Below are 72089 nucleotides of genomic sequence, written 5' to 3'. Positions count from 1 at the left end.
CGAAAAAGGGAAAAAGAAAAAGAAAACTGTACGAGGTTTGGGAGAGCCTACAGTCTACCATATAGGCTCAATCCATTATAACATAACAACATCCTTAGGTGAGATACTATCCTAGCATCAAACACCAAATTTATAATAATTTGGTGTTTTTTCATCTTCAGGAGAGACACATGTCGATGAAAACACCAAAAAAACACCAAATCGGCCAAAATTTGGTTCCAGTTTTGTTGTTATATCAAATCTCTCTCGCGGTTTTTCCAAAACCACATGGGCTTGGGCTAGAGTGTGTGCTTCAATCACGCGGTTTTGCGAAAACCGCGCGAGAGATTTGGGAAGAAAAGAAAGAAGAAAGTTGATGTGCGACGCATCGCGCGATTTCTGGAAAACCGCCTAGGCTTGGGCTTCCATGGTGCGGTTTTGAGAAAGCCGCGTGGGCTATATGACGCGGTTTATCCAAAATCGTGTCATTTGATATTTCACCTGAAGTTGGTTGGTGTTTTTTTGGTTTGGTGTTTGGTTTGGTTTGGTTTGGTTGATGAAAACACCAAAAAAACACCAACCAACTTCAGGTGAAACATCAAATATTCGACATCAAATGACGTAGTTTTGGATAAACCATGCCATATAGCCCACGCGGCTTTATCAAACTGTGCCACTGAAGCCCATCTTAAAAGCCCAAGCCCACACGGTTTTCTAGAAACTACGCGATGTGTCGCACATCAACTTTCTTCTTTCTTTTCTTTCCAAATCTCTTGCGTGGTTTTCGCAAAACCGCGTGATTGAAGCCCACACTCTAGCCCAAGCCCATGCAGTTTAGAAAAATCGCGCGATTTTTCCAAAACTGCGAGAGAGATTTGATACAACACCAAAGCTGGAACCAAATTTTGGCTAATTTGGTGTTTGGTTTGGTGTATTTTTGGTGTTTTCATCAACATGTATCTCTCCTGAAGATGAAAAAACACCAAATTATTGGAAATTTGGTGTTTGATGCTAGGATAGTATCTCACCTAAAGATGCTCTAACAACCATATGACACCTCCCATTCATATAACCATGAAGGTTTGACATTTTATACAAAAGATTCATTCTCAGCTAAGAAAGATTCAAATTTGGCAGCTTTGTCAGTAGCCAATTAGCCTCTCTCCAATTGTGAGATAAATTTAGGAGCACTCAAAGAAATTACAACTGTTCATGTGATCAATAATGAGAAATAGGTCAATCAAGTTTTGGGGAAAACACAAAAAATGTAGGGTTTTTACCGATATCTCATACATGATTCCTATAATATGTACAATTACGCTATATCACATGCATAAAGTAGCGCAGCGGAAACAGAAGATCATACCTTGGTCACATCTTTCAATTCGAAGTTCCAAGCTTTGATCTACCGAAGAAGATGATGTTCTTGGCATACTCAAGATCTTTTTCTTCTCAACTTAGCTAGAGTCAAGTTCCAACCACGAATGGGAAGCAACCTTTGTTCATGAACCAAGAACCAAGAACTGACAATGGCTAGCAATGGAGGTCACCATTAAAGGGAATCTCCACAAAAAACTAGCTTATTATTTAGAAAACGTTGGAGGCCACCATTAAAGGGAGAGAGAGATTTGCTCATTTTTGGGATGATCAATATGTGAGGGGGGGGTTCTATTTATAGAGCTCTCCCACCTCCTCAAATTCGGCTAGGATAGAGTCCCATACTCATCCCAATACCTGGTGGTTATCCTTATCCCGGTGGTTTATCCTTATCTTGGTGGGCGTTTATCCATATCAGGTCTGACCTGACCTTATTTCCAACATCTCCCACTTGCCCACAACGGTGAAGAAGGTTTCTAAGAGGAGTGTTTAAGTAGAATGCTCAGCCATTCGTGTGTCTCACATGACAAATGGTTCGTGTCACCCTAGCACATGTATCATGATATCTGTAAAGTAGCAAGTCGCAATGAAAAGCACGACACAGTGATCTACCATGAAAGTGATCTTAAAGAAGACGAATCCGAAAACCTAATATCCGGAGAGTGTGTGTATACCCCAAGATCTGTTTGTTTCATCACTTTGACAAATAGCACTCATCCCTATGAGTCCACACCATAAAGTCAAAAACGTATCACATGATTCATAATTATCATCAATTGTTCTGGCCAGGTAGAATCCCAGTGATTGTGTGATAAACCTTCAGTTCTTTTACCCTTTGCATGCAAGTCATTGTCGTCAGAGTTCTACCAACTTCCCAGTATGCATCCAGTCAGCCTTTTAGTAAGAGCTTGTGGGGAGCAAAACAAAGTTACGAGTAGTCCTCTTATTTTCTTGACAAGGTCAAAAGTTCAAGGAGGGTACCATTTGATATGTCTTAAACAAAAAACCTATCAATTGAGCTCACATAGCAAGAATTTTTAGGGATATTTATTTTCTTGCTCTCAGGTGGTCAACTATACACATGTTATGTGAAAACATGTCATGGTAAGAGTATCTAATTTGTTTACTCAACAATAGATATCTATATGTCCACTCATACCATGCAAGTGCTGTCATCCCTAATGACAATTCCAAGGATACTTTAATTTGCTCCCACTTGGCAACAACTGTTTGTAGGTTTAGACAGAATATTCCCTATTAAGCCTGTTTCTTCTTATTATGACTCGGCACTAGGTCCACCCTTCCCATAAGGTTTAGTGACTTGTCAAGCTAAGCTCCCACTGTTTAAAATGGAAGTGACTGTTCATGTGAGTGAACCAGTCAACCTTACTGACATGCATATGAGATGATAAACAGTACAATGAGATTGCAATCGATCTGGAAAGAATGCACGTTTATTCATTAAACCATCAAAATGTTCTTTAGCATAATCACATCCTCTTTAACCCAATCATTTTTACATGTGCAAGGAAGAGTTCCTTTGGAATAGGTTTGGTCAATGGATCCGCAACCATCTGATCAGTGGATATATGTTGTAGAACCACTTTCTTCTTCAGTATCATTTGTCGTATGTAGTGTTACTTTAACTCTATATGTTTGATTCTTCCATGGTACTTTAGATCTTTAGCATATGCAAGAGCAGCCATGCTGTCAGTCCAGATGTGAACTGGTTTAGCAACTCTTGAGAACACTGACAAGTGTTTGATGAATCGTCTGAGCCACACAGCCTCCTGTATGGCAGAGCAGAATGCAATATACTTAGCTTCCATAGTTGAAAGTGTTATGGAAGTTTGCTTCTTGTTGCTCCAGGATATAACACCTCCATTCATTATGTAGGTATATCCTGAAGTTGACTTCCTCTTATCAAGGTCTCCAGCCCAGTCGGCATCAGAGTACCCAATCAGCTTAAGATCTTTCCCTTGGTAGACAAGCGAGTAGTCCACAGTGCCTTTAAGATACCTCATTATCTTCTTGACAACCTTCCAGTGTGCGACCCCAGGATTTGTTTGGAACCTTGATACTAACCCAACTGCATAGTAGATGTCTAGCCTTGTACACAACATTGCATACATAAGGCTTCCGACTGCGCTTGAGTATGGTATATTTTTTATAGTCTGAGTTTCACTAGGATACTTGGAAGACATTTCAGAACTCAAAAACTTTCCTAGACTTACTGGGAGATCCATTTGCTTGCAATCAGTCATGTTGAATCTTTCCAAAACCTTCTTGATGTATGTCTCCTGAGACAAAGACAACAAGTGTTTGGGTCGATCCCAAATTATTTTAACTCCTAAGACATAATTAGCTTCACCCATGTCTTTCATTTCGAAGTTTAAAGACAACCACTCCTTAGTGGAATTTATCAATGTTTTGTTGTTACCTGCTAACAAAAATGTCATCCACATATAGAGATAGAATCACAAAACCATTTTTAGATGTCTTGACATATACGCAATGGTCCTCATATACCATTTCGAATTTGTCTTGAAACATAGCTTCATGGAATCTCAGATTCCACTGTCTAGAGGCCTGTTTTAAACCATATATGGATCTGTTCAGTTTACACACTTTGTGTTCCTGACCCTTGATTGAAAAACCAGTGGGTTGATCCATATAGATTTCTCTTGCAATTCTCCATTGAGAAAAATAGTTTTAACATCCATCTGGTAAACCTCTAAATTTAAGTGGGCAACAATTGACAAGAGGAGACATGTGTGGGGGCAAATCTCACTACTGGTGAGAAGGTATCCTCATAGTCTATTCCTTCTTTTTGGGTGTAACCTTTTGCAACAAGCCTAGCTTTGAATTTGTCTATATTCCCTTTCGCATTTTTCTTGATCTTGAGAACCCACCTGTTCCCAATAGATCTCCTGTTTGGAGGTAGATAAACTAAGTCCCATACTTTGTTTTTCTTCATCGACTCCAATTCTTCCTTCATAGCTTCCATCCACTTGTTTAGACCCAGAAATAGCCTCTTTGAATGTTTTAGGTTCATCAGATATTTCTGTAAGTGCATTGGTCATATTTATCTCCCTTTCAATCTCAAACCGATGTTTGGGGATATGGCCTCTAACACTCTTACGAGGTTGGGATTGACCAATACTATTGTCACTGGAATCAGGGTTGATGAAAGTTTCATCTTCGCCTTGTTCAACAACAATTATAAGGTTGTCAACTTTGTAAAGTCATAGATCCTTATCAATGTCACCCCTCATTAGCTAGGTATTGATCCTCTAAGAATCTGACGTTACGTGCTTCTATTTCTGTGACATGCCCTTGAGTATCCTCCCCTAGGAAGATATACCCCTTAGAAGTCTCACTGTATTTTATAAAGACACACTTCTTTCCAGGAGCACTCAACTTCCCAAATTCTCGATTTTGAGAAGTGACAAAGGCTGCACACCCCCATGGTCTAAGGTAGTTCAAAACGGGTTGTCTACCAGTCCATAGTTCATAGGGTGTTTTGTCAACAAATTTTGAAGGAACTAGGGCAAGTATGTGCGCATCCGTTAACAATGCATCACCCCAAAATGAGATGGGCAAGTTAGCCTGAGCCATCATAGACCTAACCATGTCCAGCAGGGTTATATTCCTTCTCTCAGAGACACCATTCTGCTGAGGGGTATAAAGAATAGTTAGTTATCTAGCTATACCCTTATTTTCACAGAGTTCCTTAAACTTATCAGAAAGATACTCACGTCCACGGTCAGTTCTTAAGGCCTTTATTGTCCTATCAAGTTGATTCTCAACAAAGTTCTTGTACTTTTTAAAATAGTCCAAGGCGTCTGATTTGTGAGACATCAAGTACATGGTCCCATAACGTGTATAGTCATCTGTGAGGGTAGTGAAATACAAAACCCTATGCCTTGCTGTTACATTCATTGGTCCACAGATGTCTGAGTGAATAAGTTGTAAAGGATAAGTTACCTTTTGGGCTTTCCCAAAAGGTTTCTTGGTGGCCTTTCCAACAAGACAACTTTCATAGGTTTTCATTTTAATAGAGGTTAAGTTACCTAACAACCCTCCCTTTGCTAAGCGGTCTATCCTACTGTGTCCAATATGTCTTAGTCTAGCATGCCACAATTGGCAACCAACCATTTTAGACATAAAAACTTTAGTTTGTGCTAAGTGTAATGTCACAAAAGAATCCATTAAATAAGCATGACCTATCAAACTGTTATTCAAAGATATCTCAAATGAGTTCTGGAAAAAATTAAACACATAGGATTCTTGAAGTAATTTCAAAACTGATAAAAGATTTCTCTTAATTGAGGGTACAAAGAGTACTTCTGCAATAAGGATGGATCTCCCACTCGCAAAATCCAACCTACAAGTGCCTGTGCCCCAAAACATCAGCTACACTTTGGTTTCCCATGTGGACTCTCCGAGTTCCTTGTGGAAGTTTCCAGAAATCTTCAAATAGGGACCTATCCCGGCTTATGTGGTTTGTTGCTGCTGAATCTGGAATCCAATATTGTGATGAATCAGACAGCATGACAGTACTTAAAGTAAAACTTACCTCAGGAGAAGGACATGCCCTAGCATAGTGTCCCATCTGATGACAATGGAAGGATTCAACACTAGTCATGTTTATCGACTTCCTAGGTTTCTTTTGCTGTGGGTCAGGTGATAAGCACCCAAAAGTGTATTATGAAACCCCATTGAAACATATAAATTTGGTTAATTATGTGTTTAATAATCATGAAATAAATATGTTTTCATACTTTTGCAGGTATTCACAGTAAACATAGAAATATTATTTAAACCTGCGATAAAGCACGAGGAACGACATATATATGAATCCGCACAGAAGCATCAAACTTCCGAAGCTCCTAACTCTTGAACCAAGACTCCGAATGCGACAAATGAGCTGCTCAGACAATCAGGGCGATGAACTCTACGCATAGGCGGGAAGTTGTAAAATTGCCCAAAGACCGGACCGCCACTGGACTACATATAGGACCCACTATGACGGGCCCACAAGATTGGATGAGTCATCAATCAGGAGCATTTCAAAGACAAAATGACAAATTATTGGTGCAAAGTTGACACCTTGTATGTAATTAATTAGATTAGGTGTTAATAGTGAAAAAAAGGCAAGGTGTCACTTTGTTTTAATGTGGTGGATAAAAATGAAGTAAAGATGGTTTGATGTTTCACATGGGAGGAAATGAGATGTCTCTCAAATGGAGAAGAAAACAAAACAAGGGGGGGACACTCCATTTACTCCCTTGACTTCTTTTCCTTACCTTGTATTATTTTAGTTCCTTAGCCATTTTATTATTAGTTAGTTTTTAGTTTTAGTTTTTTGATAAGAAAAGCTTGTAATAGTTTTAATGGAGGAAACTTTGGTTTTCCTCTAGAAAATAAATAAAAAGCAAGTGAGTTTTAGTTAGTTTTTCTTCTTCCTCTTCCTCTCTCTCTCTTTTTGTTCTTCTAGTTTGTAATCCTTTATCCCAAGGATCATGAGCTAACTTCCCTTTTGGGGAGTTAATCCAACTCATGTGAGAGAAAATAATTGTTGTTGGCTTGGTAGGTTGTTAGGAAAAACAGCTAGACCTACATCCTATCCCAAAATGATAGTTGGTGTAGTGTCTAGTTAGGAATCAAGTAATGAGCTTAGAGATAAGTCATTGCTTGATTCCAATTGCTAACATGTATGAGTTTAGAAATGAGCCATACATGTTAGGGATCAAGTTTTCTTCCATTAGGGCTTGTCTATGAGTCTAGGAAGAATCAAATGAACCATTTCAAATCAACAACTAAGTGTTATTTTCACATGAGGAGGATTAGCTCTCCACCTTTTCTTTAGTAAATTGTATTTTGTCTTAGTTGCATATTTCGAATCTTAATGTTTTTTCTTTAATGTTTGTGTAGGAAAGAAACCTAGTATTAATATAAACTTACTCATTAGTTCCCTAAGAGTAACAACCAAGTTATAGTTGTCCTAACCTTTAGGTTGGTTCGATCCTTACTTCAACTTTACGAACGCGAAGATTGTGAGTAAGGAACTTTGAATTCGCTATTGCATCAAATTAGAGAGTCAAATCTCTAACGTATAAAAAGAGTAATATCAAAATGGCGCTGCTGCTGTTCTAAAGGCATAGGACTTGTTCTACAGATTGGAAGTTGCATCAAGGGGGAACCCCCACTCTCTTCCTTTCTTTCCTTTCCTTTTTTTTTACATTTTTTCGACTTTTCACTTTCGTAAACAACCGTTAAACTCCACAAATTCTTTGTTGTACTTCCAGTGCACCGAAAAGTTAGGGTTTGGAAACATAAACTACATCAACATATAAGGTTGCTCTGAAAATTTGAGCTTACTGTGGGATAATCATCCGCGTGCGCGTGTCTGGACTAGCGTCCGCGGGGAACTTTGCTCATTTGCTGCTCATCTGAAAGCTCCAGCATCCCCTGATCTATATTGATCCATATCCAAGCCTAAATCTCTGGACCTGTAACTGGAAATTCGACTATTCTATTGGGATTAATCACGTCGACGATTTGAAACGTCTGTTTAAATCTTTGGCGGACTAGCGGGAAGTTATAGGTTCCAAAGTTTTACATTTTTTTTATTGCATGAATGCCATGTACGTAGTTATTATAAATTAGTTTATGGATTATTATTTACGTTTTAGGTTACAAATATGCATGAATCATATTAATACGCCCGTAAATATTTATATGCGATTAAGTGGGTATGAATTGTATATTAATGTATATGTACATACCAATGGTACTGTTTTGCATGGATATCTATATTTATATGTATAAGTGTATATTATTGCATGTTTAGTATTTATTTACGTATACATACACGGTATTGTCTAATAAGTCAATTTTGTCAAGAAAGAGGAGAACATTTCAACGAGGGTTAAAATCTGAGTTGGGTAAGTTGTTTCTAAACCCTACGGGGTAAAGGTGCTCTCTATATGACATTCGCAATCTCATTGAGTATTGTTGAAATCGAATTATTATGCAATACAAGAGTCGTATTTTAGTTTATGTATAATACCTTGCATGTTTAGTTTTGTCGTATTTATCTGCGTATGTATACTATATTGGCATGTTAATGTATTTAGATACGTATGAGTGATTCAAATTTGCTTGTTACTGTTGATATACGTTTACGTAATATCGATTTACAAATTAGTATACATATACGTATTACTGATGTATATTTGCCTGTACGTATGGAAGTATTTATCGATAACACAAGCTTGCCTATTTGTATAGCTATACGTATGAGTAGAGTACCTTCACATGCTACTGCACCTAGTATTGTATGAGTAGATCGTATTTGCATGTTTGTATTTTCACCCTTGCATAAATCTTTAAAAAAAATAAAATAAAATAATTAAGTTAAACTTAATATCGCCTTTGCATAAATTTTAAATCCATAAATCTTAATCATATTCCAACGGTGTCTAGGAAACTTGAAAGATTGAGGTTACTTAATTAGAACCGTGCTCGCACGAAAAGCCTCTCTCATATCTCTCTTGTGACCTGGCCGTTGGTTTATGCACACGTCTTCTTAGCTTCACTACTATGTTAGCAGCAACTTAGGCCAATGTTGTTCAACTCTAATGCTTAAAGTTAATAATAAAGAGGAAGTACTACTAAATTCTTCTGAAAATTAGATCTAATTTTATGCTTGCATGAGATTAAGGTTTGGTTCCACTAAAGAAATTGAACATACGTATCGTCGAAAAAAATAAAATAAGCAATTGCGTAAGTTTTCACCTAAAAATTGTTCTTCTTATATTAATTACCTTCATCACGATCCTTCGTCGCTATTAACTTCTGTTGTTATGGACGACGATCCTCCACCAGCTGAGAAGCCCCTATCGGACTTTTATCTGCATTACAGGAAGGACCTTCTTCCTGCATCAAACTTGAGGACATTGTCGGTGATTTTCGTATCCCACCAAACGTTTTTAGTTTGTTACCTATATATCATGGTTTGGAGCACGAAAAACCTTACAATCATCTTCGTAGGCTTCAACAAGTGGCAACAACATTTCACCATCCAGCAGTCTCTAAGAAACAACTCTTGCTTCAACTGTTTCCATTCACTTTAGCGGAAAAAGCGTCAATTTTGCTAGCAGGACAACAGCCACAGTCCATAGACACATGGAATAAACTAGTTCAAGCTTTCATGCTTCAGTTTTACACTCAGAAGAAAACAACTGAAATATTATAGAAAATTCAATTTTTTCATCAAAATCCTCATGAATCCTTTACGGAAGCATGGAGTCGTTTTACTGATCTTCTGTTAGAATGTCCTCATCACCAACTAGACAAAGCTGTCCTTGTTCGTTCATTCTTTAATGGTCTTTCTGATCATCAAAAAGAAACTCTTGATATAATGAACGGCGGTTGCTTCATGGACAAAGGAGCTACTGAAGCATATACTTTTCTCGAAAAAAAAGCAAAAAAAGGTACACACTGGGGTAACACTGAGTCGTCTAGGTCATCAAAGGATAATGTTACAAAAGCCACATCTATTTTTGAAGTAAAACCCGATCCCGAATTAAAAAATTTGATAGAATCCCTAACTAAAAAAGTAGATGCCCTTGCAGTTCAAGTAAACGATCAAATACCAAAATAGGTCTTGAACGTTGACACATCCCCATGTGTTCTTTGTCTCAGGCCTGACCATCCTGATGTTTATTGTCCCTTGTTATATGCCTCCTCTTCTCAACAGTCGGAGGAGGCATGTGCTTTCAACATTCCCAATGCACCGTGGAGACAACATCCGAACTTAAACGAAGCCAAAATAACCAACAAATGGGGGCTCCTCCAGGTTTCGCTAATCCACCTGTTCGACCAACCAACAACTTTATTCCATTCCGCCAAGGAAATAATCAACAATACCAACAAGGTCAATTTCAAAATAATTCCAATGCTAACTATCAAACCAACCGTAGCCTTGTTCTAGCTAATCCAGATCCCAATTATAATCAACAACTTCTCAGCAATAATCGTGAACTACTACCTATTGCACAACCTGCGCAACCCGTTTCGGATAGGACAAACTAGACTTTCTTAGCTTACATGAACCAACAGTCTCAAATTTTAACGTCTATCCAACAATCACTTCAACAATTGGCGTAAGAAAAGAGTCAGAAAGGCGTGTTTCCTGGACAAGCGGTTCAAACCCTAAACCGACAAACCACCTGCCTTTGAACTTACTAATGCACACGGTACAAGTACCTCCAATCAAGGTGAGGTGCATGCAATCACTACTCTACGATCCGGAAAAATGGTAGACAATCAAATCGTATGCGGATGATCAACCAAAGGAATCCGAAGGTTCCAATGAACCTATTTCTAATAATGAACCTCACGGACGATTCACGGATCAAACAAAGTCAACATCTCGAGAATTTAGGAAATAAGCAAGAAGACCCTTTTCCAAATTCCGTCCTAAAGGCACCGTTTCACTGCGGCTTGGCAAAGAATAAACCTGATGAGAATTTTGCTGAAATTCGAGAGACTTTTAAAAATTTGACAATCAACTTACCTTTTCTCGATGCCTTAAAACTATTACCAAAACATGCAAAATTTCTGAAAAATATGTGCACCACAAAAGGAGAACTAATGTTCCTCAACAAAGCGTTCCTCACCAAACGGTTTCCATCCATCACCGAACACAATGGTATAGTAAAATACAAGGACCACTAGTAGACCCATCGGTTCCATGCACCTTAGGTGACAAATATCGACTCTTTAGCCATCTTTGGACCTAGGAGCTAGTGTGAACTTACTTCCATATTACTTATTTAAACAACTAGGTCTTCATGAGCTCAAACCTACAACCATGACTCTACAGTTAGCCGATCGTTCCATAAAGTATCCAAAAGGAATTGTGGAAAACGTTCTCGTAAAAGTCCAAGACTTCTTCTATCCTGTAGCCTTTGTTATTTTGGATACAGAAGTTGCATGTGATTCCATTCCTATCATTTTAGGACGTCCGTTCCTAGCAACTACTAATGCTCTTATTAACTGTAGGGATGGTTCAATGACCATGTCCTTGGGAAATCTATTGGTAGAAGTAAATGTGTTCAAGTTGATGAAACAAATTCCAGAGCCTGACATTGATGGTGAGGTGAACAGGGTTGATAGCATTCCACAAGAGTATTTAACAAACTCGTTTCCAGAAGATGAAGTGTACCAATTTCTTTCCTTTAGCGAATCCGAGTTTGAGGATGATGATTATACACAAGAAGTAAATGAGTTATTAGAGTCAATACCATTATTTGACTCTATGATGTCCATGTCGATGCTTGGATGAACATCAATCTATTTCTTTGCATGGATGATGACTTTCCTCAAGAATCTTTAATACCCACTCCGCCCACCCCGATTTAAAACCTCTTCGCCGAATTAAAATCGTCATACTTGATCCAAATGGTCGTCACCCGGTTATCATTTCTTCAAAATTAACCGGCGATCGGGAAGCTCGTTTAATTAATGTCATTCAACAACATCGTTTTGCGATTGGATGGTCCCTCGATGACATTAAAGGCATTGAACCTCTTTATTGCACCCATCGCATACACCTTGAAGAAAATGCTAAGGCGTCAGCGTGAACCGCGGCGTCGACTAAACCCTACCATGAAAGATGTGGTATGAGAGGAAGTTTTAAAATTACTTTCGATGAGGGTATTATTTACCCTATCTCGATAATGTTTGGGTGAGTCAATACCGCGTTGTTCCCAAGAAATCTGGCATTCTGATTGTGAGAAATGATAAAGATGAATGCATTTTTTTACCGTATCCCAGATGAAATGGCGAATATGCATTGACTATCGCAAAACTTAATGCCGTCACCCGTAAGGATCACTTTCCACTCCCATTCATCGATCGGATGCTTTCGAGCGTTTAGCGGTCATGCATATTACTGTTTTCTTGATAGTTATTCAGGTTATTTTCAGGATAGTCATAGACCTGGCGATCAAGAAAAGACCACGTTCACTGTCCATTTGGTACATTTGCATATAAACGAATGCCTTTTCGGCCTTTGCAATGCACGGGTACTTTCCAACGTTGCATACTTCACATTTTCGATATGGTTGAGCGTTTTATGGAAGTATTCATGGATGACTTCTCAATATATGGAGATTCTTTCGATAGCTGTCTGTCAAATCTTGAAAAGGTATTTACACGTTATGAAGAGAAAAACCTTGTTCTTAATTGGGAAAAATGTCATTTCATGGTTACAAAAGGAATAGTTTTAGGACATATCGTTTCAGAAGACGGAATTGAAGTCGACAAAGCTAAGATAGAAAAAATTGCTTCACTTCCTATACCAAAATCAGTTCGAGACATTCGCGCATTCTTAGGACACGCAGGTTTCTATAGGAGATTTATTCAAGATTTCTCAAAGGTTGCTCGACCCTTAACCAATCTCCTGCTTAAAGATGCCATTTTTGACTTCAGTTTCAATTGCAAACAAGCTTTTGAAATTTTAAAAACCGCATTAACTACCGCTCCCATAATTCAACCACTTGATTGGTCTAAACCTTTTGAATTAATGTGTGACGCGAGCGACTATGCTATTGGAGCTGTACTAGGGCAACGCCGAGAAGATAAGCCGGTTGTCATTTACTATCGCGAGTAAAACCCTTAATGAAGCTCAACGTAACTATACCACTCTTGAAAAGAGTTTCTGCCCGTTGTATATGCCTTGGATAAGTTTAGTCCTTACCTAGTGGGTTCTCTAACTATTGTCTACACGACCATGTGGCGCCGTTATCTATTAGCGAAAAAAGATGCAAAACAAAGGTTGATCACGATGGATTCTCCTTTTGCAAGAGTTTACTCTAGAAATTAGAGATAAAAAAAGGTTGTGAAAATGTGGTTGCGGACCATTTATCCGCGACTTGTCGATGATGTTGATACTAATCTTGAACCTATCGTGATTCCTTTCGGATGAACACTTGTACTCTATTTTTTCGTCCCTTGGTACTTGACATAGTAAATTACTTAGTTACCGAAGAAGTCCCTTCATCTTGGTCTCGTAATGACCGGAAAAAGTTCTTATCCACTGTGAAATTTTATTTCTGGGATGATCCCTACCTGTTCAAGTATTGTTCCGACCAACTAATCCGCCATTGCATTCCCGACTGGGAACACAATGACGTGTTATCCTTCTGCCATGAACAATCTTGTGGTGGTCATTTTAGTGGTAAGAAAATTGCGGCCAAGGTTCTACAATGTGGATTTTATTGGCTAACACTGTTTAGAGATGCACATGAGCATTGTAAAGCATCAATTTGCTGCCGTTGAGCTAGGGCGCGTTACTCAACGAAATATGATGCCCTTAAATCTCATTTTAATTGTGGAAATCTTTGATGTATGGGGCATCGACTTCATAGGTCCATTTCAAATTCACATGGCTTCCTATACATACTAGTAGCGAGTTGACTCGTGTCAAAATGGATTGAGGCATTGGCATGTCGTGCTAACGATCATAAAATGGTTGTTTTGTTAAGTAAAAAAAATATTTTCTCGATTTGGTGTTCCAAAAGCTATAATTAGTGATGGGGAAAACATTTCTGCAATAAATTTTTGAATCATTAGTAAAAAATATGGAGTCACGCACAAAGTAGCAACTCCATTATCATCCTCAAACCGATGGTCAAGTAGAAGTCTCTAATAGAGATCAAATCCATTTTGGAAAAAAGCGTCGATCCATCTAGAAAAGACTGGTCTCTACGATTATTTGATGCATTGTGGGCATACAGAATAGCTTTTAAGACACATATAGGGATGTCTCCTTATCGCCTCGTATTTGGCAAACCTTGTCATCTGCCGGTTGAACTTGAGCACCGTGCTCTATCGCCATCAAAAGTCTCAATTATAATACTAACGCGGCAGCGGTAAGAAAAATTAGATTTAAATGAGCTTGAGGAAATTGAGTGATGCCTATGATCTCTCCGAAATCCTATAAAGCCAACATAAAAAGAGTGCATGACAAGCACATATTGAGAAAAGAATTCAAAGTGGGTCAAAAGTTTTGTTGTACAAATCAAGATTACACATTTTTCCGGGGAAAATTAAAGACTTCGATGATCTGGTCCTTTCACGTCTCTGCTGTCACCCCTTATGGGGCTATTTCTTTGAAAAAGCGTAAATGATGACAAATGTAATTTCAAGTAAATGGCCAACGCGCCTTAAACATTATCATGAGTTCGCTCTCGGATATCGAAGAAACTCTTCTCAATGACCCCGGTCTACATAGACTAATAGATTCGATGGTGTACTTCGTTCCATGTGTTTAAATAGAGAAAGTCGCCATTTGGGTAGCCGGGCCCTCTTCTATTTTCTTTTCTAAAATTCCTAGAGTGTGTGGTTGCAAGTGCGGAACCATAGTCCACAAAAACTCTACTTGAGCCGAGTATAAATGTCTTACGCTAATCGAGCAAAACGTGCCTCCCGGAAAACAATGGGTACCAAAATTTCAACTCCTTCTTTCTCCTCCCTTTTCTATTCTCTTCCTCGTGAACTCCAACTCATCATTTGGTCCAAATCTCACCCATCTCGAATAGGTAATGGTGGTAGTACTTTTTGCTTTCGAAAGGCGGGCTGAAAGGATGGGGTGGTGTATGAACTATCAAACTCCTTTCGTCGGGTCCCGATCTTCTATCCGAGATGAGCGGTATAAGGTATATTATTGTTCGACACCAGCCTTTTAGGGGATAAACTTCGTCGTCGTCCGTTGTTCCCACAGGTTTGGGATTCGTCTTGAGGATCGGCGTTAAAAGACTCACATTAGTCTTGAGGATCGGCGTTAAAAGACTCACATTAAATCTTGAGAATCGGCGTAAAAAGACTCAACATGTATATACTCATTTTTCCCTTAGCACCAAGCATGGTGCCCAAAGAAAGTCGATATGCAACATCGGACATTTCCTAGTTAGATGCGGGCAATGGATTCCACCCGAGCCAACCCGATCGGTTTTCTATGTGACTATATCAAAGGCGGTTTGAGGCTATACCATATGTACTAAGGGTAATATTATTACTAGACCATTGCACATTGGTCGGGGATGGTACCGATCACGAACCCTAGGCCCCCAAAACATAAAGGTTAAGCCCGCGATCAACTGGATTGGGTTAAGCCAGAGCCGACATGAAAGTTACTTTGAGTTAAAGGCTGTTGTGATGTGTTGTTTTATTTGGATTTTTGATTATTGTTGACCGTTCCTTTAAATCTTGTACATTTGTATATAAAAGTGTAAATAAATAAAAAAAAATAATAATAATAATAATAATTTGAGTTTGAATGTGATTATGTCATATTCCAGTGGATGAAATTTTTAATGCCGGTCGTTTTGATATCTCATTGGTTCAATTTGGAGTTAAAACGAATCGAAATTCCAAGTTTGAAATTTTGGAACAATTCGGGACATAAGGGGAATTTCTGGAAATCATTTGGGCTTGGGGAAAAATTTGGACCTAACCCAAATTCACGGACCCGGATACAAAAACCCACACGCGGGGCAACCACGCGTCCACCCCTCTCATTTCTTCCCCCTCAAAATCCGGATCTTGGTCTCCCTCACACTCCCCTCGCGCACTCGACTCTACAGAAGTGAATTCAACCAAATTAAAAATCCTTCCTCCAGCACCATCTCCTCCACCAATCCTAGCAATTTCCACCCTCAAAATATCATCTACACCATGCTATGGCAGCATGAAGGAGAATCACAGTTGAGAGAAATTTTGAAAATCTCTACAATTCCGAGATGTTTCACCCATTTTTCGATGAGGAAATTGCTAGTAGAGAGTGGGAATATCTATTGCATCGAATTTCAGCTCAGTACTCCGAAGATTTAGTGTTGAAATTTTACAACAATGGAGGTTTCCAGGGTGATGAATTTTGGATTCTGGCCGGATGGGTTGGAGCGTGAACTCACTTGCTGGAGTTAATATCGAATCTGACCTGAATTCCGATAAACTCTGATAGTCCGACCCTATTATTGTCAGAGTATCCGACTACGAGAGATTTGATGTTTGACACACTTCTCGAGGGAGAGTACAATGATGGCTCGAACTGCGTGTACCAGCACTCGCTCAGACGAAACCAACTAGCTGTCACTCAATGGCTGGCTTGCAACGTCATTGGAACTTCAAAGACATCTGACGTGAACAAGACATTCTTGCACCTGCTGTGGATCCTCCAGGAGAAGAAGCACACTTTCTGTATGGTCCATTTCCTGGGCCATATTCTTACGACCGCGTCAAACAGGTCAGCTCCTCTTGCTGTACTTGTTACTCAGCTTATGCTTAATTTAGGGTTCCAATCCGTTACTCCTTTCATTCCAACAAGGTCTTTCGAGAATTTCGAAATTTTCGAGACTTGTGTTCTGTACCACTGGGACCCAGTAGCTAGAGATGACATTGAGCGGGATAACGTACCTCCTCCTCCCCCTTTACCACCCGACTGTTTTAATGAGGCTACCATGCACCAAATCAACACTCCCATGGAAGCCTTGAGACACATGAACACTAGTATGCGTAGGATGTTTCTTCGTCAAGAAGAGATGATTACTTCCCAAAATGACTTCCAGCAAGAAATGTGAAATCGCCAAGGCCATTTCCAGAGAATGATGATGGCAAATCAGCTTCAATTCCAAGATCAATTGCTACAGTCTATAGGCCACATTCTATACCGGTCATTTCGGCCCGAGGAAGTTAAATTAAGTGGCGGCGGCGTAGAAAACCCGGGTTCATCTTCTACTAACCCGGAGGATTCCCAGTAGCTGTTTATTTCCCTTATGCATTGCATTTTTAGTTTTCTTGTGATAAAAATATTATATATCGGTTGATTTCTCATAATTTTGTATCTCTAGACGGTTTGAATGAGAAATTATTTATGTTATGCAATTATTGTAATTCCTACTATATTAGTTGTCCTTGATGTATTGGGCCTACTCTCAAAGCCAGCCAAACGGTCGAACCAAACGGTGATTCCAACGGTCAGATGCCCAACGGTCAGAAATCAAGTTATAAATACAACTCTCATTTTCCACTTTCACTCATTCCCTTCTTTCCCTCTTCACAAATTCTTCTTCACAAATTCTCAATTTCTTGAACATAATGAATCAAATAGAGCGATGGGAAAAAGAGCAACGCGAATGGGCTATCACAGTATTCGTGATAACAGTGTTTATCATTATTCTCCTGTCACTCATGCATAACATGATCCAAAACATCTAGATCTATATAACCATCTCTTTTTTATGACTTTCATTTTGTATATTAGTATGGTGTGTTAAATAATTCTCACACTTTTGTACGGGTTACGTATTAAATGGAGAAGTTTTGTATTAACTATTTGTGTATATTAGTTGTTTTTTCCTCTCTAAAAAAAATAATAATAAAAAATAATAATAAAAATAATAATAAAATTTAAAAAAATAATAATAATAATAAATAAATAAATAAACAAACCATAACAAAGAAAGGCCATCCAAAACTCACCAAAATAATTAATTGATACACATGGTGTTCAGAGAAGATCGCGCACGCTACAAGGTACGCATAACACTTGTCACTCATGTAGCTCGATTATTCTATCCATATTCTATTACTGAGTTATGATCATCATTTCTGAAATTACGTGTAAGTCTAACTACCCTGTGAAACTTTCCTCCGTATTTTCTAACATTAAACCATCTCATTAATTGTATTTGGATATCTGACATGATAAGACTTACTATGGATCCCCATTGATGCTGTTCATAATCATATGGGTCATTAACTACACTTGGAATCCAGATTGGTACAGACTCATAGATTGGCTATAAATCTCTTCCTTTTCAGCCATTCTTATTCAAACAATTTTCACTATCCTTCCCTCAGTAATACTACCAATAGATCAACCAAGAAAAATAACGGCAGAGAAAGACTACATGAAAACTTTCGAAGATGGCCGGTTTTCTCCTTATTTTGACACCGAAATCATACGTCGCGGATGGACGCCTCTTCTATATCATACAACAGCTGGTTATTCCCGAGAATTGGTTTTGATGTTCTACCAATTTAAGCGGATCTGAAAATGGAAAATTCTACTTCACTGCATATGGACAATGTTCGGAATTGACTAAGGAAATGATCTCCGACATACTTCAAATCCCAATGAATACCCAGGAGTCCCTTTTTCAAGAGTCATCATTTGATTCCGCCAAAACTTTACTACGAGCTACCGTATCTCATGGCGAAGTCGGAAATACACATCACATTGTTCTTCAACGCTCTTTGAAACGAATCAACGTGTTGTGCTCCAATTTAGTTGGGACACAATGTGGTAGGTACATCACACCAATCAGAAGTCACAAAGCTTCAACTTCACCTACTTTGGATTTTGCAGACTCAAAGAGATGACTTTTGTCTAATCCAACACCTCTGGAACGTAATTACCAAGAAAACAAGAAGGTCAGCACCCCTACCACTTTAGTAACGCAGATTATGATGCGTTGGGGTTATCCAGTAATTTCTCCAGAGACACCCCTTCAAAGAGCACAAATAAAAGTACTCCAAACAGATTACTCCGTTGGTTTTTGGACTCTTGATACTCTGATAGAGGAACAAAACGACCCAAGCTCAAATTCTGACCATTTATTTGATGAAAATGCCATACTGAACATTATTAATCCCATGGAAGGCATTAAACTTCTTCATCATGGTTTGAGGGAACTATACGCTCGTCAGAATATTATCATCACAACTCTTCAGGATTTCCAAGATCGTCAAGCAATGCATGATGTTGAACAGGAGGAGATCTTGGAAAATCATTCTCAGTCCTTGCAAAATCACGCTCTCCTAATGGAAAATCAAACTGTACTCTTTGCTAGCCAAGGGGACATTCAGATGCAACTCGGCCAACAAATGGAAGAATTAAATAGTCTGGTGCACGATATGTGTCTCCAAGATCAACATAACAATCCATAATTTTCTAATATTACTAAGTCAATAAATAAATACTCGTATATGTTATTACATTTTTCGTCGTATTATGAATTTTGTCTTACCTTTGTGTTTTCTTTTGTATGAAATGCTTAATAGAATTGTCATCATTTGCGTTGTGACTAATATAATTTAACATGTGCTTACAGGAGGGTCTATTCTCTTACATACTCATTTATCCATCCAGTTTGCCTTTGTCGTTACCTATTTCTTTACTTCATCCATTATGACATCTTCATCAATTGCATCTTCATCAAACATGGTACCTCCCAAACTCATTCCTGAGCAATCTTTTCAGTCTATGATGGATTCCAATACCTATGGCCATCTCTTCCGTGACTACATTACAAACATCGGATGGTCTTCCCTAATTCTTCAACCTGACCAAACTTATTCTCCGAGTTTGGTTGCATACTTTTATGCTAATATAGAAGACACACCAGCATTCAACCATGCGCATGGTTTCTACTTAGACGGGTTCACAATCCAAGTTGGTGACACACCTCATATCTTCTCTGAACAACAACTTGCACTAACTTTGGATCTTCCATATCGCGACCTTGTTGCACCATGGCATTACATCTATCATAATTCTTACCGTTCCTTTCAGTGGCAAGCGTTTCGTGAAACTTACGGTGATGGTCTTGAGATTAAACGAGAAGGAAATGGCCATGTGGCATGGCGTGACGTCACCATTCCATTAGCAAGCATGACCATGAACATGGGGACTGCGATGTTATTTGTACTCCTGAACATTATGGGAGATTGGCATTTTTCAACTGCCAATGAGGCTGCTTGCATCGTATTCAGTGCACTAGCTCAAGGTCATACATTATTTAACATCATAGGTTGTGTTATCTCCAACCTGAAATGAGCTCGCACTTTTCAGGATCGATTATATATACTTTTACCGGTCATCGCGCTTGCGAATCATGAAGACACATTTCCCACGCCAGCTACTTTTCATGATCGGGTCAAGGTAGATTCTATGTGCCCATCAAAACGTAATCATTCGTTCATTGAGGTTTCGGCAATGGAAGCGCCCCGCTCGGTACTTGAGGCATGTTCATTGTTACCTGAAGGATGAAAATATGAAGACACATTTGAGGAAATCTAGAAACGAAGAATGGGCGTAAATTTGGCGCACTATTATCTTTTGGCACGATGCTAAGGAAATGCATTTCCTTCAAGAGGACCTTGAACTTCACATCCCGCGTTGGATGGTAAACTTGAGCTTGCCATTGTACATATATCTAGCTAAACCTTATGTTTGGTGTGCTATTGTTTTTCATGTTTAGTATGCTATTGTTTTTATTTAGGTGTGCTATGTTTAGTGTGCTATTGAACATTTTCTTGTTCTTTCCTCGAATAATATATTATGTTCTCCAACCTAGCCCTAATTTTGCTCCCGCGGTTCTCGTACTTTCTCTCTTTAATTATTGATACTTCCGAGGACTAAGCATCATTCTCATTGGGGGTGCTTTAACCCTCAGAGCAAATATTAGGCAAATTGTAACCTGTATATAGTTTTTATTTTCATGTTAATAATTGTACTTAGTGACAAAGTCTTGTTTCCTTTTCAATGATGAAAATTGTCTAGAAATCTCACATTAGTATTAGTATTCGAATTAGGATTTGTTTTTTTTTAAGAAACTTAAGATAATATGTATGCAATAGTTTATACATCTTTTCATGAACATTCATGTACTGAGTATCATCTATTGTACATAGCAGTAAATTTCTAGAACCAACGGTTAGTTACTTAAACTATAAATCCTGTGAGAATCTAACCAAAAACCTTGACATGAGTGATTTGTGTGTGATGACACAAAGGAGTAGTTTTCCCAATTAGAGAAAATCACGCATCTACTTACTTGATCACCACCCGAACCCTAGGCGAGAATTTAGGCCATCTTTGGATAGACATAGCTAAAAATTCTTACCTGTTACAAATTTTACCGCTAGTCACTCCACTGAACCTTTCATCAAACCTTTCACTTTCACCAAAAAAAAAATAAAAAATCCTTACCCATCTATTAAACCAAATAAAAGAACCTACCTAAGTGATGAGTATGAGAAATAGGATGAAATGTGGAAAGAATAAAGAGAAAGACTTGTCCCAAATAAAAGTCAGTTACTTGTTTCAAAAAAGAAAAATAGAATCATGTTCTTAAGCCAGAGTTTAGCTAAAAAAAAAAAAAAAAATTCATTAGAGGCTTAAGAACAAGGTTGGAAAACTCAGTTAGAAGAAGGAAAGAAAACAAGGATTTCTCTAGTGTAAATATATGAAGACCCTATTCTCTCATACTCGTAAATTTTGATTATCCATTTCCATTTTCTTGTACACTATCACCTAAGCCCCACAATACCTAATAAAGACCTCTAGCTCAATTAGGAGTAGGGTGGTGTGATAATAAGTAGTAGACGTGATTGATCGACATCAGCTCCTCTGACTGTCATTGAGATGTGAAGAAACGTGTGCCCACTGCACACTGGAGTTAACAAAACCTGAGTGGAAAAATTTTGAGTGAAATTATGTTTTGACACATGCCTGTGAGAACCCATTAGGTACACTCTCCAAAGGATTTAGAAACAACCCTGCTAGTACATTTCAATGAAAAGTTCACTGCATGCATGATCATATGTAGATGTGTTAATTATTGAATACATATTAACTTGAGTTTCAAAGAAATCAATCCTCGTTCCCTGCTAAGGAGATGTATGGATATCTGAGATTAATTTAGGAAACAAGTTTCTGTCACTGAGTCGTTGTAGTATAAATGAAGTTTGTGAGTATCTTCTCTGGAAAACTCTCACGAGGCTATAACTCATCCACTAGGGAATTCCTAGTGGTTTAAGGCCTTGTTGCATATGGTCAATGCAACCGCACTTTGCGAAACGAGAATTAGTTAGGACTACACATTTTTGGCCACTTATCTGTTTTAATGTCTCTTCTTTGCTTGAGGACAAGCAAAGTGCTATTTGGGGGTAGTGTGATAAGCACCCAAAAGTGTATTATGAAACCCCATTGAGACATATAAATTTGGTTAATTATGTGTTTAATAATCATGAAATAAATATATTTTCATACTTTTGCAGGTATTCGCAGTAAACATGGAAATATTATTTAAACCTGCGATAAAGCACGAGGAACGACATATATATGAATCCGCACAGAAGCATCAAACTTCCGAAGCTCCTAACTCTTGAACCAGGACTCCGAATGCGACAAAATGAGCTGCTCGCACAATCGTATGCGATGAACTCTACGCGATAGGGGGAAGTTGTAAAATTGCCCAAAGACCGGACCGCCACTAGACTACACATAGGACCCACTATGCAGGCCCACAAGATTGGATGAGTCATCAATCATGGAGCATGTCAAGACAAAAATGACAAATTATTGGTGCAAAGTTGACACCTTGCATGTAATTAATTAGATTAGGTGTTAATAGTGAAAAAAAAGGCAAGGTGTCACTTTGTTTTAATGTGGTGGATAAAAATGAAGTAAAGATGGTTTGATGTTTCACATGGGAGGAAATGAGATGTCTCTCAAATGGAGAAGAAAACAAAACAAAACAAGGGGGGGGGGGGGGGGGGACACTCCATTTACTCCTTTGACTTCTTTTCCTTACCTTGTATTATTTTAGTTCCTTAGCCATTTTATTATTAGTTAGTTTTTAGTTTTAGTTTTTTGTAAGAAAAAGCTTGTAATAGTTTTAATGGAGGAAACTTTGGTTTTCTTCTAGAAAATAAATAAAAAGCAAGTGAGTTTAGTTAGTTTTTCTTCTTCCTCTTTCTCTCTCTCTTTTTGTTCTTCTAGTTTGTAATCCTTTATCCCAAGGATCATGAGCTAACTTCCCTTTTGGGGAGTTAATCCAACTCATGTGAGGGAAAATAATTGTTGTTGGCTTGGTAGGTTGTTAGGAAGAACAACTAGACCTACATCCTATCCCAAAATGATAGTTGGTGTAGTGTCTAGTTAGGAATCAAGTAATGAGCTTAGAGGAGTTTAGGAATGAGCCATACATGTTAGGGATCAAGTTTTCTTCCATTAGGGCTTGCCTATGAGTCTAGGAGGAATCAAATGAACCTTTTCAAATCAACAACTAAATGTTATTTTCACATGAGGAGGATTAACTCTCCACTTTTTCTTTAGTAAATTGTATTTTGTCTTAGTTGCATATTTCGAATCTTAATGTTTTTCTTTAATGTTTATGTAGGAAAGAAACCTAGTATTAATATAAACTTACTCACTAGTTCCCTAAGAGTAACAACCAAGTTGTAGTTGTCCTAACCTTTAGGTTGGTTCGATCCTTACTTCAACTTTACGAACGCGAAGATCGTGAGTAAGGAACTTTGAATTCGCTTTTGCATCAAATTAGAGAGTCAAATCTCTAACGTATAAAAAAAGTAATATCATCAGGCTTGGCCTTTTCCTTGCCTTTCCCTTTTCCACTTTTCTTGTTCCAAGGAGCCTTCCTCTTTTTGGAGTTGACAACATTTGCTTCAGTTTGAACAACATGTGGCTTTTCATTGAGAAGCCTTTGTTCCTCAAGCTCACATTTCCTTTGCACCTGTGCAAAGTTTGTGATACTGTCGTCATGCGTCAAGATAAGACAAAATTGTTCCCAAGTTTAAGGTAAAGACCTAATGACAGCTTGAATTTGCTGTTCATTTGACAGACTGCCCCGCTTGGCTAACTCGGAACCATGTTCCTCATCACCGTGCAATGTTGTGTCATAGAGGTATGAGGCAGCTTGATAAATCTGTCAAAGCTCATTTGTAGCCTCCTCAGCTGTGCAGTAATCGTACCCCCAAGGTCCGCCTTTACTGCTTCCCATAGCTCTTTAGCCAATCCAAGGCCATCATACCGCATCATGAAGTCATTTCTCATGGTGCCAAGTATGGCAATTCAGGCAACATTGTCTCTGCTTGTATACTCATTGTACTTCCTAAGTGCAGCAGTATAAGAAGCTTGTGTTAATCCTTCGGTAGGTTACGGCTACGTCTCTCGCCTATTACGTCAATGACCTTCCTATCTGCCAGAATTAGCCTAACTTCCCTAGACGAAATTAAAGTTCGTAATTCTTATCGTTTAACAAGTCCTTTTCAGGTAGCATGGTAAACGGGGATTTTCCATCGGGTGCCATTCTATCAAGTTTGAATTCCAAAAAAAATAAGATATTACGAAGAAGAATCATCTCTTAAAATAAATCTAAGTAATCCATATTTTTACATATGAGATGATCATGATAATCTACTAGCATGATTCTAGCCATTAAATAAAATCAATGTATTTGACTATCAATAACATAGAATATGCAAAAAATCTACTACTTAAATTTCCATTTAATAAAATTGTTTCGACAAAAAGGAGTTTTCTATCTTTCAAAAACAATGTGGAACTAATAAGAGCCAGTCAACCATGAACATAGAAACATCTTGGGTGCCTAGGGGGGTCATCCTCATCCTCACAGTCACTATCAGCTATTTGAAAAATACTAGCCACTTCCTTTTTTCCCCTGTGAGGTGGGAAAATAAACCCTGATGACACATCATATGGATTTTGTTCCTTAGCATCGTCCCATAACCGATGTAGGAGAGATTTAAGTGGTCGAGCCTCATTCCTATCCTGAATAGGACTGGGGCTCTTTGGTGTATATCCTGGTGATGGTGGCCCTGTCTTTGTCCTATCAGATTTCAAGACAGTACGCTTCAAAGCTCTCCTATATTGCTTTGCAGTCATGCATTTCTTGGAAGCCCGTCTCCCAAGATCTGGTTCAATTTTCCTACAAGTCTTGGGTCTATACGACTTAGGCATTGTGCCTTAGTTTTCATATGACCGTTGATAGAAAACAGACAATTTTATTTACATGCAATAGTAAAAATCCAGATTTAAATAATTACTGCATGGTAAAAATAAACATCCTAATGTCAATTTTTAATCGTGAAAAAATACATGTGAAAAATCTTAAAATTTCTAGAGAAATAATCTCAGAAAATAAATTTCCATGTAAAAATTTCTAAGGAAAAAAAAATTTCCACTAAAATTTTAATTAAAAATAGCCAAATTATTTCCCATAAATAATTTATTTTGCAAAAAAAAAATTCAAGCAATTTCTAATTAATTTTAAACAACCTGATTATTTAAAAATTAATTAAAAGATTTTGAAAAAAAACACAATTTTTCAAAAAAATTAGTAGATCACAAGATCAAAACTACAAACAAAAGCATGCAAACCATGGAAAACTTGGCTCGTTGCCAATTTAAGGTTTTTACCAATACCTCATGCATGATTCCTACGATATGTACAATTACGCTATATCACATGCATAAAGTAATACAGCGGAAACAGAAAATCGTACTTTGGTAACAACTTTCAATTCGAAGTTCCAAGCTTTGATCTATCGGAGAAGATGATGTTCTTGGCACACTCAAGATCTTTTTCTTCTCAACTTAGCTAGAGTCAAGTTCCAACCACGAACGGGAAGCAATCTTTGTTCACGAACCAAGAACTGACAATGGCAAGCAATGGAGGTCACCATTAAAGGGAATCTCCACAAAAAACTAGCTTCTTCTTTAGAAAACGTTGGAGGCCACTATTAAAGGGAGAGAGAGATTTGCTCGTTTTTGGGATGATCAATATGTGAGGGGGGTTCTATTTATAGAGCTCTCCCACCTCCTCAAATTCGGCTAGGATAGAGTCCCATACTTATCCAAAATCGGCTAAGGATAGAGTCATATATTCATCCCAATACCTGGTGGTTATCCTTATCCCAGTGGTTTATCCTTATCTTGGTTGGCGTTTATCTATATCAGGTCTGACCCGGCCTTATTTCCAACAAAAAATAACAAAGCAAGGCTACAAGACCACACATCGTTGTGGTCATTGGTCCTAGAGATGTCCAAATGGGTACCCGACCCAGCTCAAACCCGACTTTTCGGATTTTGAATGGGTATCGGGTTACCCAAACCGGACCGGTTTTTAGAGGGTCGGGTTTAGAGTCGGGTATTTTGTTGAGAAGTGTGACCAAATCCTACCTTAACCCTATATTTCAAGTACCCATCGGGATCGGGTTCGGATTTCGGGTAGGATAAAGCCTGATATAAATGAAGAAAGAAGACAATAAGAAACTTTATTTGAAATATATATCTATATTTTATTCCTTCTTCGGCTATCTACCAATCCTTCAAACAAAATAAAACTTCTAATCAACTTGGAAGTAATTATCACCTATACTCGGACATAATTATTTGATATGATTTAAAAATAGATGGACTCGGAATGAACTATAGACACATGATCACGTGTAATTACTGAAAAAATTAGAAATCCCGACATAATTTTTTTTCATAATCCAATATATTAAATAACTCATCATTGTAAACATGAATGAGATCATAATCCAAATATTTATCTAACTCATTCTTTTATATGCGATTAGTAGTATGCAATTGAAACCGGATTTGGGGTTCGATTTCGGTCCGGATTCGGTTTCGGGGTTTTTAGCCCTTTTAACGGGTTTAGAGCTAAATTATCGGGTCGGTCCGGGTTTAGAGAGTGTGACCAAACCCTACCCTATATATTTCGGTTTGGGTTCGGGTTTTGTTGGGTTCGGATAAGGTTCAGTGCGGGTATTTTGTTTGGGTTTTGGGCGGGTTTCCGGCAAGATGGAAATCCCTAACTGGTCCGTACATAGGTCAATCAAGTTGGGGAAAACACCATAAATAACGGAGCAAGGCTGCAAGGCCACACATCGTTGTGGTCCGTACTGCGTAGGCTCTACCATCGCTGTGTAATATATCTGTGGGTCATATATATATGCAGTGAAACAAAGAACTAAACATACGTAAAAAGAGAAAAAAAACGCACTAAATACAAGAAAAAAATGACTAGACAAGACTGTTGGGTACGTATGACTTGGCTTGGTTGTTATTTATCGAATAGACCGATCGAATTCTCTATAGAATGTTCATAAGAGTAGAAGATTTGATAATGGAGAAGGAAATGAAGAGCAACAATAACAAGCGAATGCATCATTTCATTCTTGTGCATGGTCTTGGTCAAGGAGCTTGGTGTTGGTATAAAGTTAAAACCATGCTAGAGTCAGCGGGACACCAAGTCACTGCACTTGATCTTGCAGCTTCCGGTATCAACCATAAGAAATTAAACAAGGTCGATACCATGTGGGAGTATTCACGACCAGTGATCGAGTTCATGGAAACAATCTCTACTGAAAATAGAGTGATTCTTGTTGGGCACAGCTTAGGCGGATTGAATATAGCTTATGCAATGGACAAGTTTCCCAATAAAATTTCTGTTGCTGTGGACAAGGTATATAACTTTCACTTTACTACGCTGTGTATGAAAGTGTAATGTAGTTGCTTATGTGTGGGAAAGTTTTGATAGTGAGGGATGAGAAAGGGAAATTCTTCTCAAACCTAAAACATCTACCCGGCCAGTAAATTTCCTATAAATCTCTGTGCAAACCAGTGACTCCCTTGGAAAAATATTTTTGTGTCCAAACAGCCTTAGGTCTCGGAGTGTATTCAAACGAATATTCTATTCCAGACTCCATTAAGGGACTCTCACCAGATATAGTTGATTTGCAGCGAAATATTGATACAAATCAACATTGGTTAGTTTGGGAATCCCTTTAAGAAGTCTGACCAAAATGCAACTTTGGTATTTAAAGGTCTCAAAATGCTAATAAGCTCTACTCAGTTAAATTTCAGGATCTCAGTAGGATGAACTTCATTTAATTATGTCCTAGCATACTACCTGTCCTCCTACCTACACCAGTGTTAAGACATAAGCGCCAAGATTAATGTAAGGAACATGTCCAAAACATTGTAATAATTTTGCAAATTGTATAATTTAGTACTTATTTCTGCTTCAATTCTATGTGTAAACAGTTCTTAGAATCAGCCCCAAAGGAGAGGTTTTCAGGTACTCAGTTCTCGTTCGAAGGTGATCCTGGAAAGCTAAAAACTACAATGCTTTTTGGTCCCAAGTTTTTATCATCAATCGCCTATCAATTATCTCCAGCAGAGGTATATGCATCTTCACAAAAGAAAAAAAACGAAAATTAGAACAGAACAAAACTTATCAAAAGACAGAATTTAACTCGGGTCTGTTGGTATTGGATTTGCCATTTAGAAAAGACTTGCAGCGCAATTAGTTATGTGCTTATCCTCTACGTACATTTTGTATTAATATAATATTACGTTTCCAACTAAATATAAAGATTCTATATGAAATAAAAAAGCTATAGGCACAAGTAATGACAAATTTAAACGTTAAAACTAATTTAAGATATGTATCAGTAAGTACGATAACACATTTTTTCTTTATATATCTCCCAATTTAAAGGACATGTTGCTGGCAACCATGTTGACAAGGACAGGATCAATGTTTCTAGAAGATTTGTCAACTGCAGCGAAATTTTCAAATACAGGATATGGGTCGATCGAGCTTACATCGTCAGCAATGATGATATAGTTATTCCAGAGGATTTTCAACTATGGATGATCGAAAGTAGTCCAGTAAAACAAGTTAAGGAGATTAGGAGTTCAGATCATATGGCAATGATTTCAAAGCCACAGGATGTATGCCATGTTCTCTTGGAGATAGCGAGTGAGTACTTGTAATAACTTTGGGATTTGGCAAGTCCAAGTAAAGGACATCCTCATCCAACAAGGTTTACACAAGGCTTTAAAGGGGATTAAATCTAAGGCGGCGAGTATGAGTAATGATGATTGGGAAGAGTTCGATCTTCAGGCTTGTTCATCAATCCGATTATGTCTTGCTAATGAGGTCATGTATAGTGTGATGGGAGAAAATACCGTTGCCGGTATTTGGCTCAAACTAGAGTCTATGTATATGACCAAAAACATGACGAATAAGATGTACCTTAAGAAGCGTCTTTATCGGTACATGATGGTGAATGGTTCAACAATGCAAGAGCACGTTAGTGAGTTCCGTCGGCGCCTAACGGATTATTTGAATGTGGGCATGAAGATGGATGATGAGGATCAAGCGGCATGTTTAATATTCTCCTTGCCAGAAAGCTATGAGTATCTAATGACTATATTTATGAACAGAGAAAACGTTGATCTTGACGAAGTTCAGAGTGCTCTTCTTTCTTATGAGTTGATGAAGAAGACACGCGTAGAGAATAACATTGATGCAGTCGTACTAGTGGCAAGAGGAAGGTCGTATGAAAAGGCTTCTACAAGTAATGAGAAGTCTAGGTCCAAGTCAAAGAAGCCTTTGACACATGTGAAGTGCTACAATTGCGATGAAAATGGACATTACGCAAGTAATTGTCCTCACCTGAAGAAATACTATATGGTCGAAAGGTGGATTCTTGATTCCAGATGTTCCTACCATATGTGCCCGAATAGAAAGTTGTTTACTTCTTATGAGAGTATTAATGGTGGTTCCGTTTTGATGAGTAATGACGTTGCTTGTAAGACGATAGGAATTGGAACTATACGGGTCAAGATGCATGATAGTATAATGAAGACTTTAGCTGATGTGAGGCATGTTCTTGAGCTAAAGAAAAACCTTATTTCTCTTGGTACCTTGGATTCCAAAGGCCACAAGTTTGTGGGCAAAGGTGGAGTCCTAAAGATTGTCAGTGGCTCTTTAACTGTTATGAAGGGTCAAAGACATGGAACCTTGTATATTTTGATGGGTAGTACGGTAATAGGTGATGTAGCAGTGGTTGCATCTAGTAATGATTATGAGTGCACTAAGATGTGGCATATACGACTAGGGCATATGAGTTTGTTTGAGTTGTGCAAGCGAGGGTTCTTGAAGGACTTGAAGAAGCCAAGTATGGGGTTCTGTGAGCATTGCGTCTATGGGAAGCAATGCAGAGTCAAGTTCAAGTCAAGCAAGCACACGACAACAGGCATCTTTAACTATGTGCATACGGATGTTTGGGGACCCTCCAGAGTGGCTTCAAAGGGAGGTAACCGCTATTATGTCTCATTCATTGATGATCATACCCACTATTCATGTGTGGGTGTATATGATGAAAATGAAAGATGAAGTGTTTGAGACATTTAAGAAGTGGAAGGCAAAGGTTGAGAATCACATAGATAGGAAGGTAAAGACACTACGGTCTGACAATGGTATTGAGTATACCTATGGGCATTTCCAAGAGTTTTGTGCGTAACAAGGAATTGCTAGACATTGGACAGTAAGGGGCACGCCTCAGCAGAATGGAATAGCAGAGAGGATGAATAGAACCTTGCTTGAAAGAGCGAGATGTTTGTTATCTAATGCCAGTCTAGGCAAATAGTATTGGGCAGATGTAGTGTCCATGGCGTGTTACCTGTATAATAGGTCACCAGTTCTAGCTATAGATTGTAAGACACCTTATGAGGTGTGGTCAGGTAACCCAGCTGATTATAGTATTTTGCGAGTGTTTGGATTGACTGCTTACTACCATGTGAGGGAGAGCAAGCTAGATCCTAGAGCTAAGAAAGCCATATTCTTAGGCTTCACAAATGGGGTAAAGGGATACAGATTGTGGTGTCTAGAAGACCACAAGTTCCTGGTCAGCAGAGATGTTACCTTTGATGAAACTTCTGTGTTATCTTTCAGTAAGCCAGAAAAATTTGGGCAAAATGGTGAGTCTATAGAAGTTCAAGCCACTGAGCTTGAGTTGTCTGATATAGCAGATGACTGGTTAGTTCATGATGAGGTACCAAATCATGGAACCACACAACAATAGGAAGAAGAGCAAGAGCATCCGTAACTTGTATTGGCTGACCCTAGGCCAAAGAGACAAGTTAAAAAAGTGCACAAGTATGGGCACGAGATGCCGGTAAAACATTATGGTCAGGTGGATTTAGTGGCATATGCACTGAATATCGAAGACGATGAGCCAGATAGCTTCAAGGAAGCTGTTAGAGATGCTCATTACAGAGATTGGTTGGTTGCTATGCAAGAAGAGATGGAGTCTCTTGATAAAAATCACACATGGGACCTAGTTTTATTTCCAAAAGGCAAAAGGACTATCGGCAGTAAATGGGTGTTTAGAAAGAAAGAGGTCTTTCCTGAGTCCGACAATACTGGGTACAAGGCAAGAGTAGTAGCAAAGGGTTTTTCACAAAAGGAAAGAGTCGACTACAATGAGGTATTTTCCCCAGTGGTCAAACATACTTCCATTCGTGTGTTATTGAGTTAAGTTGCTCACTTCGACTTGGAGTTAGAGCAACTTGATTTTAAAACTGCTTTCTTGCATGGGGACTTGGAGGAAGAGATCTATATGAGACAACCTGAAGGGTTTGTTGTTGCTGAGAAAGAATATCATGTATGTAAATTGAATCGGTCACTGTATAGGTTAAAGCAATCACCCAGGCAATGGTAGAAGCGTTTTGACACATTCATGGTGCAACATGAGTACAACCGGCGATTGTTTGTGTTTTACTTTTTTACGTAGACTTTGTGATAATGACTTCATCTATCTCCTGCTTTATGTGGATGACATGCTTATTGCTTCCAAAAGCATGGTGGAGATAGATAAGTTGAAATCTCAACTTAGCTCTGATTTTGAGATTAAAGACTTAGGTGGAGCCAAGAAGATACTGGGCATGGAGATTGACAGAGATAGGAAGAAGCAATGGATAGTTGTATCTCAGAAGAAATACCTTCAGAAAGTAATTTCTCGATTTGATATGGAGAATGCAAAGTCGGTTTCCACACCTTTAGCTAGGCATTTTAGGCTTTCAGCTAAGTTTTCTTCTAGTTCGGTGGAGGAACAAAATCATATGGCTAATGTTCTTTATGCAGGTGTTGTGGGCAGTTTGATGTATGCTATGGTGTGCACACGCCCAGACATTTCACAGGCAGTTAGTGTTGTAAGCAAGTATATGACAAATCTTGAGAAGCAGCATTGGGAGGCAGTGAAATGGGTACTAAGGTACTTGAAGGGTACCTTGGATGTGGGATTAGTTTATGGTGGAGGCACTTGTTATGCTAGTGGGTATGTGAATTTAGATTATACAGGTGATCTAGATAGACGATGATTGACTACTGGTTATGTGTTTATGATGCATGGGGCACCGATTAGTTGGAGGTCTATGCTACAGGCTACAGTTACTCTATCTACTACTGAGGCATAGTATATGGCAGTGGCAGAGGCAGTGAAAGAGGCACTATGGCTTCGAGGTCTTCTAGATTATATGGGTATTGAGCAGAACAGTGTTGCTTTGTATTGTAATAGTCAGAGTGTTATTTATTTGGCGAAGAACCAGGTTCATCATGCTCAGACCAAGCATATTGATGTCCGTTATCACTTTATACAGGATGTCATTGAGGATGGTGATGTAGCACTTGAGAAAGTGGACACCCATGACAATCCTGCTAATATGTTGACAAAGGTTGTCACCGGAGTTAAGTTCCAACACTGCTTGGACTTGCTCCAAATCCTACATGCTTGAAAGAGCCCTTTGTGGGCATGGCCCTTTCGGGGCAGTTGACTGCGAGTCTTCCTTGCTGGATGTGTTCATACTGGATGTGTTCTGACTGGATGTATTCGGCTCGGTTTTATATGTTAAAACCTCACCGAGGTGGAGAATGTAGAGAAAAAAGGGTGTTTTTCTCTTTCTCAAGTAAGGTGCACCTTGCGCTTGGATTTGCTTGGCAAAGGCGCGGCCCATGCTCATGCCTTTGGCAAACTCCAGTACTTTTTCTGCAACCAAGGCACGACCCGCACTCGACTTTGTCTGTCAAGGGCGCGCTCCGCGCTCCACTGTATTTCAGCTTGAAAAGACTGTTTCGAATGTTTTTTCTAAAATAGTATAAATATAGGTTTTTTCTGTAGAAACCTAACTTAACCAAAACCAAGAAAGAGAGAGATTATAAAAGAGCAATTCTTTATGAGTTGAGTGTTCATTCTTTGTGAGTGAATTGAGAGACTTGTAATATGTTACTCCGGACATCTAGTAAAGCTTGGAAATCGCAGTGTGGACGTAGGCAAATTGCTGAACCACGATATATCTCGTCTTGTGGTTTGTTTTTCCTTTACATTAATTGTTTTACTTTATATGCTTGTTATTTGATATTAAGAAGTGTTGGGATATTGCTTGGAGGGTGTTGAAGTCTTGTCTAGTGAGAAGGATCGATCCTTGTGTATGATTGATCTATTTGTTGTGGGTAACGTTGTTTCCACATTGTACTATTCACAACAAATCTATAATATAAAGAATGTTATAGCCGAGAGATGTGAATTACAACTATTCATCTAGCTACAGGAGGTTCCTAGTCAAATTGATAGTATGTCCTAAATGGGCATTCAACAGATGTGATAAAGGAAAGCCTGTTTAAGCTCAATAGTGTTTCTCTATAACTTAAATGAGATCCCTTCTTCTGCACTAAAATTTGGTTCTCTTAGTGTGTGTTATCCTCCAGTGTTTAAGCTTTTGAATTGCTCTGACCCACTTAGGCTTTAATGACCATGGAAGGTGTTCACCATTGATTGCTAGTACATTAACTGTCATTGAATCATACTCAATCCACAATTTCTTCCAGATCATATGAACTGCTTTCTCCACTGCCAATATCACTACTGTACATTCCGCGACAAAGTTTGTGAGAACCCCCAAACCTTGAGCAAGAACCCCTATAATCGAAGTGTTGCATTTGATTATCTAAATATTACCCCTGCTCCACCACTATATTGCCTGGTTCCCAATAGATGCACTGTCTAGGTTTGCTTTTACCACATCCATGTCAGGTGGTATCTATGATACTTACCAAATTCTGGCTGCGGGTTTAGCTCTACCTCTCACATTCAATTGAGAGAGTAAACTCGGGTCATCCACTGTATTAAACATTGTTCCTATGGCTAGTAGACCCACCTTAATTGTTCCTCGCAGAATGTCTTTCTTAATCACCGCTAGGTTGAGAGTTTGTTCATCGAAGAAAATCTTGTTCCTTGCTTTCCAAACCCCCACCATTAGTTCCACTGATGCAGCATTCCAAAGTTCTTGTTTAATTGGACTCTGATGATTGCATGCTTTTCTTACCGCTTGAAGTCCCAGTAGAGGCAATGCCACTTTGAAAATCTGAGAAAGCCAGCAGCACAATGGCCTCGTGAACTCACATCCCTACATCATATGGCTTGAACTTTCCTCTTCTTTGCCATATAACTTGCATTTAGAAATGATCTGAATGCCTTTCTTTCTGGTCATATCATCAGTAGGAATAGCAATATTCTGAATTATTTTCCACACAAGGCTTACTTTCTAATAAGAATACACTCTACTGTTGACAGTCAAGGCGCGTACACGCCCATCTACCACACATTCAGAGCGCGCACGCGCTCTCACTTCACCAGACAACAGAGTCAAGTTTCTATTTACTTGTATTAGAAGTTTCCTATTCTAACCATGTATCGATTTGGGAACTTTAACCCTAGATGTAACCCTAATGTAATCTCTATATATATGAATGATAATTCATTGTCTTCTCTCAATTTAGAGAAAACACACCCAATATTGTTTCACAGTCTCTTTAGCTAGCCTATTTAATTTTACATGGTATTGAAGCAAACTCAAGATCCGTAACCTATGTCTACATCCCCTTCTACTGAGTCCAACACTAGTGCTTCAACCAACACCTCTCCAACACCAACTTCAATCGGTTATCTTTTTTCATCAACAGTCGGCGTCTCGACTAACCCAATGAATATAATGGAACCACAAACTAATCACCCTGCATATATCCACCACTCAGATAATCCTACAGCTATTTTGGTGACTCCTCTTCTTGATGACGACAACTATGGAACATGGATTAGAGCCATGACCATGACGCTTAGAGCCTAGAATAAACTAGGGTTTGTTGACGGCACTATGGAACAACCTATATATCCACAAGAATTTCAGCAATGGGCAAGATGTAACGACCTTGTTAGTTCTTGGATCATTAACTCTACCGAGATCCACCTTCGTAGCAGTATACTCTATGCACTCAATGCAAGAGAGATTTGGCTAGATTTAGAGGAACGTTTTACTCAAACAAACGCCCCAAAGATTTTTCAACTCAAACAATCGGTTGCCTTGAAACAAGAAGACATGTCTGTCTCCACATATTTCACGAAGTTGAAGGCTATTTGGGATGAATTAAGTTCCCTTAGAAATATTCCAACTTGCACATGCGAACATCGGAAGGCTAATGTAGCGTTATATGATCAAGATCATGGTATGGAATTTCTACAAGGGCTAAACCATCGATACAAATGACTTTGCAGTCAAATTCTGTTGATACATCATTTTCCTAGCACAACCAAGATCTATTCTTTGGTTCGACAAGAAGAGAAACAACAAGAAATACAAAATTCTTCCGCGCATACTCCAAACTCCAGTGCTCTCTCTGTCAATCATGCTGAAAGATCGCACACAAGTTCCATAGCTGCATATTCTAACAAGCCCAATTTCAGTTAGAATCATCCAAGTGCAAGTGCTGACAATCGTCCAAATGAAGGGGACTTTCGTCGCAAAGGAAAACCAAGACCACGTTGTGAAAACTGTGGGATTGAAGGTCACACCAAAGATGTTTGCTACAAGCTACATGGATATCCTCATTAACACCCACTCAAGGGGAGCACGCCCCCATCTGCTGCCCAATTGAAGGGCACACACTCTCCTGCTTCAGCTTTGAATTCTTTTGGCTCGTATGATGAGAAAGCAATGACCACAGCTCCTATCCTTACACAAGATCAGTATAATCGACTCTTAGCAATGCTGGACTAGGTAGTGGTAATGTAAATCTTGCAGGTATTGCCCTCTCTATGCCATTACCATCTGTCTGGATTATTGATACAAGGGCAACCAATCATATATGTTCCTCATTGACTCTATTTTCTTCATACGAGCCTTGCTCTCATACTACACATGTACAACTTCCTGATGGTTCCCATGCATTTGTCACTTATATCGACACTGTTCAGTTCTCACATGGTTTTCAATTAGAACATGTTTTCTTTATACCCTCATTCAAGTTTAATTTGTTGTTGTCTATGAGTCAACTAACAAAGTCTCTCCGATATTCAGTAACATTTTTTTATGACCATTGTGTTTTTCAGGACATGCAAGCGAGGAAGAGGATTGGACAGGGTAATGTGCATGATGATGGTCTTTATTATTTTCACTCCTCCTTTTCATCCTTAGTGACCGGCAACCCCACCATTGATATCTGGCATTGGCGTTTAGGACACCCATCGTCGAGTCATCTCCAAGAGTTAGCTACTAGTTTTCCCATTATTACGTGTTCTAAGAAATATATTTGTGATGTTTGTGCTCAGACAAAACAATCAAGATTGTCTTTTCCTTCTAGTTCAATAAAAATGACTCGACCTTTTCAGTTAATCCATTGTGACATTTGGGGTCCCTTTTCTCAAACTTCCTTGACTAGTGCACGTTATTTTCTTACTATTGTTGATGATTTTTCACGTTGTACATGAGTTTATTTAATGCACTCTAAATCCGACACTAAAACTATGTAAGTCACGTGTCTTCTAGGAATGGTGATGTTTTTATTCATCAAATTCAAAATTTTCATTCTGACAATGGTTATGAATTTCTTTATGAGGAAATGCAACAATTTTTCTCCACTCATGGTGTCATTCACCAACGTAGTTGTGTTTATACACCTCAACAAAATGGTGTTGTTGAAAGGAAACACCGCCATCTCCTTGATGTTGCACGTGCCCTTCGTTTCCAATCTCGTTTACCTTTGACGTTTTGGGGTGAATGTATTTTAGTGGCTGCCTATCTCATCAATAAATTACCCACGCCTCTCTTCTTTGGTAAAACTCCTCATGAAATTCTCATTGGCTAGCCACCCTCGTATGCACACTTAAGAGTGTTTGGTTGCTTATGTTTCGCACATAATCCGTGCATTAGACATAAGTTTGATCAACGTGCTAAACCGGGTATATTTGTTGACTACCCATATGCACAAAAGGGGCATTGTGTTTATGATATTGCCTCTAAAACACTTTACGTTTCTCGTGATGTTGTCTTTCATGAGTCAATTTTTCCCTTTACCGATATGAGTCTGGCTAGTTATGATATTGCTTCTCCCTCGATTCCAGTTGTGTCCATTGCCTCTTCCTGATTTCCCTACACTTGCTTCCACCTTACAGTCAAACCCATCACCAACCTTACACCCAACTCCACAGGTTACAGCGCGCGTGCCCTCATCTGATGCTCACTTAGAGCGCGCACGCCCCCTCACTCCCTTCTCCAGTTCCATTCCAACCTCTCCCCATCACCTGAACCTGCTTCACCAGTTGAACTTCCACCTCATGACTGCCATCCTCCTGTGAAACTTAAGGACTATTACTGCAATATAGTGCCCTCTCCATCCGCTTCCGCGTAATCAGGTATTGCACATCCTCTCCATCATTACATCTCATATGATAAGTTCTCTACTGCACATAGATCATTTCTTTCTGCAATTTCTTCTGCATATGAGCCTACTTTTTTTTTCTCAAGCCATGAAGTTTAAACATTGGCGTGATGCCATGGCTACTAAGATTGCGGCTTTTGAACAGAATGGTACTTGGAGTCTCACACCTTTACCACCACGCAAAAATCCCATTGGTTGTAAGTGGGTTTTCAAGGTCAAATACAATTCTGATGGTTATATTGAAAGGTTCAAAGCACGTTTGGTGGCTAAAGGTTTTACTCAAGTTGAGGGGTTCGATTATCATGAGACTTTTGCTCCTGTAGCCAAGCTTGTCACTGTTCGCGCACTTCTATCCATTGCAGTGATTAAAGGTTAGCATGTTCACCAATGCTTTCTTACATGGTGATTTACAAGAGGAAGTCTACATGTCTCTTCCACCTGGCTTTGCTCGTAAGGGGGAGACCAGGGTATGCAAACTTCACAAATCATTGTATGGCCTCAAGCAAGCATCCAGACAATGGTTTGCCAAGATTTCTAGCATTTTGAAATCTGTCGGCTTCATACAGTCCAAGGTGGATTATTCCCTTTTCTCTAAAGTTTCTCGCATATCCTCTGTTTATGTCTTGGTATATGTTGACGATATTATTGTTACTGGAACTGATCTTCATGCCATCAACCATCTCAAAGATTTCTTATCTCAGCAGTTTCATATTAAAGACTTGGGTCGTTTAAAATATTTTCTTGGCATTGAAGTGGCACGTTCGAACCAAGGGATGTTTTTGAATAAACAAAAGTATACTTTGGAAATCCTTCGCGATGCTGGTTTACTAGGTGGCCGTGTAATAGATTTTCCTATGGAGTAGAATCTCCGATTATCCCCTACTGATGGTGAACCTTTGTCCAATCCCTCATCCTATAGGCGTCTCATTGGCGTTTGATATATCTTACTGTCACACGTCCTGACATTGTTTATGTGGTTCATGTACTGAGCCAATTCATGCACGCTCCACGTACTGCTCATATGGATGCTGCACATCGAGTTCTTCGATTTCTCAAAGGGTCTCCTGGTAAAGGCATCCTTCTTTCCTCCAGCAGTCCTCTCCACTTATGAGGATTTTGTGATTCTTATTGGGTAGGTTATCCCACAACCCGTCGTTCTACTACTGGTTATTGCATTTTCCTTGGTTCCAGTCCAATCTCTTGGGAAACCAAGAAATAGAAAACCGTTGCCAGGTCATCCGCAGAAGCAGAATATCATGTTATGGCCTCTATCACTTCTGAATTGCAATGGTTGACATATCTTCTTGCTGATCTTGGTATTCCTCATTGTCAACCTATTTCTCTTCACTGTGACAATCAAGTTGTTATTCACATAGCTAAGAATCTAGTATTTCACGAACGGACCAAGCATATTGAGCTTGATTGCTATTTTAATTGTTCGTGAGAAGATCCAATCACGACTAATTGATCTGCAGTATACTCGTTTTGTTGATCAAATTGCTGACATTTTCACCAAGCCACTCGGAAGTCATTCCTTTCAGCTTCTGGTTCGCAAGTTGGCTGTTATTGATATCCACGATCCAACTTGAGGGGGAGTAATAAGAATACACTCTGCTGCTGACAATCAAGGCACGCACGCGCCCATCTACCACACATTCAGAGCTCGCACGCGCTCTCACTTCACCAGACGCAACTCGACTAACAAAGTTGAGTTTCTATCTACTTGTATTAGAAGTTTCCTATTCTAACCATGTATCGATTTGGGAACTCTAGCCCTAGATGTAACCCTAATGTAATCTCTATATATATGAATGATAATTCATTGTTTTCTCTCAATTCAGAGAAGACACGTACACCCAATATTGTTTCACAGTCTCTTTAGCTTATTTAATTTTGCACTTTCCTCGGATGTATATGCCTATTCCATACCCATATTAATGCCAGTTGACCTTCATTTCCTTCTTTCTCATTACTTCAAAAGCGTTAGCCATAGAGAAGACCCCGTCTTGAGTCAGCATCCATATCCTAGTGTCCAGCTCCTCTCCACATGGTAGAAGAAGGGAATTCACATCAATACCTACTCTCGAGAAGACTTCAAAGAGAACATTAGGTATGTTCCAGTTGTTGTTTGCTATTATATATGACACTTTAAAAGTGTAATCCTTCCAATTAACTCCTTGAACTTTATTTGCAATAACTACACCAGCCCCGGAGTCTTACCATAGGTCAATGTGTTTACCCTAACTCACAATCCATCCCATGTGAGGCGTCATCTTTTTCAGTGCCCATTGTATCCCCAACCATATAGAAGATTATTTCTTATAGTAAGAAATCCACTGCCCTGACTTCGTGGTGAACTTACTCTTAAGAAACTTGCTCCATTTAGTATTTACTATGAGTAGGTTCCATGAAAGTTTCATGTAGACATCAAGGTTGAGTTCCTTGAGCTTCCTAATGCCTAAACCGCCCTCTTCATGAGGTTTGCAAACTTTCTCCCATTTTAGGGTGATGCCTTTTCTGACTATAGGGTTACCCGACCATATAAAGTTTCGAATAGTACGTGCTTTCACACTCCTTGATACATCTAAATGTAGGTTATTAGAGTTGAGTTCTAATAACCAAGTGATCAAAAATAGAAAAAATAAACTGCTGCAGAAGAAATCAGATAAAGAGTTAAGACTTTAATCCAATACTTGTTATATCTTATTCAATGCAAAGACTACACTAATTTATAGGTGTTTACACTACTACACAAAAGGCCATAGATAGCGTTGGTAAAATGCTATTAAAAAGCATTGATAGCGTTTTCCCAAACGCTATTAATATCCATGCTATGCTTTTGTTAATAGCGGTTTTACAAAAATGTTATAAATATAATAACGTTTTGAGTCAAACGTAATAAAAACAAATAGCGTTTTGTGTGACCAGCAATAAAAATACAATAGCGTTTATAGTCAAATGCTATGAAGTTGGATAGCGTTTTGTTTGCTTGCAATAAATTAAGATAGCACTAAACAACAAATGCTATGCTTTTTTTCAATACGGACAAGGCTCATTAGATTTAATTTTCAATTTTGTAAATTCTATGATATGAGACCCAGATGGATTCGAACCATCAACCTCTCAACAAGTGAGCGCTCTTTCCATTTTGAGCTTATGGATTCACTTCTACTAATAGCAAACACAATGAAACAAACATTTATTTTGATGAAATAAATAAAAGGGTGAACTAGTGTTACACCCCCCCCAAATACAAAAAAAAAAAAAAAAAATTCATCAACCCAATTTGATTTTTTTTTTTTTGTGTATTTAGGAGGGAGACCCTAATTTGAAACAAACATTTTATTTTGATGAAATAAATAAAAGGGTGAACCAATATTACCCCACCACCACCACCACCACTAGATGGGAAATTAGGATCTCCCCCTCCCAAATACACACAAAAAAAATTCGGTCAACCCAATTTGATTTTTTTATTTTTTTTTTGTATTTTTAGGGGGGGGTAATATTGGTTAACCCTAAATAAAAACCATCCACAGTCATGCAAGTTCTAACTAACACAATATATAGCTACCAATTCACTAGCACTCATGAAAATACAACTACAACAAGAAATCAACAAGTACGAAGAGATATAATAATACACAAATGTGGACAAAAGGTATTGTACCAACAATGTTCCTAAAAATATGTGAAAATAAGTCTATCTTTGTTTAGACTTAGGTATTGTCCTTTGCTGCAATCATTTCTAGTTTATATGATCGACATCCGGAAGGTGATGCTAACTTAAAAGCACCATACGAAGACCGATAAAAACAGAACAAAACACGCTATTAGAGCTAATTCAATGAGATTGATACCTGCTGCCTCAATTAGCTTTGCGAGAATAACCTTTAAGATCGATGCACAAGTAAGAACTATGAACCTGCCGAGGAAAAGTAGAATGAAAAACATCTTATAAATTGTCTTTCACCCTTTTGCCCATATGTAGACGTAGAAGAGAAAAAGAACACAACAAGAAAAAAATATATATGACTGGTATGGTTTAATGTAAAAACCTCCAAATAAGAAGAAAATCTACTCCTTGCTTCTAATAGGAAAGGCGGAAATTATGGTTACAATGAGCATTCAGTAACGAAAGAAAAACAATGACTGAAAGGTTACTTAGTAAGCATGCATATCATGTCATACACGAGTAGGAATTCATAACAAGCACACCTCACCATGACTAGAACTGGGTGAGTCGGTGAGGTGGTTCTCTTAGAGAAAAATCACCTCTCTTTGCCATTCGAGCAACATATATAAAATCTATCAGATCTATAATTAAGGTCTCATGACCTGCAAGGCACAAAAAATTGTGATGGAAAGGAAACGACTATATAGCTGCACTAGTTACTATTAAAACTTGGTTAAGTGACAGTCCAACAATGAAACTATATCACACAGTTCACAAATATGGGAAATAACCGAAATATCATAATTTTTTTTTTTACATGTACATGTGATGCACGTGTTCCATAGGCTAAGTCAAACTCCTTGCACGTGATGCGGAAGCATAGAATAAAGCATACAAACTGGTGATACATAATAGAGTGTTTGTACTTATTTTTTTTGTTTTCTTAAAATACTAGAGACATGCTAAAGCAATAAGATCCCTAACTAATGCTTAGGTATATATGTCACCTGATCAGATCTCTATTGATAGAAAGGCAAGTAACTTATCTGCTTGTAAGCTTCCATTACTGCCACTTTTGGCTATGTGAAACAACTATTAAAACCTATGAAATGATGAAGCTCACTAGCTTTATGATTTCACTTAAACAGTAAAAAAAAAAGACTACTTAACATCATACAATTCCATATTCATAGCAATTAACATCATACAATTCCATATTCATAGCAAATCAACAGATTCATCAATCACTAACATAAACCTTCTAAAAAACACAAAAACTCACTAAAATCTCCTTCTCAAATCATAGTATGAAGTATTCATTGCAGTTACCCAAGTATAACTATAGCAAATACCTACTCTTATCTCATTCAATGGACTTGCCTTAGTCATACCTTGTGAAAATAAGGCTCTACTTCTCAACAGATTGAATGTGCTAATAAAAATAAGTTTAGACAACTGGAAGGATAAGTCCAGCAGAACGTTTGAATTACTTGATGAGATTCACATTCTTAAAAGATCTACCACATGGTCCTGTAATGCAAAGATTCAAATGGTTGGTTTTGGTGCAGTAGCAAGAATATAGATTACTATGTAAACAACGGGAATGTCCAATCAGGCCAACCATATGTATTTGGCAACCATATCAAATAATCCTAATAACTTAACAAATATAGATGATGATAAACAAGCATATATTTGTACAACAGCAGAAATAGTCATCCCTAAAGTTGCACACATGACGACGCTAGTAAGCAATCTAACTTTTCAAAAAGCAATATGAAATAGTCATCGAAGGGTAGTATCCATACCATTAAGAGTCGAAGACATTGAATCAACCTCTTTTACAACCAATCCTGCAAAAGAATGGTACAGGTACTACATCACAGTGCCTTCATAAATACAGGTAGTTTAAAAGTTTTTGGCACTTCTTAATGTAACTAATCAGTTCATTAACAAACAATAGAAAAATTGCACTTACACAAACATGAGCTGAACTCAAATTCAAGATAGGAAACACTTACAAGGACATCAAAATGCTAACCGCAGATCAACTGGAAAATTACTCACCAACCTTAATAAATTAACCTACTAGAGATAGGATTTTCAAACATGCTTCACATATCAAACATAAAAAGATAACATTGTTTTTTGAAGTGAAATTGCACATCAAAATAATGGAATTAGATATGGTGGCTATTTTTCACTGGTGTCGCCAAAATTCCACTAGTGTCTTGGTCCAGTCTCTCTGAAAATTGAACAAGTAAAGAAACAAATTTTCCTTAGCTGGAGTCAACAAAACTTCACTCTAACACACATAGTGGAAAGTGACTACGTACCGAGGCAAACAGGACAAGTGGTAATTCAGTAAACCCCAAAGAAGTACTAGTAGTCTCTGCCAATTATGTATATTCCACAGATACTGCAAACAGTATTTGACAAACCTCAACCTAGACATATTATTTCAAACAAATGAGAAGAAACAATAATATTTTCTTCTAATTTGTCTTTAAAAAAAATCACAGCAAAATCGCAAGTCTTGTTTACCTCAATAGACAAAAACCTCCGTCCATTAAAAATCATTAGCTCTCTTTTCATCAACAAGTTTTATCAACACGCGGTACCGATCATCCATTCCATTATTTCTGCACATCTCAAACCAAATAAATAAAAATTGTATATAATAAAAATAATAATATGTACACAAATTAAATTCAAACCTGATGAGTAGAATTTTGGAGACGCGTTTAAAGTATGAACCATGAAATGGAAGAAAATCATCAGAAGAAAACTAACTAGGAACAGCAATTAAAAAAAAAAAAAAAAAAAAAAAAAAAAAAAAAAAAAAAAAAAAAAAAAAAAGACTGGATAATTTCTCTTCTTCTTGATTTTGATTTCTAACGTGATTCTTAGAAATATTCCGATAAAAATGGACAATTCCTCTAGATTCTTGAATTTTAGCGTTAGGGATTGTAAAAGTGTTGGAAGTGGCAATGGTGAGAAGGTTGTGTGTATCAATTAAGTGGATTCGGAGACCGAACATTTTAGAGATTGACGGTGTTGTTTTTCTGATGGTGTATTTTTTTGGGAAAGAGGGAAAATATTAAAATAGAAGCAGGTGGCCTTAAAATTTTGGCGTTGAAGTCCAACAAAAGGATTGGTCGGCTATCATAGCAGTAAGTAGAAAACGCAATGAATTTGGGGCAACTTTATTGCATTTTCTGACCAAACACAATCGTTAGTCTTCCAGTTATACACAAACGATAGCACTAGATGGATAAACACTATCCTCCAAAATTTAATATCATTTTATTATAAGTGCTATTAAATGAATGCTATCTATTCATAGTTTTTTAGTAATGATTACAGACTTTTACTTGCTCTTAAAGAAACTGACTCAACTAAGCCATCACCACTTCCTATATTTGTGGCACTATCTATCTAAGATTGTGCAAAACAGGTAAGGACCTGTTCCAACAAAGAAGACTTGGTCACATATGACACGACCCTTATTGTAAGCAAAGCAACACTACTAGTTTGAGTTTAATCAAACTCCAACAGCCTCCCTTAAACTCAAACTTTCATGACTGCAAACCCCCATCTTCTGCTTCAACTTGTAGAAGGCTTCAGCCTTTAACGACTTTGTGAGAATGTCGGCAACTTGATCTTCAGACTTACAAAATTCCATCGCAACATTGTGGTCTTTGACAAGCTCGTGAATGTAATGAAATTTGATTTCAATGTGCTTGCTCCTCCCATGAAACACCGGGTTTTTGGTGAGAGCAATTGTTGACTTGTTGTCACAATAAATTGTTGTAGGGAGTGCTTGCTTCTGACGCAACTCCTCACATAAATGTCACAGCCAAACAACTTGGCATGCACTTGAAGCAGTTGTGATATACTTTGCTTCAACCATGGAAAGGGTAACAACTTGTTGTTTCTTCAATAAGTAAGAAACTATTCCGGTGCGTGCTCTTTCTTTCATCCATATCACCTGCCTAATCACTATCCGTATATCCAACAAGATCACAATGACCACCAGAAGCATAATAAATACCATGGCTCAAAGTACCTTTGATATATCGCAGAATTCATTTTCCAGCAAGCAAGTGAGCTTGGCTTGGTGTTTCCATAAACCTGCTAATAACACCAACTCCAAAGACTGTAATGACCTTGAATTTTATCTAAGGACAATCTGGTCATTTCACGTGTTAGTTCAGTGCTACTATAGAATAATTGGTGTAGACTGATGTGGGTGACGAGTGTTGGTATCTATTTTATTTAAGTATTTTAGTAATTACAATTTTTGTTATGGGTGTTTGACGCGGTAAATTCCAAAGTAATGCAAATTTATTGTTGTTACTATTAAAATGGAACCGGTCAATTACTAGATATATGGCGGGGTTTAACGTTTATCATTGGCGGGGTGGTAACATATATTATTGGCGGACTTTGATGATTATGGGCTTTTCATTGATGATTATTTTTATATTGGGCCTAGTTATTGTATTGGGCTTGTTTCCCTTTTAAATTATTGGGCCACTTCTTAAGTCTTGTTTTATATTGGGCCTGCTCCTATTATATGGGCCGGTTTTATTGTGCTATTTGGGAACGAATAACGAGATGACTTTTTAGGGGGGAGAGAGGATAAGGACGAAAGGGGGAGGTCAGGAGAGACTCTTCGTCTCGAACCCAAAAAAGAAAGAAAAAGAAATAACTCGAATGGGGGAAAGGGATCACAACTTTTGGGGGGTATCCTGGGGATTCTTGATAGTTAATAAACGGAGAAAAAGAAAAGTGCAGGTCCTTTAAATACAACTAATATAGTAAGCCAGGAAGCGAGCTAGCAATAGAAATTTGAAAGTTCTTAATGAATATTTGGTGGTTTAAAAGGCGTAAGGTAAGTAAACTTAAATATTGTATCTTATATACTTTAAATTGCATGTATAATTGTATACCTTTAATTACAATTTTATCTGGTTTTGAGGCGATTTATTTATGTACGGTTAAATTTGATTAAATGTTATTCTTTCTGCACAGTGGGTAGTTATGATAGTGTGGGTTAATTATATAGTAATAACGTTTTGTTTTGATTCTGAGTTAGTAGTAAATTAAACCCAACTTATTGGTACAATTGTAACGTTAAAACGTTATTGGCATGTTCGTTAATATATTATGACACAGGAACCATAAATAGTTATAGCGGGTGCAATTGGTGATTGGTTACGCTAGAACAGTGAATAGTTGTTAATAGAGAAACAGGAATAGAACAAAGGGTAGAGAACCCATGCCGCCTTCCTTATCGGAATGGCTTAATCCATTCCCATAGCACTTTACACTGCAATAGGAGAACTACGAATGGCTTGATCTCTTAAAAAGGGTACGTAGGCAGCCACCCGGCTCAGCCGCTTCCATAGGAAAACCCCAACCCCTGGTAACAAGGAAACCGGTTATTCTATCCATGTTATTACTATTTAATTTGATTTTAACACATGATTCTACGTGTTAAGCATGATGTTAATCTCGTAGTACATAATATCTAACTATAGTTATTAATGTTGATCGTTTAAGTGTGTTCTTAAATAATTGTTCAATTAAGTTAGCACGCGGGGAGTTTATAAGAAAAATGGTAAGCCAAGCAGGGCAATGTAGCCGAAAGGTAAGCCGTTATGTAAATCTTGTCAGCTGTTAATAAATTTAATTCACATTGATTATTATATACTGGCTATCCATCTAACGTTGCGTGTTAGAGAGTGTTCATAGGGACGAACATGTTTTTTATAAAACAGAGAAAGCATACGTGTTGGTTAAGACCAATGTTGTCAACTCCTGAATAGGAACGGGAATCGTTTTCCATTTTTACTGAATCGTAAATCGTATCGAGTCGAAAATCGTAAGATTCAAGCCATATTCTATATAGGTGTTGTAAATTTTTACATATATGTATATACCATAAGAAAACTACTAATCACTTGTTGTTTCTTATTTGCATAGCACTTAAAGAGTTAGAGTATAATGATAATAATCAAAATTTCAGAAAAAAATGTATGGAATTTGTTGAAATTTTAGAAAATGAGTGAAATTGGTCTAATTTTCAGAAAATATGATCTGGGTTTAAGATATATGGACCTGAGCACCTTACCCACGTCTTATTAGGTTGGGTTGGACCTGACCCAGGTCCATATCTCCCATATAACCCTTCGTAAAAAAAAATTGAGAAGAAGGGGATTCAGACGTAGGAGAAAAAGAAATAAGAAGGGGATCAAACTGATAAAATAGAAAGAAAGAAAGGAGAATAGAAGGTGATTTAAAAGAAATAGAAGAAGAATTAGAATTAAAAGGAGAAAAAGTAGTGACGGAAACTTACCTGTGCAATTTATTATGATTGGAAACTTTTTGTTCTTTGATTCTTGATAAAGGAACAATCTTTTCTTTCTCTTCTTTTCTTTTTTCTCTTTTCTTGATAAGAAATAGTGATGGCAACTTATCTGTTGCATTTTTTTTTGGTTCACAACCTGTTAATGGAATTTGAATTGGAGGAATCGTTATTATTTCCGATTCTGACGATTTTCCATTCGAATCCCGATTTTGTAGCGATTCCTATCATCAATGATTTACTGGTACTATTCTAATCTATCATGCTACAACTCGACTCGACTCTTACGATTCAAGTCGAGAATCGTACGATTTTGATAACATTGGTTACGACAACTTTAACGTGCAGCACATTTTGATTGCTACAGCGGTTCCTTAGCTATGTCTTTTAGTTCTAAATTGATTTCTTTTAAGTTGTTTTGTAATAATTTAGTTATAATGTTAGTTGTTTGTAATTATAAATCCATAATATAATGAATTCCTTCTTTAGAAATTATGACTTTTAAGTTGTTTTGTAATAATTTAGTTATAATGTTAGTTGTTTGTAATTATAAATCCATAATATAATGAATTCCTTCTTTAGAAATTATGACGTTAATTAGCGTCCAAGGGTGAAAGACCAATCTAGGGTAAAAGATCGGTTTCGGGGTGCTACCGCTACTTGATTTAACTGACATTTGTCGAGATGGTTAAGTAGTCGGTGCCACGAATCAGTATCTTTTAGTAGTCGGGTTTACGGCTGAGGTTTTAATATATTAAATGGAAGTATATTATGTGATTTTTAGGTTAGGACAAGTTGTAAATCTATGAAATGTTGGAAATACAGAGGAAACTCTATCGAAATTTCTTTGAACGCGATGTTCAAAGAGGGTGCTTTATATTTTAGTTCTCGTTGGACTCATGTGAGTCAAAAGCCGCTCACATCTTGGTTTATTAGATGGTTGAATATTTGGATCGAGTTCTTTTATCTGAATATTCAATTGTCTGAAAAATTAGGGCGTTACAAAGACAATATAAAGTCTAGTAGATGTCAAGTAACGTATACTACCTACTAAACTCCGATAATACTTAGGACTAACAAGTTCACTGTTATCAAACTTAGACAAATGTATAATTTCTTCAACTGGAGTCTTTATAGGCTGACAAGACTACATTTTGAACGACTTCAAAGTATCCATTGCATACTCCTTTTGCGAGACAAAGATTCTAGCATCACTTTGTATCACTTCAAGCCAAATAAAATAAGACATAAGCCTCATGTCAATCATTTCAAATTGACTACTCATAGCCTCCCTAAATTCAACAAACATTCTCGGATCATTTCTTGTGAATATCATTTCATGTTGTTTCATCTATCAAATGTTCGGTGCAAAAGGTAGCAAATTAAGAAGTCATTTGAGGTATATATATATTTTGTGATTACATCTTCTTTGATACTATTTGCGTAGTTGGCTTTGTATAGTGTGGTGGAGTTATTAATGAAAAAATGTGTTTGATAGGCATGTGTAAGTAGCATTTGTGATAATGTCTACTGTATGCTTAAAGTTATTAAAGGTTTTTCTCAAAGTTGATTTTAATAGGAATTCTATTTGGGGCTGATGCTAAAACTAAACTAATTAAAATTCTTTAGCTTCATTTTCCCCATATTTGTTTTTAGTGGGCTAATATAATAAAAATAATATCCTTATGATATCCTCTATAGTTTACATCACTTAGTAGAAAAGTGAATTATGTGTTTTCAATCTATAATTGATTTGTGATGGTAGAGTGCGACAGATTGGAGCAAGTTCAAATATTTTACGTTGAAGTTTAACCTCATTTGGAGCAAAGAATTCAGTGCCAATGTAGTAAGTAGGCTGTAGGCATGAGACTTGACTAATTAGAGTATGGAAAAACCTTTGGAGCAGTAGCGTAACTGCTTTTGCAGTAGAATACCAGCTAAATATTTTTTTTTTTTTTTTTTTTTTTTTTTTAGGATTTTTTTAGTATTACCCCTTACTAGATGAGCCAATTAGGATTTCTCCCAACTAGATGAGGAAATTAGGGTCTCCCCCCGAGTACATGAAAAAAAAAACTCAGGTCTCCTTAGTAGTTGGGGGAAATCCTAATTGGCTCATCTAGTAGAGGGGTAATACTAGTTAACCCTATTTTTTATTTATTTTATTTTTTTAAGTGCACTTCCTTAGTAAAATTGATGTAACAAAGGGCTTATAACTATTCATTGTTCAGTTCAAGTTCATGAAGTAATAGGTTGTATCAACAGGTTTCTCAAGGAATTGAATAGGTTGCCCTGAGCAATCTGACCTATACATCCATTAATATTTGTGTTTCTAATTTTTTTTTTATGTTGGACCATATATTTAGTAGAGACTTAGGTCGATATGTAACTGTTTAATATGATGATCGGATTTGTTTTAAGATTCTGTAAAGAATATGGAAGAATAAAACCAAAGCAGGACAATGTGAATTTGACAGGATTGCATGTAATGAGAACATCATATGGGCATAGCTTAAGGTTGCCTTGGGCCTTGGAATCAACAATCAACATAGATATTATAGGCACTATTATTTTCTATGTTATAAAAATTATATAAAAACGGTCTCCATTTGTTGAACGGGTCCAAAAATCTAGTTCTTCCCAAAAACCAAAACATCATCTACCCATGTTTATTCGAAGATTTCCTATAATCTTTGCAAACTAGTACGTGATTCCCTTGGAAATGATTCTTGTGTCCAAACAGCCTTTAGGTCTTGGAATGTATTCAAACAAAAAATCTAGTCCAAACTCCATAAAGGGAGTCTCACCAGAAATAGTTGATTTGCATTGAAATACTGGTACAAATCAATATTGGTTAGTTTGGGAGTCCCTAGTTTGACCATAAATTTTGGTATATAATGGCATCCCATCATTCTAATAAGCTCTACAAAGTTCAAAACTCAAACTCTCAATAGGATGATCTTCATTTATGTTCCAGCGTCAAGCTTAATGTAAGGAACTTGTGCAAAGCATTGTAGTAATTTTGCAAATTGAATAATTTAGTACTCATATCTGCTTCAATCTTATGAGTAAATAATACTTTGAATCAACCCCAAAGGATAGGGTTTTAGATACCCAGTTCTCGTTTGAAGGTGGTCCTGGAAAGCCAAAAACTACAGCGCTTTCTGGTCCTAAGTTTTTGTCATCAATTGCATATTGATTATCTCCAGAATAGTTATGGTTCTTCACAAATGAAAATTAGAACATAACAAAACTTATTAAAAGACAGAATTTGCCATTGATAAAGGTTGACTTACAGCGCAATTAGTTGTGTGCTTCCCCTCTACATTTGTATTATTAGTACTAGCAAGATGCACGTGCTATGCACGCGATGTTAAAAAAAAATTGCCGAAAAGTGTAAGCATAATTTTACTTTGCCATTTTTTTATTAAGCTTCATATTGGGTTTTTTGGAAGCTAGCAAATTTTGAGAGAAAGCACACAATTTTTTTTTATAGGAGAGTGTGTACGTACGTGTGTTGTGTCTTGAACTCTAAATAATTAGACCACCTACTTAAACAGGAAACTTGATTCTACTCACGTGTTGTAACAATATATGAAACTTCAGGAACTCTCAATTAACAGCAGGCTAATTGATTTAGATGAAGTATAGTAAATAAAAAACAGTTATAGAAAGGCATAAAGCAAGGTACGTACATATTCAAGTATGAATGAGATTTACTGATGAGTAGCTAAGTAAATGTGCATACATGTGGTTGGTCCTCAGAGCCTTGAGGCCCCTGCGGTGTGCTAACTCTTTCCCACCGATGGGGACTTGGACCGAGAGTTCACAAATGCGTAATTGTTTTCAATAAGTAATCCCCCGTTATGTTGGCTCTCCATGTGAGTTTTAATAGCATAAGGGAAACCTTTTACAAAAGACGCATCTTTTGTTGGTGCTAGAGAAACCAAACGAGGTCCAAAGATTAATCGAACCGGTACACTTTCATCATATTTTTGACTTGTCCTTAACTGATAAACTAGAGAGAGAGATTGACTGGAGAGAATATTTACTTGATTAAATTATATGAAGATTACAAGTTGTTTATATAGAGATCAATACAAGAATCTAAAATAGGAAGTAAAACTTAAAACAATTCTAAAACACTCGGTGGGTTTCTAATCAACACGCGAGGCGCGGTCGCGCTCGTGTCAAGCACGAGGTGCTTGTTGTATTCTCGTCCATAGTAGTGTCAGCTTGGCGCTCGTGTCAAAAGCGCGAGTCTGTGTATTCTCATCCATAGCGGCTGGTCGCTTTTGTCGAGGCCTTGGCGCTCTCCTCTATGATCTAGAGGAACGACTTCTAATACTCCCCTCAAGTTGGAGAGTGAATATCAAGAATTCCCAACTTCATAATTAATCTCGAGAAAGGTGTCCTTGCCGGAGAGGTTTAGTGAAGGCGTCGACCGGCCACCGATCTCGAGGATGGAACGAACGTAGGAGATAGTAACTTGGTCTCGTATCTTGTCGCGTAAGAAATGACAAATCCAATTCAATGTGCTTCGCTCGTTCATGAAAACCGGATTTTGAGAGAGATGAAGGGTCGCTTGATTATCACGTAACATGTTCATCGGAGAAGAATGAGAGATGCCTAAGTCGGAGAGAAGATACTTCAACCATTGAAGTTCACATGCCGGAGTAGCCATAGAACGATATTCGGCCCCGTGAGGAAAAGAACGTGATACGATGCTCGCTTTTGTTTTCCGGGATATAGGGCTAGAACCAAGAAAAGTGCAATAACCACTAGTAGAACGACGAGTGACCGGGCAGCTAGCCCAATCAGAGTCACAGAAACCAGAGATGTGTAAAGAACTATTAGCGGATAAGAGAATCCCTTTGTTGATCGAACCTTTAAGATAGCGGAGTATACGATGAGCAGCATCTAGATGTGGAGTCCGTGGGGACTGCATGAAACGGCTGAGATAATTAACAGAATAAGTGATATCTGGACATGTAACTGTGAGATATAAGAGACGCCCAATCAAGCGACGATAGACAGTTGGATTCTGAAGTAATGTGCCATTATCGGTATGGAGGTTGATGTTTTGTTCCATAGGGAACTCAGAAATACGACCACCAGTGGTACCACAATCAGATAGAATGTCTAAAAGACATTTGCGCTGTGTAAGAAATAATCCTTCTTTGGAACGAGCAACCTTGATACCCAAGAAATATTTTAGACGTCCCAAGTCCTTGATATAGAACTTTGCTTCTAATTTTTTTTTCAAGTTCTGAATGAGAGATGGATTGTTGCCTGTGATCAGAATGTCATCCACATATACAAGGACAAATGTAGAATCAGAACCACAAATATTAGTGAATAGAGAATAGTCGGACTTAGATTGAGTGAAGCCGGCAGTGATAAGAGTGGTAGATAGTTTGGCAAACCATTCCGAGAAGCCCTGCTTGAGTCCATATAAGGACTTATTGAGGCGACATATCCCCGTTTCTCCCCGTTTGGCCCGAATCCGAGGAGGTAATGTCATATAAACAATTTCATCCAAATCACCTTGGAGAAAGGCATTGTGGACATCCGGTGATGAAGAGTCCAATGTCCGATAGCGGCAATGGAGAGAAAGTAATCGAGCAAAGGTGACTAGTTTTGCAACGGGTGCAAAAGTGTCATGATAGTCTTGGCCTTCAATCTGATTGTAACCCTTGGCAACAAGACGAGCTTTGTAACGTTCAATAGAACCATCTGAATGATATTTAATCTTGAAAACCCATTTACAACCAATGGGCTTATGATGAAAAGATGACGGAACTAGAGTCCATGTGTTATTTTGTTCCAAAGCTGCAATTTCAGCAACCATAGCAGCTCTCCATTCTGGAATTTTGACAGCTTGAGAAAAGGATGTAGGAACAACTGAAGATGACACTTTAGACAAAAAAGCTTTATGACAAGGAGAAAAGTTAGTGTCAGAAACATAAAAAGCCATAGGGTATGGAGTAGAAGACCGTGTTACCTTAGAGTCCGATTGGAGGAGATTGGCGAACGGGACCGACCCAGAGGTGCCTTGGTGAGAGTAGGACAGTGATAATCTTGGATGAGGAGTGGTGGTGGTTGTCGCATTCTAGTAGATCGAGTTGGGGCAGGAGGATTGAGATGGGATGGCTGAGGATCTTCCAAAAGGGGGGGTGACGGAGCTAGAGGAGTGGGAGTTTGGGCTGGAGTAGGTCGTGCTCCATCCATTGAAATTACATGAGATGATTGAATGTCGAAGGTTTCATTGTCTGGGATAGGTAAGGGAGAAATAGGAAGATGTGATGGGGAGATAAATGTTGATAGGGGAATACAGTCTCATGGAAAATCACGTCACGTGAAGTATAAATTTTCTTGGAAGATAAATCATAAATGTGATAGCCTTTTTTAGCGTAAGGATAACCAATGAAGATGCCAGGTTTTCCGCGGTGATCAAACTTATTTTTAATGGAAGTGTTGTGAGTAAAACATAAACAACCAAAAACACGAAGATGGGCAAGAGTGGGAGGTGATGTAAATAGAAGCTCATGAGGTGATTTGTCTTTTAACAAGGTGCTAGGAATTTTGTTAATGAGATAGCCTGCGGTGATAATGCATTCACCCCAGAAGGATAGTGGGAGGTGGGCTTGAAAACGTAATGCTCGTACAACATTGAGTAAGTGACGATGTTTTCTTTCAACAACGGCGTTTTGTTGGGGAGTAGCAACACAACTACGTTGGTGAATTACCCCATGTTTTGAAAAGAATTGTTGCATGTTGTGGGATATAAATTCAGAGCCATTATCGGAACGAAGGACTTGGATTTCATGAAAATGGTCATCAATGTTGCTATGACCAGATATGAGTGAATGTATTGTAGAATGAAATTGAGTATGAACCATGGCAAAAAAAGATTATAAATGCATGGCAGTTTCAGATTTGACAGTCATAAGATAAATCCATGTAGCACGACTAAAATCATCGACAATAGTTAAGAAAAAACGAGCATTAGAATATAATGGTAAATGAAAAGGACCCCAAATGTCACAATGAATCATTTGGAAAGGTCTAATGGTTTTTATTGAACTATGAGAAAAAGATAAACGAGTTTGCTTAGCTTGCGGACATACAGTGCAAGTAGCATTATTTGAACTAGAAATGAAAGGAAACTGCTTAGCTAAAATCTGCAAAGGCGTGGAAGATAGATGTCCTAGGCGATAATGCCATAAATTATTTGTGGAGGAGTTGTGGGATGAGCAAACTGAAGCTAGTTGGAGATGGTAGAGTCCCCTATTAAGCTGTCCCAATCCAATCTTCTTCTTCGTTAACGGTCCTCGAAAAGGCAAGAATCATTAGTGAACGCGTGGCAGATAGGGTGAGACTTGACTAGTTCACTAATGGAAAGCAAATTAAAATGAAAGGTGGGAACAAACAGAATGTTGTCAAGGCGCAAAAGGGGGGAGAGAATAACACTACCAACATGAGTAATTAAATGGTCTGTTCCATCCGGAAGTTTAAGAGTAGAATGTGTTAAACAAGTATGATAATGAGAAAATAGATGTAATGAAGAACAGACATGATTGGTAGCACCAGAGTCAATGATCCATATGGATTTAGAAAAACACGAGAGAGATATACCTGTCAGGTGTGCTTGTGAAGAGGTACTACCTGAATCAAGCAAACTGAGAAGTTGGTTGTATTGTTCTATGGAAAAAACAGGAGAATTGGAGTCCAGAAGAACCTAATTAGCCCGAAAGCGGGCTTGGGTGGATAACCGCGGCGGTTTGTAGCATGTACCAATATGATGTCCAACTTCGGTTACAATGATTGCAGAATGGACGAAATGCCGTGCTCGCCTGTGGGCCCCCAGATCCGAGGGTGCGCTTCCGAGATCGTGGCGAACCACCCGGTCTTTGTGGAGGTTTAGACAAACCCGATTTGAAGAAGAAGCCCGGTTGGTCTTCCGAAAATGAGTACTTCGGGGGCAGCGTGGAGCGATGGGAAGAGAGTGCATGGATCTCTTGTTGCTTCTCCTCTTGTCGGATTAAAGAATAAATCTTAGACATACGAGGAAAAGGATCCATCAAGAGAATTTGACTGCGGATGGGTTGAAAACGGGCATCTAGGCCTTGCATGAATTTCATAGAACGACCGTCTTCAACCTCTTTGGCAAAAATAGATGCATGACCACAAGTACAAGCAGGCATAGTAGATAAAGAACTTAATTCATCCCAGAAAGATTTAAGTAAAGTGAAATAAACAGATACCGGACGATTGTCTTGCTTGAGAAGAGTGACAGAATCCTTCAGTTGAAAAACCTTGGGTGCATTAGTTTGTGAAAAACGATCACCTAGATCTTTCCAAATTTCGGATCTGAGAGTCGGCATAGAGGATGCTACCACGGATATCCGAGTAATGAAATTGAGAATCCAGAAGCAACAAGGTCATCACATCGCGACCACTTGGATTTTTCTTTGGGAGTCTTTGGGAGAAACCAATGTAACCATCAACAAAACCAAACTTATTCTTTGCTCGAAGCGGCTCTAGAGATAGACCGTAACCAAGTTGGATAATTGTCCCCTCGATAACGAGAGGAGATCACGAGGATAGCCGTGGGACTATCCGAAAGTGGTGAACATAGAAAGGATCATCGGGTCGTAATAGAGTCATTATTTGGAGTAGAATCCATTGAGAATGGAAAAGAGGCGAAACCGATAGAGTTTAGGATTAGGGTTTGGATCAATATTAGGGCGATACCATGATAAACTAGAGAGAGATTGATGGAGAGAATATTTACTTGATTAAATTATATGAAGATTACAAGTTGTTTATATAGAGATCAATACAAGAATCTAAAATAGGAAGTAAAACTTAAAACAGTTCTAAAACACTTTCGGTGGGTTTCTAATCAACACGCTTGAGGCTGATGGCGCTTCGTGTCAAGCGAGTCGCGTTATTATTCTTATCCATAGAAAGCTGGTCGCTTCGTGTCAAAGCCTTGAGTGCGTTGTGTTCTTCGTTCCATAGAATGGTCGCTTTTGTCGAGCTTGCCAGCGCCTCTCTCTATGATTGCGAGGAACGACTTCTAATATTAACCAATGCTCTTGAAACCCCACTGCTACTTCCTCCGTCACCTCCCATTCCACTACCACCCCCTGACGAAGTCATGCCCTGAACCGAAAGAGTTTGCAAAATCTGCAGTAGAAGATGCATGGGTGAAAACAACCAAGAGAATTTCATTTTTTAATCTTGCTTCAAAACTAACATGGAAGAACCTAAGATTTGGAATGTGCTTCCAACAGTTTTAGTGTAGCCACCATGAAAACATTCGAAACAACAACAGATACCAGAGGCTTGAGTGATTAGTAAGAAGAGTTTCATATAAGATGAATCAACAACTATCCCTTATCCTCTTTTTCTCTTAATTGATAGATGTCGCAGATGTTAGTACCTCTTTTGTGCTGCCTATAAATAAGTGAATAGCTCTTACAGTTGTCACCATCTATTCCAAGTGAAGTAGGCAACTGAATAGGGAGAGTTTCAACCCCTACACGGACCTACTTCTCAAGGCTTTCTCATCTACGTGCTGGGCTTGTCGAACACGGCAACATCACCGCTCCTAGGGAAACAAGAATGATTGATTTTTCGACATCTTGGTTGAAAGAATGGCACGAAATCTTAGCAAAACAGTTGTTTGGTTATAGCCGAACTTTGGTCCACTAAAGAAAGAAGAAAGAGAGAAGGAACTTCTGGAGTACAACTAACTCTTGGAGGGCACTTATCTTACACTATTCCTAATCCCAGCTCTGGTTTGACAAGAGAAAGAAAGAAGAATCACTTGAACGATAAGGCAGAAGGGCAAAGCCGAGGATCAATAGGAGAGTCAAGCTAAGAAGAACATAGCCCTAACCCTGTCCTCAATAGCAACCGCACAGACTTTAGCGAAAAGAGCCGGCAGCGGGGAAAGTGAAGTACGATAGAAAGAAAGGAGAAAGCAAGAACGATCAAGTCGAGCAAAAGCGCAAGCAAAGAACTGAAGTTCCAACTTCCAAGACAAACTTGATTTAGTTTGAATCCCCATCCTTGTGTCGACCCTGCTGATGTTTATCAAATGATAGATTTAGCGACACCGAATGATTAAATGAAGACGCGTTTCCAATGCCGAAAGTGACTAACTTACTTGACGGAAAGAGTGATCACCGACTTTGAAAATGCCTTGAAAGGGGACATATATAGGGTTCAAAACCGTACTCGAGTGATGGCTTTCCGGACTTTCGAAACCGGTAGCGGAGATGATAGTTTCAAGGATAGGACAATGGACCATTTGACTTCGAGCGAGGTGAAAGGCGCAATGAAAGAAAGAGTCAGATAAAGATGTGAACATGAAGACAGAGGTTACCCTAGCAGGAAACGAAGCTCGTGGAAGTTTCCCAAGTGGCTCTGGTGAAAGGGAAAGCCCAATAACGGCTTGCTTGGTGCGGTAGAGAACCCAACTCTTTGCCTTTGGTAGGTCACCACTTTCTTCACTGAAGTCAGTCCGGTCATTCCATACAACGAACCTAGCAAACTCAGGGGCGAAAGGAAGTATGACGGCCGATTCAATTTCTTTTTTTCTTCTCGACTCAATTTATTGAATATAATTGCGTGAAGCAGCATAAGTGCTAACCTGATCTAAGGAAAGAGGGGGAGCTGAAAGACGTGAAAGCAAGTCTATTCCGGGGCTTAAAGCGTCTGTAGGCCAATTAGCCATGAAGGTCTCGATCCAGCCATGCGAAAATAATCCATTTTCCGCCTAAGATTTGAAATATTCTGGTCGTGGGCTGTCGCGATCATGATGAAATAGGCCTTTTGAAAGGAAGACATTTTCGGGTTTTGGCTAACGGCTTAGTTTTCCTCAGCTAGTTCAACTACAGCAGCCCTTATTCCTTCAACATCTGCCTCAAAGATCTAAGCCCGAGTCTCACCGAGCTGGTTCAACTTGAGGAAGAACTGCCGGATCAAAGAACTATCTTCCCTTTTCGACAACAAATAAATCGCGATGCCCCCTTTTGCCTTTAGAATAAATATAAATCAAAGCTTGAGGTCGTTCCCTAAAGAAAAGAATGTCTTCCCCTAGAGCCGGGTAAGTTAAGTAAGGGCGTTCTTTGGGGATTTCACTCGAGAATTGAACCGTGGGTAGGGTCGATCCCTTCTATCCTTACTCCGAGAAAATAAGCGTGGTTAGGCACGGAAGCCTTCATCTGAGAGTGAGCAACAAAAAGAAGTTAAGATCACAGCTTCTCCTTCAATTCCCATCTCTCAAGCTAAAGATAAGGAACTAAGGTAAGGCCTTGACTTTGTTCGGTAAGTCGAGACAAAGAGAAATTCAAATTCAATGGCGGATGCATCAATAGCGGCGGTGACGCGGGGCTTCTCTTCCGTGGTGCAAACTTCGTGAGTTCTTTGTCAATAAGATCTTGCACCGGGTTTATCGATTGTAACATCTATTAGTCCAAAGGTGCCCTGCTCCTCCCATGTGATATTCACGCTGGTATTAGGATTATGATTCACGGGAGGTGGATCCGATCATCGCACGGGAGGTATGGGTGTAACCAACTTGGCTTCCAAAGATATCACGGAAGCAATTGTGATAATGATAGAGGAAGAAGGCGGAATGCTTTCGATGCGATTAGCTACTTGCCTCAGGTTTCACTATCGAGCTATCAAAAGAGAAAGGAGATCATACTCTTAGACGTTACGCTCCTCCTTCTAGATAGAGGAGGGACCTTGCTTCACTCCCCTTAGAGAACTGCAAGCTAGTTACGGAAGTGAGGCTACATCCTACTTCCCAAAAGGGAAAGCCCAATCTAATACATTATTTTCTTTCCTTATCTGTTATAAACTTCAAAAGAGAAACTACAGCAAACTCAAGGAAGTTAATCAAAGTACGACAACTCTCTAGGAACATCCATTTAAGAAGGAATAACCACCTTAGAGAGTTTACAGGCAATAACTAACAGAGGAAAGAAGCAGCGAAAATCCATAGGAAGATAGCTTCTCTCACATCACTAATTATTTGTTCGGACTTTTACAGACTTACGGAGAATGGATCATAACCATTTTCAGCAGCTTTAAAACTTTTGTTAATTGGATTCTTTTCAGAGGCATTCGTGAAGTTGACGGCCTTGTTTTTCTAGGCAATTTCGACCAATCGCATAGCCTTAAGGTTTTTTCCTTTTGGCTAGTCGTAACCACACTATTACCCCCTGATAACTTGCATGAAAGTTCACCAAAAATTAACTCAAGAAAAAATTCTGATGGGTAATAATCGTAAAACTCAAGGATATCTCTCGACTTTCGACTTACCACCATGCCTATGTAATTTTTATTATTTCCATTCATCTCAAGGGTGTTCTCCAACACCAAATCCCTAAACTGTTTGAATCCAAGAAGAGTACCAACAACCAGGCGACTTTCGTACAGCTTGACTGCAAGACATTTTATAGTCCAAATTAGGACCAATATTCGTATGTACATGGACAGGAGTAGTTTCCTTCATAACTTTAATCTGCATCAAGTATTTAAATCAAATAACTAACATTCAAGTGATTAAAAAGAGGAACTTATTAGTAAAAGTGACAAAATTTAATATGCTCGCGATTGAAGCATAAGACTTCTTTGGAGTATCTTCCGGAATGTTGAAGCCAGATCTTTCGAAACTGTTGAAGCCGGCTCGGTCACTGGAAGAACTTCATCTTGACCTGAATGAACAGGGGCCTCCACAACCTCAACTTCCACAGTGGATAATTCACCATTGTATGATGGCTCATGAACCACCTCGCCATTTCCATATGACACTTCTACCTCTGGAGTTGTATTCTGGGCATGGGATGTTTAGGAATATGAGAGGGCCCTGCAGGAAAAAAAAACAAGAATAAACACAAATGGTACCAAGCCACCTGTGGAATGTAAAGAAATGAAAAAAATATGAAGGCAACCTGGATCTGGAGTAACAGGAGTTGATGTGGCGTTTTCAATTACGCCATTAACTGCAATGGCAACTGTATCGGACTCTACCATTTCATACTCAATCACATACCTAAAAATGTCATTAAGAACAAAGTAACCTCTGTCTTGTGGGGTCAGGCAAAATGATTGAGTAAACTTCCTTTTCATATTATCCTTCACAATGAGACATCCAGTTACTTGAACAACAACTCCACCCTTGTAAGAGTCCTGAGCATCAATTGTTTTGATATCTGCCTGACATTTCTTGTAGTCCATGGAGAGAATGACCATATTAATTGCCTGCTTCAAGCTAAATAAAACACTATTATTTTCATTTTTTTCTGCATTGTCAGAATTCAATGACATTTAAAAATCATGCTTTTCATCCTGAGAACTTCATTTCATGGGTTTATGATAGGTTTATGATAAACAAATAAAAAAGAGGTAGGGCACTCAGCTATATATGTAGATCATATTTTACCACCACCAACATCAATACAATATTGAGTTTTAGAACATTAAAAGGAAAAAAAGCCAACATCTACTGTGTGTAATCGTGTAAATAGATATTTTCATTTTTTTAATTATGTAATTTGAAAAACATTATAGACCAGTTATTTTCCTTGCAAATCACATATGACCTATGCGAAACATGCTGATGAGAATTGAAGATTTGTTTTATCACGATGATAGGTTATAAAAGCTAAATATTGTGACAGATTTAGATTCAAGCAACTTACATCAATTGTTTTGACAGAAGTCACCTTTCCAAATGGTTCCCGGCCTGCTTAGTACACCAGATCCCGATAGAATCAGTAAACCATTTTCACCATTTGGACGGGATGAGGGCAGGTAGGATTGGATGCTTGCGTTGCCATCTCATCGATGGATTGGATACTTTTCGGTGTTAAATGGGTATCATCTTTCTCGATACTTGCCGAAGTTACTTTTGCAACATGGAAGACTTTAAGCTCTTTGGACGGTTTAGCCAGCGATAATGTCTCTTTACCACCTTCTTCATGCTTAAGAAAAGCAATATATGTTAAAGGTAATCAACCGTAAATCTAATCATTTAGGATTTTTTTAAAAAAAAATGAAGCCTAACCGAAGTTTACTTACAATTCTAGTTTTTGACTCAAATGGAATCGCTTAATTGCCAGGATGAGTTAGATTCTGTGAAGAATTAAGCCTTATTTCAACCTCGGTTGGTGGGGATCGAGTATCAAGCTCTTGGTATTTTTGATTTGCTTCTCTAAGATGGAGGGCGTTTATCCGTTACGATGGTACAGTGCTTCAATCCCATATGTTTCGTTGTGCGAAGAATTACATGTTGTGCTAACATCGGTTGACGATAATCGAGCATCGTTCTTCCCCGTATTTTTCTGGCGCCTTCTTTATGACGGGCGTGTTCAACTCTTGAGAAAGTACAGTGTGTCGCTTCAGTTTAAGATGTTTCATCCTCAGTAGATATGCATGTAGTCCAAATCAATTTCAATGCTAGTCTAATTTTACCTGTTCGCTTTTCTTGATGCATGTCTCCACCCCAAGTGTAGCTGTTCCTCCATTCTCCACCTCCACCTAAAAATAAAATTACATCAAGTTGTTAAAGCCATGATTACAATCATGTAGAATGCACCTAATCCCACATTTCTTAGTGCTACCATAATCATAAACAAAGAAAAGAATTCTAACCGAATTACCTACGTAACCTCAAATCAAGTCTTCAACCACTAAAAAAATAAAAAAACCAAATTTTCTCTCTGAAGTGAAGACACTAACCTTCATAAACATCATCTGCATGAAATTCTTTAGAACAAATAAGAGGCACAATGTACTAAAATAAAGAGAAAAGAAGCATATAAGAAGAGAACAATGAAGATAATCGACTGGATCGACTGCGTCGTGATCATGGGAGTTATTCTTTACAAGATCAATGTCTTTGCTTCATTTCTATTCTCGTAAGGATTGCCTAACTACGGACACTGAATTGGAAATTGACCAAATGTAAAGGGAGTTTCCATCAAAGACACCGTTGTCATCTGTAGGTGCAGAAAAAAGCTGATATCTCCGAGCTTGTACGGCAAAGATACAAACGAATCATATCTACATTAGATTGGTCAGTCTGCCCCCCAGGAGATGAAGAAGGGTGACAAAACTTCTCCATCCGAAGCTTGTGTATGTTAGTTACGATGAGAAGGCGGTCTACCACAGAGGCTTTGAGGACGTTCAGTCAATCTGAAAATTACCAAGAAACATACTTCTGTATGTTTAAGCATTGGAATTGTACTTAAACTATTAGAGGTGTTCAAACTGCAAGCTTTTGCAAAGCACCTCAATGGACAAACACATTAAAAGTTTGCTGCTAGTTGAAAGAGGAAAAATCAAAAGCAAAAAATAATTCATATTAGAAGTAGACTTAAAGAAATGGTCCCCTTTTCTTGACATACCTTTCTGTGTAGATTCAAAATCAAATAGTTGAAACATAGCTGAAGTCCTTTTGAAACTGTTCCCTCTTATTTCTTGTCTAATGACAACGTATTACCCAAAAAAAAAAGTAGTCCCCAAAAGCTTCTTTAAACGACTCCATTTAATCAAAGATAATAATGCAGAAATATGGCCTCATGATTTTTGCATCTGAAAATCCGAGACAACCCCATTTGCAGTTTGGCTATAATAATTCACCAAGGACTGAAAGAAAAAGAGGAAGTATTCAACATGGATTTGCACATGGTTTGAATTTTTTTATATTCTGCATTCGGGATTTGTGTGCGAAATTCAATTTCTGCAATGCATACTTGGGATATGCATAAATAGTAAGAAACACAATATCTATAAACTATATTAGTGGTGCTCAACCATGGTCTTACTTTGTAAGCATACAATGAGTGAGCTTAGCAAATCAAGATTGTAACAAAAGTTCAATTTTACTGCTCAACCATTAAAATTCAATTTTATTGTTAGCAACAACAACGATATCTATTAAAACACCTTTGGACATCCATTCGTGATCTATTCCATCTCCAAAATCTAGCAATAAATGCATGTGATATGCATCTCAAGTTAACTTCTATAAAAAGCTATTTTTAATTCCTAGGGCTTTAAATATTTAAAACTTTGAAATTCATATTCTTATAAAATGAAAAATTGTATATCATTTGTGAAGTGTGAAGTAAATGCAGTCAATTGAGACTTACCCCAAAATCCTCACAAAATAGAACTTCCATGGCTTTCCTTGCTCCATAAATCTAGTTCGAAGGAGTGGTGAACAAAAATATGTCAAAATTAGTTTTACAATGAAGAAAGAAGAAAATTGGGAATATAACAGGTGTGTTAATCTATTGCTCATCTCTAATCTCGTTTATAAGATGAAACTGGAACTCTAAGAAATACCTGAAAGAATGACCGGCAATAGTAAATTGGACGTCTTCGGCACTATAACTTGACTGGTCGACTTTAACTGCATAGAAGCAAGTTTGATACTGTTGAAGAAGCAACAAAGAATTGAGTAATAGAAGGTACATGTACATGTAACAAAGAAAAAATGCTTCAATAATATAAGATAATTGGAAATGAACAAACAACCTCATGAAAGCCACCTATTCTTCCCATATCAACAACCTTGTAACCTGATGAATGTTATCTATCTGAACCTTAACCATATTTACAATAACAATATTCATGTGGAGCTTAGAAAACACATCATACAAAGGTAATAAATCATCACCATACCATCTACCAACTACTTACATGCAGTAAAGTTCAATGAAAGAAGACACATAAACGTTGTTTATATGCTAACCATCCCTAGGAAAGTGTTCAACCATATGAGTAGAAATCCAGTACATAATACCATGACCTTACAGATTTGGTTTTACAACGGATGTGGAAAAAAGAAGAAGAATATAATTTCATAATTCAAATATAGTGTTGGACCAATGTACTATAGAATTAGCACTAAAGGAATTGAATACAATATTGATTTGGTTTTGCAGCAACGAACAAAACCAATACACTTTCCTCTAATTCAACCGGACACGCAAGTTTCTCTTCATTTTTTTTCTAGTGTTATCCCCATACCTTCGGATTGAAAAATTATGCTAAAAATCAAATTTGATAATTCTACATATGTAATCAATTAGTACAATCGAATTGAATTGAATTCAGCCGTGTAATGATCCATGCCCAAAACTAATTCAATATATGGGAGTATGCCAAGAAAGTGGTTCCCCCGGCAAGCATATGGATGAAAGAAAACGTAGCGGCTCCTACAATTAAAAAAGTACCATATTCACCGGAATAAGTCCAGATGACTATTCACTTGTCATATACACTGGCACATATATATATATATATGAAGTTTGATTATTTTCTTATTTTCCAACAGTAGCATCTGTGGCCTTGCTGAGAAGTGAGAACAGAAAAGGCCTTCATATCGAGGATCTGATTTTGGGTCCACTACGTTTGATGTTGTTTCACTCAGTTTTAATAAAGACACCATTCTTAAACTTTGAAATAATTAAATTTTGTATGAGATGATAATTTCTACTGCCTAATGGATGAAAATAAGTTTAAATACAACTATAAATTTCTATTCCCTGCAATATAACATATATAAGCATTACAATTGTATGAGAAGGTAAATAATTGTCGAATATAGAGATAGGTCATTCCAAACTAACTAATAAGAAAGAGACATACCTTTAGCTCCTCAACCATAATCTTGTTGTTTGTATTTTGAATTCCATACTCGACAACAATCTTTGCAACTTTGGTGGGTATTCTAACCAGTCCTTTCACCTTTAGAGTTCCAGTCCTTTCACCTTCAGAGTTCCAGTCTTTGCACCAGTCATAAGATCATCACACACTTTCTCGAGATTCTTGACATTCTTACAGGAAAGAGTAATCCTCATACGATGTTCATCAGGTACTTTCTCCTCGTAACCCTGCTTTGCAAGCTTCTGCATACCCATCGCCAATCAAATCGAAGGATAGTGTTTCTCTCCGCAACACCCCAAAAAGCGATGTAGAAAACAAATCGGAGAATTTACATAAAATAAACAACAAATCATAAGAACTGGTACTACAAGAGGAAAAAGTCGGGATTTTTTTTTGAGAAAACCACTTTTAGATACTACAGGAGGAAATATATTATCTTTTGAAATCGAGAATTTTTTTTTGTGCTTTAATCGGCAGTAGAGATACAATTAGGGATATATGTTTTTGTTTTTGTTTTTTGGCTTTTAGCTTTTTTAAGAGAGAGCTAATGAGGGGAGATTTGAGAGAAGAAGAGACGTCTGGTTTCCCAGCATTTAAATTCGATATAAATGATAATAAATTCGACATTAATTTGAAGGGTAAGTCGCGAACAATTGAATAGTGCATGTAATTGATTTCCGGCCTAAATTTACACACACGTCCTTAAGTTACTATGTAATCTAAAGGGTATAGATGGTACTAAATTTTGAAATGACTAAGTAGTCCTTTTTAAAGGACTTGAATAATTGATTTTAATATTTTATCAAGGGTATTTTATGGTAGAAAAAAGACTGGTCCAATTTAAATGTCCATGTTAATTATGGTATACTCTACTAATTGAGATTACGTTTCTAGCAAAATTACGTATGAGCTGAACTTTTGACCATTCAAATGGTAATCCACAATTTTTATTACCAAAAACTAAACCAAACTAACCAATTAAGGGGTCGAGTGTTTTATTACTATTTTTTTTCTCAAATATACCATTTTTTCAAAATTTAAAACAGTGCATGATTCTCTCCCTTCCCTTCTCTGTATTTACCGCCATTAAGCATCTTCATTTTTCAATAAGAAGTTAGAATAACTCATTCACTTTCTCTTCATTTTTACATCAATAATTGATATAAGTAAACAACATGTTCAACAACTTCAAAATCAAAAAAGAAAATTTGGAGTTTGTGTAGAAATTTTAAAGTAACATTTTAATTGCAGAAAATACCTTTAATTAGAGTGTTTATTGGTTTGATAAGATAAAAATAAGAAAAGGAGAATGGTGAAGTGAAGAAGAAGATTGACTAAGAGAGAAATAAGAGAATCATTTTCCGGATTCTTAGATTTGAAAAAGAGTGAAGCTGTTAGTTGTTACCAAAACATAAAATAAAAGAAGATTGAAAAAAAAGATTTGGAGAAGGATATTTCTGGAAAAAAAGAAATAATTTATGTTTCTTGAGTTAGTCTTACCCGTTCCGTAGTTAGTCTGGTTTTTAGTAACAAAAATTATAGATTACCATTTGACTGGTCTTAAAAGTTAGACCACCTAGTTTTTTTATCATAGAAATTCGAAAGTTCCACCCATAGGTAATTTTTCGTATAAAGATTATACCCGTGTTCGTGTCGGGTTGAAATCGGATCACGGGTTCAAGTTTGTCCTATTTCAATTCGTTTTCTTTATTGATTGACATGTGATTTTGGGCTATGGAGAAATCCTTATATGATCAACTCCAGTTGGCTGACCTTAACTGAAAATTTCAGCTGGTGTCATTTTTTCCTAAATCTTTTAGTTGTATTAGCTACCAGCAGGGCTGGCCCTAGCTTCGATGAGGCCTTAAGCGAAACTTAGAACTTGAGGCCTTTTTCCAAACCAAATTTTTAGTTACTCATTTTTTGTTTGCAATTCTACACTACATAACAAGTTTTCTTTGCCTAATAGGATTGAAATTTATGCTTATTTTGATTAATTTGTTTCTCATAGGCCTGATTAGACTTATCATTTATAGAGACTAGCATGACGCATGTGCTCCGCACATGTGTTTTTTTTTGTTGAATCTAAATGACATACATGTCCATAATATTAATTCAAATTTACTTAAACCTTTTGATTTGGGTTTGTGTAATTTAATTAGCATGGCAAGGACAAAATCGTACATAAAAAAGGGTCGAAGAGTCACACATAAACAAATAATAAACCACTATTGCGGGACTGTAGTTTAGACCCGCGATCTTTAAAGTAGTTTAAGATATAGTATAGAGATGGAAAATTGAAAATTTAACAATTTGAAATTTGAGGTATTTTTGGAATTTTTTTTTAAGGTTAGTTAGACTTACCCCCCCCCCCTCCCTATTTGAGTGATCCAACGGTCAGATTTCTTCATCTGAAAAAAAAAATTCATCTTGTAACCATTGGATCTTGCAATTGGGGGGGGTATCACTAATATTTTTGAAAAGGGTAACACTAATTGCAACTAGTAATGGGGGGGTAAGTCTAACTAACCCTTCTTTTTAACATAAGAGAAAGAGAGTCATTACCTTTTATTAGAAGATTTGTATGGGATATGTATTAATGTTTTGTAGTATCCAAAAATCTTTTAGTAAGATTTATTGCCAATTTAGTAGGAATTTTATGTTGGGCATAGTACGATTTTTGTGGAAATTTGAGGTCTTTTTTCACTCGAGGCCCCGCCCTAACTTCGCCTTATGGACGAGCCGACACTGGCTACCAATTTTTTCCTCTATATAGCATGGACAAGGATGCAAGTCTAAATCTGTTTTTTTTTTTCTATTTTTGGAGCAAGAGTTTAACTGATTTATTCAGAATTGTTGAAAACATCAACTGTCTATCTTTAAACACTGTAAAGATGCGTTCTGGTCTTCCTTTACATATAGGGTAAGAAGGAGAAAGGGGATTGAATATTTGAATGACCGAGTTCGTTCTATGAGCGAACTACCTACTTATCTTACTCTCGATTTTGAGGGGAGAGAAAAATCAGGTCTGGCGTAGTTCATATGGGAGGTATTTATAGGTGGTGAAAGTGGATTTTTATCCAACACGTATAAAGATCAACACAAATCTAGGGTGGAGATTGCGAAGGCGTGTGAGAACTGTGTTAGTAGACATATTGTAATGATGGGGATTAGTAGCAGTGGTTAGTAGCTTATGTCAGTGGTTAGTAGCTTGCGGCAGTAATTTGTGTAAGTGCAACTTTAGTCATGATTGCTTCTAGAAGATAGGCTGAGTCATGATTTGAAACGATCTGCGTAGTGATATGATCTATTCTAGAGCGATCTCATAGCTCGTGGATGCGAGCTAGTGACACATGTCGAAGAAGTAAGCAAGAGATCGGTGTGGTATTTCCACCATGCTGAGCACGTGCTTGATATTCCTAAATGAGAATATCACTCCCTCACATAGCCCCCTCTCAGTAGGTCGTGCAGTATATTGAAGCGATCTGCTGAGAGAACACGGAAGCGTGTGTTGAGCATGAATGAGGATGCGAACTAATATGAATGGAAATATCCAACGAACTATAGTGTGGTGATAAGTAGCACGTGGCTGGCACGTGAACAAATCTGAGCAGTGGAGGAAAAAACACATGCCGCCCCCTTTTTTTTGGGATTTGAAAAGACAGGACAGTTCTTTGGTAGTCGTGTGCGACTAAGGCTAGGGTGTAATCATAACACCTTGGGAACTGGAGGGGCAGTTACACAAAACCACCGCTGGTCATTTGAAGAGCCATTTCTTGCTTCTTCTCTACGAAAAACCTACTACCTCCAGAATCTTCAGGTTAGTTTTCTGCCCTCGTTGATCTTCCACTCTTTACTTTGCTCTTGCTTTTGTTGCGGAGTTGTTAGGTCGTTTGTGTTGTTGTTTGTTGTTGGAGTTGTGAGTGATAAAAGATAGATGTCTGACTCAGACGATATGCAATCTAATGAGATTCGCAAAGTTTTTCTTGGCTGGGATGATGTGGAGGAAGAGAAAGAGGAGTCAGTTTGTGGTATGAGTGAGGGTGATGATGATGATGAGGCTAAGGGTGGGGAAGATAATGCCCGATCTGCATCTGCGGTTGCTATAACTAGCACTTCAGGCCGTGATGAGAGATCGTCGTCTAGTGGGTTGCCGCCTAGGACTGTAGACAAACATGCGTTGAGGGCGTTCCCCTACCTGAGAAAAACTTATGGGATAACCGTAAGCGGTCTGGAGATCCACGAGCCAGAATAGGATGCATAGGTCTTTAGCTATAGGTACAATCCCCCAACTACGGGGTTATAGTCTGTGAGGGGCAGTTTAGGGCTCACATGACGATACCGTTCTCTAAACTGATCTGTGCATTTTTGAACTTTTGTGGCAAAGCGCCCTGTCAGTTTGTAGGTAACACGTGGCGGTTGTTCAAGGTGTTTGACCTACTGAACGCTAACGGTGAGTACTCGATAGGGGTCGCTGACATTATTGAGCACTTCTCAGTAAAGCGAACTCGGGCTCTTAACTTTAGTTTGCAAACATGAACTAAGAGGTCAAGCGTTCTGGACGATGTGAGTAACGAGTCTTGGGACAAAAGGCCGTTGCTATTAGTTGGGAACTTCTATGCTAGAGGGTTTGGTGTGGAAAATAGGATATGTGATCTTACTGGTGGGTACCAGTATATTGTGTGATTGCTCTGATGGTACATCTACAGATTTTGTACTGAAAATGCTATTTTGTTGTCTGTGCAGAACTCGCTATAGAGAGGGAAACTAATCGGCAGGTGATCGATAAGTTCGCGAGGCTGACTCGAGCTCAGAAATGGGCGACATTGCCTAAAGTTGCACATTTCTTTGTGGAACGAGGAGGGCCTGCGATTAGGGAGAAGAAGAGGGCTCAGGGTGAGGTGATCGGTGAAGCATCTAGTGGACCTGTGATGGAAAAGCGCAAGAGCGACTTGGTGACAAGGGAAGATAAGAACCGAAGTCGTGCTGGTCCGAAGTGACCCTCTGGAGGTGCTGGTGCCTCGGGGGCGGGGTGGAGAGGGGTCGAGAGAGCGCACCCTACGATCTGGATGATATCGGCTTTGATATTTTTGAGCGGAGTCGCTTACCGAAGAGGAAGGGCGATGAGCTTGAAGTCCGGTCTGCCAAGGTCGTGAGGGTAGTTGACACTGTGTTTGGGGCAGCTCAGGACTTGGAAGGGAAGGGCGAACTGGGGGGAAGGCTGCTCGCAGTTCAAGGTCTAGGCTGCTGGTCGACTTGAGTGTTGGGTGAAGAGACCCCTGAGGTCATTCCGACCAAGGTCGCTGGAGATACTTCTGGTAAGATGAAGGGGAAGGTTGCTGTTAAAGAAATTGGCAAAGGTCACTCCAGTGGTGGGAAAGATGAGCTAGAGCGCAATCTAATGTTTGTAGATGAGACATCTGGCCAAAAATGCTTTGTGAAGAGGTTGGATTGTAGCTACAAATCCGCACCTATAGTTGCTTGTTTGCTGGAGGGGATGACGCTGGATGGTGACAGGAAGGACTTGGATTCCAAGGAGCTGGAGGCGAACTTAAGGGGAATGGATAAGGCGTGGTGCTTGGTAAGTACCTCCTGTGTTGTGATTTGTTTGCCTTGTTCTGGCTCATGTTGTTGCTTGATACTGACGCGGTGTACTGTGCTTATTGATGTAGATTATTGTTGGGTACCAAAAATTGAAAACGGTTGCACAGTTCGCAGAGATGGAAAAGGCTGAGGTCAAGTTCTTGAAGGACGAGCTCTTGACTCTTCGAGAAGTACGTGGAGCAGTCTAAGAAGAAAAAACTGAACGCTTTAAAGACGCAACTCACTTCATTAACTTTAGAGAAGACGTCAGCTGTCAATGAGTCGGTTGAGCTGAGGCGTGAGGTGGACGACCTGAAGAGAAAGTTAGCCGCAGCGAATGCCTTTGCTGAAAGAAGCAAAACTGCTACACTGCAGGCAAAAGAGGCCTATTTTGCCATCAGTGCTGAGGTAGAGGAGTTGGAGAAAAAAATGTGATGAGCTGCAGGAGGAACATGAACGTGGGGCTTTGGGTGATCGTAGGAATGAAACCCTTGAAGATGCTAGTAATGTTCCTGAGGTCGTGCTTCCTTCCACTACTGGTGCATTAGCTGATCCTTCAAAGGTTCCGGTGGACCTGGACGTGGCCGGTACTAATGCGGCTGTGGCGACGTCCGATGAACCGAACTCTTCTCCAGTGCTGGATGATCTCATCACTGAAAGTCTAAATCAATTTGTTTAGGAATGGTGATTTAAGTTTGTGTTATTGTGTGGCCTTTGGCCTGAAACAATAGAGCTGGTTTCCAGGGGTAACCCGAGCAGTTCGCTTTAAGTAGTAATTTTTGTTTGTATGGTACTTGGACGACCTGGACCTCCGGATTGTTTTGGAGAGTTTGGGAAGTGATAACTGGTAGTTAAGCGAGCTGGATTTCCTGAGTAGACTCAGCAGCTCGATTGATCTACGAACTGGGCTTAGCTTTTGTCACAG

General features: G+C 38.3%; 1 protein-coding gene, 1 long non-coding RNA gene and 1 pseudogene across 2 annotated transcripts; 2 read left to right on the top strand and 1 right to left on the bottom strand.

Moving 5' to 3' along the window:
• Positions 1-2993: 2993 nt before the first annotated feature.
• LOC147501574 (secreted RxLR effector protein 161 pseudogene) lies at positions 2994-3620 on the bottom strand (annotated as a pseudogene).
• Positions 3621-27407: 23787 nt separating this feature from the next.
• Positions 27408-29050, top strand: LOC147501573 (salicylic acid-binding protein 2-like). The gene is given in 4 exon segments (XM_086604338.1): positions 27408-27734; positions 28316-28453; positions 28773-28866; positions 28869-29050. Coding segments are annotated over 4 exon segments (741 nt in total).
• A 17078-nt stretch (positions 29051-46128) lies between these two features.
• On the top strand, positions 46129-50199 carry LOC147501572 (uncharacterized). The gene is made up of 2 exons (XR_015221415.1): positions 46129-46405; positions 49647-50199. It is a non-coding gene; the product is annotated as an uncharacterized LOC147501572 (long non-coding RNA).
• Positions 50200-72089: the final 21890 nt, after the last annotated feature.

This window comes from Coptis chinensis, chromosome 4 (genome assembly GCF_015680905.1).
Source record: "Coptis chinensis isolate HL-2020 chromosome 4, ASM1568090v1, whole genome shotgun sequence".
NCBI lineage: Eukaryota > Viridiplantae > Streptophyta > Magnoliopsida > Ranunculales > Ranunculaceae > Coptis > Coptis chinensis.
This window is presented reverse-complemented; position numbering and strand designations above follow the sequence as displayed.